This window comes from Thermobia domestica, chromosome 15 (assembly GCF_964235325.1).
Source record: "Thermobia domestica chromosome 15, izTheDome1.hap1.1, whole genome shotgun sequence".
NCBI classification, from domain to species: Eukaryota; Metazoa; Arthropoda; class Insecta; order Zygentoma; family Lepismatidae; genus Thermobia; species Thermobia domestica.
The window spans coordinates 24,698,970-24,771,058 of record NC_137468.1 but is presented as its reverse complement, the minus strand read 5'-3'; the positions used below and the strand labels follow the sequence as shown (position 1 = coordinate 24,771,058).

The 72,089-nt window shown below is 34.2% G+C and overlaps 1 protein-coding gene across 1 annotated transcript; it reads right to left on the bottom strand.

The window, feature by feature from the left end:
* Nucleotides 1-19,766: 19,766 nt before the first annotated feature.
* LOC145672131 (uncharacterized) lies at nucleotides 19,767-65,477 on the bottom strand. The gene is made up of 6 exons (XM_081741431.1): nucleotides 65,260-65,477; nucleotides 54,085-54,314; nucleotides 52,510-52,633; nucleotides 38,688-38,843; nucleotides 37,320-37,509; nucleotides 19,767-34,156 (listed from the first exon to the last, which is right to left on the bottom strand). The coding sequence occupies exons 2-6, from the start codon at nucleotides 54,246-54,248 to the stop codon at nucleotides 33,390-33,392; spliced, it is 1,401 nt and encodes a 466-aa protein (XP_081597557.1). The 5' UTR covers nucleotides 54,249-54,314; nucleotides 65,260-65,477; the 3' UTR covers nucleotides 19,767-33,389.
* Between the last annotated feature and the right edge of the window lie 6,612 nt (nucleotides 65,478-72,089).

Here is a 72,089-nt window from a genome sequence, read left to right as displayed (position 1 = left end):
TAAATGGGTTCAATAAAAATCCGCACAAAATCTTTAACATAAGACTTCCGCGAATTTCACTAGAAAATAGATCGATCACTTACACGTAAGTAAACGCCTATTAAACGACGATTATCGACGAAGTGGAACTTGCATGCCTTCGATGGAAAGCTGATACAGTAGTTATTCTTTGTCTACTGAGGTCGAAAAGTGAAATTCCGAGTTATAAAAAAGTTATTAGACAATATGTTTTCTGAAAAAAGTGATTTTTTTTAGTTTTTTCAAAATTGTGTGGAAACCTTAAGGTTTAGGAAAAAATGTGTAATAACAAATAAGTTTCCACTTTTTATAAGCTTTTAAATAAAAAAAACAAAATTGAAATCGGAATTATAGAACCTGAGATATAGAGAATTTTACAAAGTCGATGGCGGCCATCTTGAATAGGCGCCATTTTGGTGTTCTACACAGATTTTGAAGTGGCTCCCTATCTGAAAAGCTTTATTTTAATATAATCTAGAAACCCTGGAAGTGGCATATTGTAATCAAAAAGTGCAGTATATTTTTACGTACCAGACGTACTATTAGTTTCTTTCCTTCAACTAGTGTTGCCACGAGACCAGACAGAAACCTTTGATACGAGACACGAGACGAGACAGACTACTTGTCCCGTCTCGTTTCGGAGACGAGACGAGACGTCTCTTGAAATTCCTCGTATCGTCTCATATCTCAAAAATGAAAAGACAGTTTTTGAAATTGTTTAAAAATTTATTAACTCGGAATAAATTATTGCCTTCGAAAGTATACCAGCGTTTATTATTTCAAATGAGGACTATCCTAAAAGAACAAGGAAGACCTAAAGTTATTTTTTAAATGATTCTTACAAACAGCTTTCATTTCTATTTTCCAACCGATTCAAGTTTAAATATTTAGTGATACTCTTCCAGATTCAAGTAAAATGTTAAACCATTCTTTGAGATCAGTGTTTCAGAATATTTCATTCCGAGGGCTGGTGGTTATATCTATGTATAAAAATCCTTTATAGAAATACAAGTTCTCTTAATGCCAGTTTCATCAGCAACTAACCATTGTTCATGAGTTTGCTCGTTCCGAACAAAGACAGAAACGTGTAGGCCTTTTCCTGTACTGAGTTTGAAAGGATGCTGGTTTGACAATAAAATTTTGTTTCGTTTTATTGTTTTATGATGTTATTCGAACCAAAGTCATTTTTGAAATCAGAAAATCACATGGGCCTTCTTATATTTTGAAGTGGCGCCAGAGGTTTTGAAAAAAGGATTTCAGAATAAGTGGGGAAGGCTTGCCTTTCGACTGTACCGTCGATATTGACAAATATTCCTGTCGTAATAATTCATTACTGGAAACCCTTGGCGCCCGAAGAATTTTTAAGGGAGTCATCTCCTTGATTGCTATATTACGCCTGATATTTAATATACGTAGTTTGCTATATTACACATATATTTTCGTGAGCAAGGGCGGCTGGGCGCCTTCCCCCTCCCTTCGGGCGCCCGTGGTCGAAACTAAGTAGTCGTTGTTTTAAGCAGTGTTTCTTCCAGACATGTTTTTGTGGTGCTGCCCCCTGGAACTCTAAGAGTACCCCCCACGGGGAGACCAAAATAATACATCTATAATAGAATAATACCAGCAGTACCCCCGGAATCCTAAATATACCCTCCCAGGAACATTTTTCTGAAAGAAATACTGATTGGAAGATTGTAGTCGTGTTGTGTGTTGTGCTGATAACCAAACAAAAGTGGTTAAAAGCTGTAATTTTAACCACTTTGTATAACAGCTCCTTTTTGTGGGCCTCATCCGCTCTAGTGTTGCCACGACACGAGACATTTCTCGTGTTTCGTCTCACGAGACTAGACAGCTTGAAGTCTTCTCTCGTCTCATCTCGTGGAAACACTACTTTCGACCATGTGGGTTACTGCCTCGATCTTGGAAATGTCCTCGAAGGGATTGTGCTATGAATAACAGATTTTATTCGAACTAATTGACTGACTCCGATGCAACATTGTTCCAATTTCGCCTATTCGCAATGTAATGGAATAGACAAACATACGTTTATATGGTTACATGAAGGCGGTCCCGTGTTCGATTCCTGGTGGGGGCACTCGGTCGAAAAATTTAAAAGTTTTTCAGGCCAGTCACCTTGAATGAGATTTTCCTTGGTTTTCCACATTCACACCAGGAAGATGCCAGGGTGATACCTTAGGTTTCAGATCACTTTCTTTCTTCCCCAATCCTTTCTTCCTTCCCTTTCCCCGGAAAGTGTGTTCGCCTAGAGATGTTATCCCTCGAACGTGACGGGTTAAATGGTCTCAGATGCCGAAAGCCCAGAAATCTAAATCCTAAATTTACAAAGTTACTTCTGGGAAACATTGTTCTTTCATATTTCAATTTATATTTCAATATATATTTCTATATATTGATATTTATTATTATTAATTGCTTTCTTGCATCTTTCCTACATTTTTCTAGATTAGTTACCATCGGTTAGTTTAGTCACATTATGTATAGTTAAATTCGGTTACGTATGTTTACCGTTTCTTTTCTTTTTTTCAAAATACATTCCTATCTGATCACGTGTATTGTTAATAATTTATTTGTTGCATTTTTTAATAATTTATTTCATACACACAACAGATAAAACAACTCATACATTTTAATTACACAGCACATAGTTCTTTGACATGGAGGGAAATCTCCTTTGGCTATAGGAGCATATAGTATTACCAATGGGGATTTCCCTCATCCCCCTTGTAATTCGCACATCGTCAACAGATATAGAACATTGTTGAACATTTCTTGAACCACTTCATCACACTCCTGGCCTTGTGGGATGGTGCATTATTTTGTCGAAAAATGCCACTACCGTTGGGAAACATGGTCGTCATCAAGGGGTGTACGTAGTCTGCAAGCAGTGTGCGATACGCGTCGGCCGTCATTATGCCTTGCTCGAGCTATACTAGATACATGCTCACGTGTATGTCCCCCAGAGCATTATTATTATTATTATTATTATTATTATTATTATTATTATTATTATTATTATTATTATTATATTTGAAGTACAATCAAATATCACGACATTAATTATTAGTTTTAATTAACGGAATTGAGCTGAAAATTAAATCTTGATTTCGAAAGATTAACCATTAAGTTTATGCGTTCGGTACCTTTCTAAAGTAATAAATACTGGAATTGGTTTCAAGGCTGTTTCTGACTGAATACTTTCTTCAAAATAATATTAAAAATTATAGAAAGATTTTCGACAAATTCGAGTCGAGTCGAGATTTTTACGAAAAGTCTCGACTCGACTCGTGTCTCGGCTAGAAAATTAGAGTCGAGAAATAAATTAGTCTTGACTCGTCTCGAATTTTACAAAGTGTGTCAACTCGAATTTCAGTCCAGATTCGAGACATGTCTCGACTCGTGCGCATCCCTAAATATTCATATTTTAAATGTGCAATACTACCTCGCGAAAAATGACCCCGAAGTTAATTTACCAAAGTCTACTTTCTTCTTGTTAGATTAGTGATCGTGGTTTAGGATAGATTATGTAAAGTCAGACATGGTTATGTATGTTTACAATTTCGTTTCTTTCTTTCAAAATGCATTCCTATCTGTTCCCATTTATTATTAATAATTTATTTCTTGCATTTATTAATAACTATCAGAAAAACACATTATTCGCATGGTGGCTGTATTTGGAAGTCAACGCCTCTATAGTATCACCGTTGATTTCAGCGAGTGCGAAAACTTTGGATTTGACATTAATATCGGCCATTTTGGATTATTTTTACATGTCAGTTATCATCTCCGGTACCCCGACCCTCAACTAAGTGGGGATAATTTGGAAGTTAATGCAATCGGAGTTTCACCATTGATCTCAGCGACCGCCAAAACTTTGAATTCGACACTAATATCGGTTATCTTCTACTACTTTTACATGTCCCTGTAAATGTCTCCTGAGACTTCCTGGTTCGATTTAAAAAAAAAACGCTTCGTCTTGATCCGTAACCTGGGCCAAGGTACCCAAGATCAAAATTTGGTAACTCTCGGTCCTCTTGTCTGGTCTCCAGGCAGCACACAGATACATGCATACACACAGACAGACAAACAAACAAACTTTTTCTTTTATTTATATTAGATTAGGTGTATTTCAAACAGTGCTTCTTGCAGAAGTGTTTTAAGGGGTACTGCCCGCCCGGAGCTCTGAGAGTGCCCCCCGGAAGAGACCAAAATAATACATCTATAATATAATAAAAAATAGAAAGTTATCGATAGTGCCCCCGGAATACGAAGTGTGCCCCCCCCCGGAACATAGTTTCTGAAAGAAACACTGATTTCAAACACAACAGATAGAACCAACGGCACCGACTTTCCAAAATGTATGTTGGTGCATATAAATGGCGGAACGAGTTATATATTTTCAGGGGAGTCTCGATTTTTTTGATTGATTTCTTTTTAGTTAAAATCTTTTATGAACACTGTCCTAAAGGGCTGTGCTGTGATAAAGTAAAATATACCGGTAATATAAGGATAAGTTGGGACTGTCCTAGCTCAGTCGGTAACACGGCTGAGTTAAACATAAAGAAACAGGTTGAAACCCGGGTTCAAGTTTAATTCCTGTAATACATATTCCCAACATATATAATCGTGGTATTTAGTGTATATTTTCAACAACTTACATGATGCACAATGAGTGCAAGAGGCAGTGATATTATCAAACGTTACTAAAAGAAAATACTACATTCATACAAATTAAAATGAAAATATCATCATAAAAGAAAATAATTTTAATGGTACTGCAAAAAGAACTTGCAAGGATTTTGAAAATGAAATCTTTGAGTCTTGCGTCCCACGGTTATGCCGGTTAGGCTAAAGGAGACGGTGATGATGAGAGATGAATGAAATGGTGGAATGAAGAAAGTGGTAGGAAACGGGAGTGCCCCGAGAAAACCCACGAGCACGGTGTTTGTCCACCACAAGGTTCACTTGGCGGGGACTGTGATCGAACCCGGGACCCCAAGCACCAGAGGTGAATATTCTACCACTGAGCCACCGCGCCCCCTGCAAGGATTTTGTTGTGGACATAAAGTATAAAGTGACTAACTTAGTGTGTACCTTGGTTGCCTTTGCAAAAACACATTTGAAACAATCAATTATGTTTTAGAGGTAAGAAATTTTAACTCCCATCTCTATGTTTTAATTGTTTATTTTTTAATAGTGTCAAGCGAGAAATATTTATTTTATTATGTTTATTATGTTTCGAAACTAAAAATCTTGCCTGCAGCGCCCTGACAAGATTATTTGTGTGAGTGCTTTAACCAGGGAACGCCAAGGAGGCGGCGCACATAGACAGAACAACCCCTAGCATTTCTTACACAGTACAACGTTGTTTGGCATATAACGTTGCTCCTGTACTAGCGAGTTCCAGCTAGTTAAGCCTTTTATTAACAGCCGGAGGCAGCATTCTGTTATATCGTTGTAGTGAGTGGCGTGTTAAAATACTCCTAGTATCAGTTTTTTCATTGTTCGATTGACCTTGAAGGACCAACAAATGCCTTTCGAGGAATACAAGTTCCCTTTAATTAATGAAGTTAATATAGAAATGACCTTCAAACCTATGCTGTGCATAAATGCTGAAAGTCTTATAAAACGGTTTTATCCGTGAGTCTGTAGACCAGAGCCCTGCAAAGCCAGGCCCGAAGACGGCCCGGATGGATCTGTATTCTGTGTCCGTCTCGACCCGATCCGGCCCGAATCTCGAGCCGGGCAGAGAATGGGCCGGACTCTAAACTGGCCGGGCACAAAGGAGCCGGGCTCTAAACGGGCCGGGCGTAACCGGCCTGAGAACAACCAAGTTGATAAATCCAGTCAATCCTTCAATATGTAATGGAAAATGAGAAATATGTCGTCATAATATTGCACTGTCTATTTGTCCTTCTCAAATAGGAAAATCGTGTGAAAAGTTACCCAAGGTTTGTTTTCTATATCTCTATACTGTCTGTCTATTTGTTATTTGTGCTTGCTCTGTCCAGCCATGTTTATTATACAATAATACAGCTCATGGACGTAAAAGTCTTATACTACACTCATTAATGCATTACAAGTAACAGAGAAGATATGTAAAACTTCTACACCGTATGTGATACTAATACTACAACTACTACTGCTAATACTATTATTACTATTGCGATTACGAATGCTAGTGCTAATTCCACTATTGCCGCCACTGCTACTACTGTTACTATTACAACTACTGCTACTACTTATTACTATACTAATACGACAGCGAATACCACTACTGCTATTACTAGTAATACGAAAACAAAACAATGCAAATGAAATCTTTGAGTTTTACGTCCCACAAGTATGCCGGCTAGGCTAAAGGAGACGGTGCTGATGGTGGAATAAATGAAATGAAATGGTGGAATTAATAAAGTGGGAGGAAAAAGGAGAACGTCGAGAACCCCCACACACGGTGTTTGTCCACCACAAATTTCATTTGGCGAGACCTGGGATCGAACCAGGGACCCCATACACCAGTGGTGAACGCTCAATCACTGAGCCACCGTTCCAGGAACACCTAATCCGCCCTGGCGTCTTGGTGATTTATTTTATCATAATATTTTGTTATATTTGTAGTATCATACTATGATATAAAGAATACGGGAACATGTAACATCATTTGGTATTTGACTTGCTAATTGAACATAACTACAAATTGCACTGATCTTATGAGCACGCCAGTTCACGGTTTTGGCCTCCGTGGTCTAAAGGTAGCGTACCAAATTCTACTTAGTAGGTCAAGTACTTGACTTTGTCATACGTTCTTTAGGTAACTACGGCTCAGGCTGTATGGATGATGATGGGATGAATTGGTGGAATGAAAACAGTGGGAGGAAGCGGGACCACCCCGGAAACTCCCACGCACACGGTATTTGTCCACCACAAAGCTCACATAGCATCTGGGTGGTAGTTCTGTACGGATCCAATGAACTACGGAATAACGTAGCAGAAACTCCCTACTCTGTAAATATATACTGCTAATATTCGTAAGTTTCAAGCTTGTAAAAGAACGTAGCTGTTTTGTCTTTCTATTAAGGTTTACGATATTTCTATCGTATCTTGTCTGAGCTGCAAAACGAGAGGTAATACGTTTATCGATTTATGGTTAGGGATTGGTCCTTTAAAACATTTAATTAAATCGAGAGGTGATAGAAACATACTATCCCGCGAAAAACGTACATTTTCTTTTGTGACAGATGATAACACTACTTCAAGTTTCACTATTGAATTCATATTGTTTGGAAATCTTCGTTTCATACTGTGAAACGATACTTACTTCTTTTAGTTTGGTATTGGTACTGGTAACTCCTCTAATATATGCAACAAGTTGAAGCTCTTAGTCATAGATTAAAAATGTAGCAATACACGTTGAAACCGAGCTTGGCTAACTTCAGCTACTTCTTTTTTGAATAGGAATTGGTGGAAAGTATTCTTGGGATGCTGAATTCTTGGAGGAACATTTACTTACGACTCTGATATATTTAAAAAAAAGCCGTATCTTGATATCTCCTATTGTTTTGATTCCTGGAAACAAGAATTCAAATAGGAAATGATAGTTAATTGGAACCACTTCCTGTTGATCGTAAAAAAAAAAAAAAGACATCCTGATATCTCCTATTGTTTTGATCTATGGAAAAAAGAATTGAGATAGGAAGTAATAGTTAATTTGAACCACTTCCTGTTCCGGTAGGGTGTTGACAATAATTATGGTATGTTGCCTAGAGACGGTAAATCGTTTGCACAAAAATGTTCTATCTGTTACTGTTTTTGCTCTATGGCGAGGAACGTTCGAACATAATATGACTAATTTTAACAAATTCTGCTTTGATCAAAGCTGCCACGGAAATGGAGGAGGCTATTCTTGAGACGATGAATCGATTGCAAAAAGCCACTTTTTAATATCTTTTACCATTTTTGCTCTACGGAAATCAGTATTGGAACAGGAAGTACTAGTAAATTTGAACAATTTCCAGTTTTAGTAGACTTATATGGATAGTAACGATATGTTTGTTGAGAGGCTGAATCGTTTGCTTAAAACTGTTTCTAGCTATCTGCTGCCGTTTTCATTCTATAGCGATAAACGTTGAAACCGTTATTGAAACCAGAAGTTATAATAAATTCTAATTACAGCCGAATTTAGTATTGTATATATTTGTCTTTAGACTCTAAATCATTTGCAGAAACCACTTCTCACTATCCGTTATCATTTTCTTTACATATCGACAAACGTTGAAATCGGAAATGGCTAATTTGAAGCAATTCCGGTTTGAGTAGAAGGTTAACGGAGGAAATAAAATATATTCTTTGGATACTGAATTAATTGCAAAAGACCACATCTTGAAGCATTTACTATTTCTATTAGGCGGAAATTGGAAATTGAAACCGGAAGTAATAGTAAATTTCAACCATTTATAATTTCGGTAGAATATTTTGTGTACCCATGATGTTGACTCTAGATGATAACTCGTTTTCAAAAATCAGTTCTCGCTATGTTACCGTTTTATACTATGACAATGAAAGTTGAAACTATTGTTGAAACCGGAAGTAATAATGAATTTAAACCATTTTCAATTTTAGTAGAGATTGTGAATGACCATGATATGTTGCCTATACACGCGCAATCGTTTACAAAAAAAAAAAAAACGTTTTCATGTATGTTACCGTTTTCATCTATGGGTTAAATGTTAGAACCGGAAATTGCTAATTTGAACCACTTCTGGGTTCAATATAAAGTTAACGGATGAGATGGAACCTATTCTATTCATTGGATGAAGAATCAATAGCAGAAAACCATTTCTCTATACAGGGGCGGATCCAGGACCGACTTCTGGGGGGGGCGGTGGGTTGTCATAATGCTACTTTTAAGGGTTCCTTTTAAGGGTTGTCATAACTCTGGGATGGATTTTATTTATATATAAAAAATAAGAAAGTTTCCTCTTCTGGGGGAGCGATCGCGCCGATCGCCCCCCCCCTAGGATCCGCCCCTGTCTCTATATCACTTTCTGTCTTTGCTTTGGTATCTGTCAACAGACACACGGATGAAACCACTCTATAAGATTTCCGACTTTATGCACAGCACAGTTTGGTAGTTTAAAACCTGTCTTTGGTTCCATAAATATTATTAACACTAACATATCAATGATACTCTTGTGTATGATTCAAAAAGTTAGCCGTGAAATTTAATCTAGATTGGAAGTAGTTGTGGAAAGGCCTCTTGCTATAACAGATTTGTGGGTGTTCAGATAAAACCAACATAATATTTCTATTTCACAACGGGTGAGTAATGCATAGGTCATTTCTACTTTATATCAACTTCATGGACCAAAGCGACTTGTGACTTGATGTGAAACCATTTGTTAGTTCTTCAAGGTTAATAACAACAAAATAGCTAACACTAGCACTACACGCGACCCATTACTTCGATAGAAGAGGCAGATTCAATAGACGTGTTTACGTATAAAAGTAGCCCTCCGGCACTTAGGCTGGGTGGAAGCAACAACATTCTATGCGAAAGAACGCTGTTTGTTCTATCTGTTCGAGTTTGCATGTGTGTCTGTCTGTGTGCGGCCTGGGGATCAGACGAGTTGACAAAAAGTTACTAATTTTTAATAACGGATACTTTTGTCCAGGCCCCAGACCAGGACCAAGTGGTTTTTATTTTAAAAAATCGAACCAAGGGTCTCAGGGGAGGGGGACGTTTACCGAGACATGTAATAATATTAGAAAATTGCCGATATTTGTGTCGAATTCATAGTTTTCACGGTCACTGAGATCAATGGTGACACTTCAATTAGCGATGACTTTCAAAATCAGCTACATTGCGTGCGGGCCGGGGTCACCGGGAGGGGGAGATGTACAGAAACACGTAAAAATAATCCAAAATACCTATATTAGTATCAAATCCTTAGTTTTCACGGTCGCTGAGATGAATGGTGATTCTTCCAGAGGCGTTGAATTCTAAATACAGCTCCCATCGCTTGAGAGCCAGAGGCGTTCTTTTTAAATTTTGAACCAGGGAGTCTCAAGGGGCATTTCCCGCGATATGTAAAAGTAGTAGAAAATTATCGATATATTTTCGTTTCGTTGTTCAGTTTGTTTACATAGATATTTTATCTGACCCATGCGAAAAGTGGTTATTTTCAGCTAGTTATTATTAAATGCAAAAAATAAATTATTAATAATATACAGGGTGGCCCAAAAGTACGTATACAGTACCGTACTGATCAGCTCATTGCATTTTATATAATTTCTTATTTTTATCCATCAGGTAGACTTAGTTTCTTTATTATTTGTTCTTAATATGTTTTTACTTACATCTTAAGTCCAGAAGAGCCGAAGCAAATAAACTCATACACTAGAATGTTATAGTTGATCAATACAGAGGTGTATGCCTACGTTTGGACTACGTGAACAAATAGGAGTGCATTTTGAAAGAAAGAAACGAAAATGTAAACATACATAACCGTATTTGACTTTACATAATCTATCCTAAACTGCGGTCACTAATCTAAGATAATGTAGGAAAAAATACAAGAAAGTAATTAATAATAATAATAAATATGAACATACAAAAATATATTTTGAAAGAAAAAAGTTCCCCTGGCAGAACTTGTTTACTCCAGACGCCGAAACGTTAACCAGAGTTGGAGTGGGTGAGTTGGTCAGTGGGTCGGTGGGTCGAGTTTTCTGAGTGGGACGTGGGTCAACAGCATGTGACCCACCACCCACCATGACCCACTGCGACCCATCACCCACCATGACCCACTCTGCTCACTGCATGTATACAGCATTTTCTGAACAGCATATTTTTTTTCACCCTCGACTCTAGCCATAGAAAGTAAAAACTAAAAAGAAGAAGAACATTGAAGAAGCAGTTGAAGTTAAATTTATATCATGGCAGTCACGGTGGTTCATATCAAGGACTGCCTAATATCAATGCTAGGCAGTCAACTAATATCGATCGTTTTCGATTATTTTTAGAAATCAATCCTATATATAGAAAATGCCCCCCCCCCCGAACAAAAGGGAGTTTTAAAAAATGATATCGAGATTAGGGCCTAACTATGTATATGCCAAATGTAATTTCAGTTGACTTTGATGTTGATGATCACACATACATAGTTATATTAAATTTTTATATAATAATTCATACATTATAGGTGATTCAAAATAAAACAAGTAGTTAGCTCCTCTAAAATCTCTTAGACTGTGTCTGAAAAGTCAAGAAGTAAGTCCTATTGCTATTATTACAATTGCAAATATGATCAATTTCCTAAAGTTCTGCAAGAGTGCCTGAAGTTCTTTCTTCAATAGAAACAAATGAAAAAGAAGAAAAAAGAAGGCCTTGAAAGTAAAACGTAGACAAATTCACCAGTGCTAAGAAGAAGCTGTTTACAATGCACTGAGCAGAATGGGTTGGTGAGTCATAGTAGTTCGGTGGGTCAGCGTGGGTCAGAACGGATTGTTTGGTCAAAGTGGGTCACGGTGGGTTGTGTGTTGCAGTGAGTCATATCCTGTTGACCCACAACCCACTTAAAAATCTTAATCCAATTGACCCACTGACACTCCATTATTTCAGTCATTTTTACCGAAATCCAGAACATCAACATTTTCGATTACTTTCCAAAATTGGCCCTGTAGTGGCGAAACGGTCAGTGAGTAGTGGTTGTGCCTATTAAATTCTTTTTTCAGAATTACAATATCTACAACATATCACAGTTTCAGTCATTTTTACCGAAATCCAGAATATCACCATCATTGGTTATTTTCAAGTGGCCTGGTTGTGGCCAAACGGTCAGTAATTATTGGTTGTACCCATTAAAACATTTTCTCAGAATCACAATATCTACAACATATCACAGTTTCAGTCATTTTTACCGAAATCCAGAACATCAACATTTTCGATTACTATCCAAAAAGTCATCTCGTAGTGTCCAAACGGCCAGTGATTATTGGCTGTGCCCATTAAGACTTTCTCTCAGAATCACAATATCTACAACATATCACAGTTTCAGTCATTTTTACTGAAATCCAGGACATCAACATTTTCGGTTACTTTCAAGAAAGTGGCCTGTAATGGCCAAATGGAAATTGATTAGTGTGTGTGCCCATTAAGTCCTTTTATCGGAATCACAAGATTTACAACATATCTTAGTTTCAGTCACTTCTGTCGAAATCCAGAACATCACCATGTTCCGTTACTTTCAAGAAAGTGGCCCGGTAGTGGCCAAACGGGCAGTAATTATTAGTTGTGCCCATTAGGACATTTTCTCAGAATCACAATATCTACAACATATCACAGTTTCAGTCATTTCTAGCGAAATCCAGAAAATCAACATATTCGATTACTTTCCAAAAAGTGGCCCTGTAGTGGCCAAACGTTGAGTGATTAGTGGTTGTGCCCTTTTCTCAGAATCACAAGATCTACAACATATCACAGTTTTATTTTTTCGAAATCCAGAACATCATCTTCGATTACTTTCAAGAAAGTGGCCTGGTTGTGGCCAAAGGTCAGTGATTAGTTTGTGTGCCCATGGAGACATTACAAGATCTAAAACATATCACTTTTCAGTCAATTGTACCTAAATCCAGAACATCACCATGTTCCGTTACTTTAAAAAAGTGGCCCTGTAATGGCCAAACTGTCAGTGATTAGTGGGTATGCCCATTCAGACCTTTTCTCGGAATCACAAGATCTACAACATATCACAGTTCCAGTCATTTTTACCGAAATCCAGAACATCAACATTTTCGATTACTATCCAAAAAGTGGCCCTGTAGTGGCCAAACGGTTACTGATTAGGTGTTGTACCATTTTCTCAGAATAACAAGATCTACAACATATCACAGTTTCAGTCATTTTACCGAAATCCAGAACATCACCATCCTCGCTTACTTTCAAGAAAGTGGCCTGGTTGTGGCCAAACGGTCAGTGATTAGTGGGTGTGCCCATTGAGACCTTTTCTCGGAATCTCAAGATCTACAACATATCACAGTTTCAGTTATTTTTTTAAGAAATCCAGAACATCACCATGTTCCGTTACTTTCAAAAAAAGTGGCCCTGTAGTATCGAAACGATCAGTGATTAGTGGTTGTGCCTATTAAATCCTTATCTCAGAATCACAATATCTACAACATATCACAGTTTCAGTCGTTTTACCGAAATCTAGAATGTCACCATCTTTGGTTACTTTCAATTGGCCTGGTTGTGGCTAAACAGTCAGTAATTTTTTGGTTGTTCCCATTAGGACATTTTCTCATAATCACAATATCTACAACATCTCACAGTTTTAGTCATTTTACTTAATTCCAGAACATCACCATTTTAGCTTACTTTCAAAAATGTGGTCTCGTATTGTCCAAACGGCCAGTGATTATTGGCTGTACCCATTAAGACTTTTTCTCAGAATTACAATATCTACAACGTATCACAGTTTCAGTCATTTTTACCGAAATCCAGGCCATCAATATTTTCGGTTCTTTCAAGAAAGCGGCCTGCTTCTGGCCAATGGTCAGCGATTATTGGTTGTGCCTATTAGGATCTTTCCTCAGAATCAGCAATCTACAACATATCACAGTTTTAGTCATTTTTATCGAAATCCAGGACATCAACATTTTCGGTTACTTTCAATATAGTGGCCTGCAATGGCCAAACGGAAACTGAGTAGTATGTGTGACCATTGAGACCTTCTCTCGGAATCAGAAGATCTACAACATATCACAGTTTCAGTCATTTCTATCGAAATCCAGAACATCACTATGTTCCGTTATTTCAAGAAAGTGGCCCGGTAGTGGCCAAATGGTCAGTAATTATTGGTTGTGACCATTAGAACATTTTCTCAGAATCACAATATCTACAACATATCACAGTCTCAGTCATTTTTAATGAAATCCAGAAAATCAATATTTTGGATTACTTTCCAAAAAGTGGCCCTGTAGTGGCCAAACGGTCAGTGATTACTGGTTGTGTCCTTTTCTCAGAATCACAAGATCTACAACATATCACACTTTCAGTCATTTTTACCGAAATCCAGAACATCACCATTTCGGTTACTTTCAAGAAAGTGGCCTGGTTGTGTCCAAAGGTCAGTGATTAGTTTATGTGCCCATGGAGACCTTTTCGTGGAATCACAAGATCTATAACATATCAAAGTTTCAGTCATTTTTACCTAAATCCAGAACATCACCATGTTCCGTTACTTTCAAGAAAGTGGCCCGGTAATGGCCAAACGCTCAGTATTTATTGGTTGTGCCCATTAGGACATTTTCTCAGAATCTCAAGCTCTACAACATATCACAGTTTCAGTCATTTTTACCGAAATGCAGAACATCAGCATCTTCGGTTACTTTCAAGAAAGTGGCCTGGTTGTTGCCAAACGGTCAGTGATTAGTGGGTGTGCCCATTGAGACCTTTTCTCGGAATCAGAAGATCTATTACATATCACAGTTTCAGTCATTTTTACCGAAATCCAGAACATTACCATGTTCCGTTACTTTCAAAAAAGTGCCCTCGTAGTGTCCAAACGGCCAGTGATTATTGGCTGTGCCCATTAAGACTTTTTCTTACAATCACAATGGCTACAACATATCGCAATTTCAGTCAATTTTACCGAAATCCAGGCCATCAATATTTTCGGTTTCTTTCAAGAAAGTGGCCTGGTTGTGGCCAAAGGTCAGTGACTAATGGTTGTGCCTATTAAGACCTTTTCTTAGAATCACCACATCTACAACATATCACAGTTTCAGTCATTTTTACCGAAATCCAGAACATCACCATGTTCCGTTACATTCAAAAAAGTCGCCCTGTAGTGGCCAAAGGTCTATGATTAATGGTTGTGCCTATTAAGACTTTTTCTTAGAATCACCACATCTACAACATATCACAGTTTCAGTCATTTTTACCGAAATCCAGAACATCACCATGTTCCGTTACTTTCAAAAAAGTGGCCTAACGGTCAATAATTATTGGTTGTGCCCATTAGGACATTTTCTCAGAATCACAATATCTACAACATATCACAGTTTTAGTCATTTTTACCGAAATCAAGAACATCGCCATCTTCGGTTACTTTCAAAATAGTGGCCTCGTGGTGGCCAAACGATCAGTGATTAGTGGTTGTGCTTATTAAGACCTTTTCTCAGAATCACAATATCTACAAAATATCACAGTTTCAGTGATTTTACCGAAATCCAGAACATGGCCATCTTCGGTTACTTTCAAGAAAGTTGCCTTGTAGTGGCCAAACGGTCAGTGATTGGTGGTTGTGCTTATTGAGACTTTTTCTCAGGATCACAACATCTACAACACATCACAGTTTTACTGATTTTCATTGAAATCCAGAATATCACTATGTTTGGCTGTTTTAAAAAAAGTAGCCCTGTAGTGGCCAAATATCAGTGTTTGGTGGTTATGGCCATTAGGACCTTTTCGGAATCACAATATCTACATCACGGTTTTAGTATTTTTGTCCAAAATCTCGAATGTCGTTTTATTCGGCTTTTTTGTAAGAAAGTGGCCTCATGGTGGCCAAACGGCCAACGATTTTTGGTTGTGTCCATTGAGACATTTTCTCAGGAACATAATATCTACAATATAACACGGTTCCAAGCAATTCCACCGAAATCCAATTTCCATAAAGATTGTTCGGGGTCCTTTCTCATTTCGAAGGAGCATTGCCTCTGCAAAACTTCTCTGTGAAAAACTTCAAAACACGTATTTTGTACTTTGAAGTCATCTTTGCATCGGCAGAGTATCGTTTCTTTAATTTGGTCCTTTTAAATCAAAGGTACCCTTTTTTAAAAGGGACCCTTTGCCTCCTTTAACCTGTTCTCCGAAAGAAACAAACAAAAAAAACATGTGTGCATTTATTTTCGGTCTAGTATATATGTGCCAAGTTTGAAGAAAATCAGATGAATAGAAAGTTTCACCTTTATAGTTTCACTTTTTGGACTTGACAAGTCGTTTGTCCCGAAGTCCTCAATTTCTTTATTACCTCAAATTGCATTGTAAATAAATGCACTTGCAAATTTGCAATATTATATACTGTAATTTCTTAGCCGATACAATTTTCTGTCCCCGAAAAAAAAGAAAGCACCCGTCAAAAGCAATTCCTCGAACTTTCCCCTAGAATTTATCATAAGAAAGTTTTTTGTTCCTCTCCCTCAGATATTTGCATCCCTTTTACCTTTAGGGCCACTCATTGACAAAAGGTACTCACATGACCGCTATATACAGACATGCTCTTAGGTAGGTCAGAGATTGGGAAAGTAGACAATTTTTAATAATAATAATAATAATAATAATAATAATAATAATAATAATAATAATAATAATAATAATAATAATTATTATTATTATTATTATTATTATTATAACAATTAGGTTTACAACTAAGGTCCCATCTCTTTATCTTGTATGAGAGGCCCGCTAGTCAGCTAAGCCATTGGTGTTCCTTATTCTGTGTTTCTCTCTCTTTCTGTGTCGTGTGGATGTTTATTTTGGGGTGTTAGGCTTTTATATTAAACCTTTACATTATATAATCTTTTTCTTTTTTACGAGATTTTCTTTTGGAAAAGGAAAGAAACTGCTTTCCTCTTATGTGTGTTTCTTACCATTCACCTTGTTTGAACTGCTTAGGTAAGATGATTTTGTAACTTTTATGTCATCCATTGCCATCACGATAATAAAATGGTAAGTCTTAACAATTTATTTTATTCTTTTATTTGCAGTTTGCCACACTGATATATTTGTAACAAAATTGAGGTTTGGTCCAACGCCTTTCGAATGTGCAACCAACCCAAGCGCTGAGCTTTTTGGGTTGCCTGCTATTGCAGGAAACGGAGAATTGCAGGTGGTAATGCACTTTTGGAGTCGTGTATACAAAAGCATTAAAACATATTTGCCTTCCCGAGCAGTCAACTTCACTCACTTTCTTCCCATATCTAGTACAAAAGTTACCACATGCTACGCGAATGTTTTCAGTTGTTACTGCACTGTTTTAGCCAATCAAATACATCATATTGCATGACGTCATGTCATAGTTTTCTACAGCTTCCGATTACTCGTGGATAAGTTTATCCTTTATCACAAACTGTTGGTGCAAGATTCTTATCCAAAGTTAAAAATAATCAATGAATTATCTTATCCAATCTTAATCTTCGGTTTGTGCAACTGGGCATAAAGGTTATCCTTACATTTATATTAATTGCACAAGTACTTCTGCGTTTCAATTGTCAAGTATTTTCTTTCTTGTTTGAGAGTAAATTTATTTTATTCGTTAAAGTCTCTGCGAGGTCCATTCTAAGAAACGCATGGTTCAACGTAGGAAACTAGTTTCCTTCAATGGGCCGATGTCAATAATTTAATTTTTTGGTAATAAATATGTCAATAATGAGTTTTTGTTACAATATGCACACCATTTTAAAGCAGATTCAATATATTTTGAAATTAAAACATCATTCTCTTATTTAATTGTGTATTGCCTAGTTTATATGGTAAATAGTGGCAACTGGTTCAAACTAGCCAACTCTCCCCTAATAATAATGATGTTGTTATATGTGAAATTAAAAGTACAAAATATGGAGAAGCATTACACAACAACTAATAAAACAAGAACACATGAACTGGGAATGAATCAAAACTTGCCTGTAACTCTAAAATCGATACATGCTTTTTAAAGCTAGTTGTTCCAAACTCTAATATCAACGGGACTCTAGGATACGCAAACTTCTCTGAAAGAACTCCAATATTACATACCATCAACAAACCATTTTCTAATTATAAAGTAGGCCTGTTCATCAGAACACAGTTTGTTCATATTAATCCCTTACTATATATCGTTAATTATGGCATCCTAGTTGTTAAAAAATATTTCGCGCCGTTGCACTTCAGACACTTTACTTTTAAATTCTGTCCACCATCATCATCAGTTTTTAAGAAAAAGTATTCTTTCAAATGTTCGAAAGGTAAAATATTTTCGTTCTCCATCTTTATAAAAACACCACCAATCAATGTAAAATAGACTACCGGTACCATTGGACTCGTATTTTACTCATTGGAGCTGTCAAAATCTATGACAAAATCTTCCAGGTGCTTGCAATCAGTACACGTGATTTCCCTGAGGCAGTACTCACCTTCCAAAAACAGCAAGTAGCACTAAGATCTTATGTTTGTGTCTATCACTGACATATGTAGTTCATGCTCCATTGTTCCATTCTGAGAAATTCACTTACAGGAAAGAAACATTTGTTTCCAAAAATAAATAAATAAAAATAAATATATTGTAGTTACTCATCCGAAATGTAACGCGAAAAAAATTACGCAGACAAGGTAAGTTACTTAAAAATTAGTAACGCGTTACTGTTCCAGTTATTTTGGAAAAATGTAATGCGTTAGTAGGACATGTTACTTAAAAAGTAACAAGTTACTTCCGTTACGTTACTTCCCAAGACTGTGTGGAACCAATGTGAATAGAAAAATCTCTTTTGTTGGAAATAATGAACCTTCTTCCCTCATCATTAGTGTCAAAAACATTTTTCATAGCATTTAAGATTTTAAAAAAAGAACTGTCACACATTAATAATAAAAAAAAAAAAAAAAAAAAGAATAACATTAAGAAATTTATTCAATTTCGAACTTTAAATATTAATTGATAACATTGACCCTACAAGACAAGTAACCTCGTCGCTCCTCGAGGAAGCTACAGGAAGATATCCTGCATACTATATTACTTGGTAAATTACATGAGGATGTTCAAACAAGGGAAGTCCTGTTCTATTTATTTGTGTTCCTGGTCAGAAAAATAACGAGAAAATATTTGCAGGACGTTGGTCTTCAACATCGGTGAATTCGATTTTTTTTCCCCCGTCTTTATTGCCTTTTCCATCCGTTTTAAGCAGCTAGCAATGATACTCGCACTTACATTAGCATCCGCTCGTCTAAGCAGACGTAATTGACTGATGTGACCGCTACATTCCGAAGAAAGAAACGAAAATGAGGGGGAACAAATAGAAACTGTACAGGTACTGTTTTAAGCATTAAAGAAAGACGACAATAAGGTTTCAAAGCAAGTTCAGGTCCCAATGTTCACTTTGGGAAAAAGGCCTGCAGCATAAAGCATATTAATGTTGTAAAACCACACTGAAGTTTTTGAAACAAGTCGTAAAATAACTTTGGAAAATATATATTTCACATGGTTTCGAGAAAAAAAATAACGATAAAAATTTTAATCGTTACCATTTTTGTTAACGATTGTCAATTCAAAATTAAAAACTAACGATCACATTTTTAATCGTTACGATTTTTGTCAATTAAAAATAACGATTAAATTTTAATCGTTACCATTTTTGTAAACGACTGTCAATTAAAAATTAAAAATAACGATTAAATTTTTAATAGTTTCCATTTTATATTAATGACTGTCAATTAAAAATTAACTGTTGAAAAATTTAACTGATTAAATTAACATTTTATTAATTTAATCGTTATTTTTTTTTTTTTTTTACGGATTAATTACAGGCCTACTAACGGGACGATGAATTCAAATCAGTCGATCAACATTCAACGGTCACACTGCTTGAATGTTCACTGTTACTAAACACAAAAATTACGTGTTGCAGTGCATGGATAATTAAATTATTTCGATAATTATCTGTATACAAAGCAAAGATGAAACAAAAACAACACTGTAATATACAAAAGTTATTGTATCCTTTATTAAAACACACGATAGCAAACAATTCTGTGCAAAAAAACAAGGCTTCATAAAACTGTTATTTTTAACAATATTTGGAAAATACACACGACGATCTAGTAACATATGCAGCAGACAGTATTTGTAGTTTTTATCATATGAACACGTGAGATTCTGTCTTCAAACACAAGCAACAGAACAGCGTAGAACGCACATTTAAATAGCCTATTCTTGTTCGTTCACATAAAGTTAACCTTGATCTTTAAATCCCGTAATGTTGCAACTGACAACCTTTTTAAAGTTTTCATGCCTCTCAGGAAACCTACTTACAAATTGAGAGTTCCTTTAAATTTCACATTCTACAATCACCATCCAATGATGGTTTGCCTGGATTTTTTTTTTTTTTTTAATGCATTTGATGCTCACAAAATCAACACATGAAAATATAAACAGAATTCAGCGACTTCAAATCGACAAACAGTAATTCGGTTTCGTACAGTCAGCCACAAAATGCTCTGTTCTATCAACTAAAACGATTCTACCTTCAAGCAATTTCAAGAACAGTACTTTTCTTGCTGACTGTACTACTATTAATGGATGTAATTATCATCAAAAGTTGACTTCTACTAACAATTTTATATATTATATATGTATATATATATATCTACTCTTCTACATAAAAATACTGGCATTTAATGTACGAGTGCTCAAAAAAATACATGACCATTATTTAAAGCCAGAAATTGATGTCTGCCTCCCATTATTATCTTTATCATATCTAGTCGGCTAGAAAAAGTGCATACTTTTCATGTTTTCTACTATTCAGTTAATTAAAATACTCTTCTCTGTCTTAGTTGTTAGAGATTTTTTTAAAAAGTCTTTTAGTGCAAATGAAAAATAGAATTGGTATGTATTACAAAGAAATAAATCAAACTGCTATTATGCCGTTCCATGATATATCTTTTGAGTTGCGAATAACGTCTTAAAATGTCTCCTTACTCTAGACGATAATATAATATTTCTGAACTTCAAGGATGCTATGTTGCCCAAACTTTAATTTACATTACGGTTTGAAAATTATTTGGATTAAAATTTTAAAAATGACACGGATTTTACTTGCAATCACATACTAAAATTATAAATACAAGCAAGCACGATATAGTATTTGTAAATAAAGTATAATATAATTCCGTAATAGCAGAAATATTAAGTTCTAGTTACAAATTCACAAATATCTGAAAAGATTTCAGACTGCCTATATCAAACTTATTCTATTTGGAGGGGGGGGGGGGGAGAAGTATCTTCTGAAATGACCGTTAGAATCGGTATTAATAACTGAACAATCAAATATTAGTACAGTAGTTTATGATAATTACTATGGTTTACCAGCAATGGCATTTGAGTGGTTACAAAATATGTTTGGGGAAATTTAAAAAATGAAATGAAATCTTTTGAGTTTTACGTCCCATTGTTATGCCGACTAGGCTAAAGGAGACAGTGATGATGAGAAATGAATGAAATGGTGGAATGAAGAAAGTGGGAGAGGAGTTTGGAGGAATAACCTTTATCCCTGGCTCATAAGGATATATGACATAAAAGAAACATGATTAAAGACAAACTATATGCGTACTTACGGTTGTGATTACAAAAGGAAAAAAAAAAAAAAAGTACCCGTACACCAGTAGATTTCGCATGGTCAGATTTTATGTTTCTTGGTAAGTGTTTACAAAGATGAGAACTTTTCTAGCGAAATGTAAACAGTCATCTCATTGTCCATCAAGCAAACTTCTTATTATTTACTTCTTGAATTTGTTGAGTCTAAAAATTTACAGAAGATTTGGTGTTCAAAATACTGGTTCTTCCTCTCATTTATAATCTGTATTAGCAACAACATATACTTCGCTATAAATATATATATTTTGGATTATTTTTAACGTTGCTTTTCTTGTTCACTTTTATTTCACCGATCGTTTCATTACTTCGGTAGTGGTATCAACAGTGAAAATGCTATTTACACACTTAATATATAAATGTTAACTCTGCAAATTGTTGATCATATTTATATAGTAAGAGCATATGTTAAATACTCCCTGACAATAATGTTGCTAAATGTGTGAAATACTGGTGAGTTAAAAGTAATTTTTAATTTGTATCTTTATTTTATGAAATCGTAATTACTGATAAAAAGGGGTATGTTCAAGACTTTTTTATTTTTTATTTTGTCCTTGTACAAAACAGTACATTTGCTAATTAAGCAATTACAAAACGCGTTCTGATTTTGATGGATCTCGATCACCCAAACATTTCTATCATTTCGACTAATGAGAAATGTTACTATTTCGGAACGCATGGATTTAAAATATGAGAGAAACATCAAAAACTTTTTTAATTATTATTTTATATGTTTATGACAATACTATAATTATATAACCAATCTAAATTGATATTATATTGATGTACACTGCCTATTAAAATGTATGCACTTTTTAAACCGACAATACAATGGTTTTGTTTCCATCTTACAAAATTATTTTACAATATTGCAGACAAACGAAATTTTCCTTAAAAAATTGCATTCTTATGCTAAATCGTAATTACTGCACCAAACATATGCCATAGTGATCTCATTTCAGACTTTTATAAATATATTTAGTAAGTACTGATAACTCCTACTTTATCACACTGACATGCTCATACTGAAGAAGCTACGTCCATTCCAGGAAGCACTGGGAATCAATCAATCGAGTTGCAAACTAATTGTAATGCGTTCAGCACAGAAGTTATTATTGTTATTCAACAAGACAACAGAAAGTCAGTTGCAGTAATAAAACAATTCACAAAGTATCAAACCTCAGTCCCGGGTGAAAAGACTTCCATATAAAATCCAGAAATAATTCTTGTGCAAAGGAATATCCATTCACACTTCCCCATCCTCTACCAAACCAAATAATATAAAATAAATAAATAAATACATGCAATTGTGCAACCTCACGCACAATAATATAAATCTTAAGATATACAATAGTAAACCTAAACCATCGCTAAATTTTCCTTTCAGTTGAGAACGATATATTAACAACTCACATAAATAAATTTTAAAAAAGAAAAAGATACATGATGGATTTTACATGATCTGAGATGAATTAAATTGTTTCTATAATTCTATTCGAATTGAAACAGTATAATTCTATCCAAATCGATTCTACACTTATCTTACTGAAATTCTGATAATTTAAGTGTTACTTGTTACGGGCCAGAGAAAAATTAGAGAAAAACCAAAAATATACACTCAAAGCTTTACCTTTCAAAATGTCTTCCGATTTTATGAGGAAAAAGATCCTTAGAAACCAGGCTTCAGGCTGTATTAATCGTTAAACCAAATCACGTATTAATCTTATTATGATTTCATATGTAGGGAAATTACATTTAATTACAGAAATGACATGATTTATCTTTGACATTTCTTCTTACCATAAAATAATTATTGTGAACTGCACACTGGAAATTTTTATAGACTCATGTGAAAAACCTGTTTCTGGTCTTTCTGAACACTTTAAAAAATAACAAAAACTACTTCTTTAAAATAATAAAGAAGCCAAAATTCTACATAAAACAAATTTCTAAGTGACGTTCATTAGTGGTAAAACATGAAGAAACACACTGGCAAATAAAAGTAGTTCGTTAGTTCGAAACTTGAGCAAGGAAGACCAACTATTACTATCAATTACATTAAAGTTTTGGTTTATTACTTTTACATTATTATACACATGAGTCATTCGGAAATATATATATATATATATATATATATATATATATATCTTGTTTTATAATATATGTTTGGATATCAATTGAACGGAAAATGTTCAAATGAGCATTGAAATATCCATCTAGAGTAGAGTAAAATAAGTAGTAAATTGTTAAGCAAGAGTCTACTTTTTGTGTTCTCAAAACGGCTGTCTTATGTATAGCTTTTAGGAAAATATACTATGCAATTGTGACAGGTAACAGCACACGGCTCCGAAAAGTACAACATACTGATAATTTTATGAAGAATACAGTTAACACCACAAAACTGTATATACCAGAGGATATGCTGGATATGGGAGATTATTAAAGTAAGGAAGTCAGTACCTGTTAGAGATTTGACTATGTCACAAGATTGAGACAGCAATCAAGATAGTGACACACACTTGCCAACTGATACTGTTATTATTAATAATAAAGTGCGATTTCTAGCGGTTGTATTCCTTAGCCGCAGGATTGGCATGCTACACTCCTACATCGCGCCACTTTGGCGTATTGTACAGTTTTACTTTTTTTTTTTAATCCAATGAGATATATTTCCGCAAACGAACCATTTAAGAATTTGTTTCAGTATGGAACCATTTACCTCCCAAAATGTCTTTTAATTTTATGAGGAAAAAAAAAAAGTCCCTTGGAGCCAGATTAAGGCTTACAACTGGTAGGAAAATTCTTGAAGACGGTATTCTGCAGTTTTGGCCATGTTTGGCTTTGGCTCATACATTTCCACCTGGCTCCAAGTGACTTTAATATTACAGTAAATGCAAGAGAGCGCAAAGAAGCAAGGCAATGCATTTAAGGATAGATTAATAACAGCTACGTATAACAAGGGGACACACAAATTTGTCATGTACACTCATGTCCAAAATTATTGTCGCATGTCTATAAATATGTTATTGTAGGAATAAAATTTGATACCGATTTCGCCCGGTATTTCTTACAATGTTAATATGTGTATAATCAGCAAAGACATGTATGCGGTAAATTTCACGTCAAAAGAGCAGTAAATAAGAACATTGAAACAAAAATAAAATTTTCTTGTCCATTTAGCAACATTTTGTTTTACTCATTCTAATTTTCGTATTTATAATTCTTTTCCTATGAAATTTACCACAAATATACATTTCCCGATTATACGCATAGTATCAGTATTAAAAGTACTCTGCAAAAATCATTATCAAATTATATTCTTACAAGAAGACAGTTATAGATATGCGACAATAATTTTGGACATAAGTATACATAAAGTAAAGAGAGGGGGGGGGGGAAGAAGGAGTTCGGTTTCATTACTGAAACGGACACCAAACTTCCTTTTCGTTGGTTTGTTTAGAGATTAACTTTCCTTTAGGGTGAACTGACAAAATTTACGTAGATACAAATGCACAACATTTTATTAGAGAGAGGGCAAGACCTCTGGCAACACCGCGGCTCGTACTTCCACATCCTAACTAAGCCAGTAGATACTGAACACAAATTCATGCAGCTTATGAGCTTTACTCTAATGTCTTTAGTAACTGAAGATCTTCAGAAATACAGTATAATATACAAATGTTTTATTATATAATTTTTAATATCAATACTGCTCATTTGCTTTTATATTAACACTCTTCAATTGTATTAGAAAACAAGAAATGCCTCTAATAAATTCACGTCATCTCTGTAATTAATTATTCTTTTCAATTTTATATATATATATATTACGTTTGACAGTTTCCGAACAAACGAAATCATATATTGAATTAATACGTTTTAAACAACACTCACAAAGACATATTTTATCTCTTGGGTTTGTTCAAAATTTGTTTCTAGGAAATTCCCACACAATTTAATAAGCTGTAAGTAGCTATTTTTAAGTATTAATTAGTCAAACATCTATTAATTATAGATAAAAAAAAGTGTTCATTGTTACTGAATTTGCTATTATGTTTACGTTAGAAAACTACGTTTATTGCAAATACATATAATATCAGAATTAAATTTAAATTAAAAAGAAAATATATTTTAAAAGTATTTGTACAAAATCTGTCCTTGGAATAACAATGAACATATAATCTTTCACGCAGTGTACATGTCAAATCATATTTCAACACAAATAAAATATAAAATCAAATGGAAAACATAATATATGTATAGTATGTACACGTAAATGTACTAGTTATGTCTTTTTTTTTATTTAATTATACCTTTTTTTTTTTTTTACCTCGATGTTCCATTGGATTCTTACTTTTTTAAGAGAACTACCTCTACATATTCAGCACTCAAAATAAATTTACAGTATTAATTTCTGTAGTCAGCGACTTTTTAAGAATTTTATTTCCATCAGGATTCTTGTACTTAAAACATTGTTAAACTGTATAAAATATAGACTAGAAATATTCACGCACGGTTTGAAGGGAAGAAAATAATACTGGCCAGTTGTGAAACAAACAGCTATTCAACAACTTGATAACAAGGCAGGAGATTCATTGCACATAATTAAATATAAGTTTATGTTTATTGCACCTTATTCAGAAAAAAAAATATTAATAAAGGAAAATACATTCTAAATCCTCATAAAATAATAAGAATATATAAAAGAACGGGATACTTATAAACACATGCAATTAAAAACTTATGTACATTGATACATTTACACACATACATGCACACACACACACACATCACACACATATGTATATATTACATAATTTTTATATATATATATATCAGCATCTTCACAAAAAAAAGTCCACAAGTCTTTTCTTTTTTTTTTTATCACAGTAACAAATCACCGCTTGTAGGAGAAATAATGAGACTCTTGTAACAGTACACCAACTTTTTTTCACACGTGTTCACAACAATCAATAGGCAGCAACAATATACTTGCATGTGAAACCATTACTCAATGACTATTTAAAACAAGAACTTCATTTAATAAATAAGGGAAAGTTTCGGGTGCTCTTAGTATTATTATGCGAAAATCAAAAATAACTTAAAAATTAAAGAAATAATGATCATTATTTACACACTAAGTGTCCCTGCTTATAGCAATTTTCACATGAAATTTCACTTACAAATAATATTACGTTTAGTGTATCACGTTCTGAAACCGCGAGTATTGATAAATTTTCTCAAGTTTGTAATTGGGAGATCTCAGATTCGGGCAATACAACTCTTCCCTGGTTTTTCCTCAGTCCTACCAGACGAATTACTTATACAACATTATATTGATTACATCTCTTTCATGAATATAGGAGCTGCGGTGGCTCAGTGGTAGTGGGTTCACCTCTGGTGGACAAACACCGTCTGCGTGGGTTTTCCCGTTTCCTACCACCTTATTCATTCCACCATTTCCTTCATTTCTCATCATCACCCTCTCCTTTCGCCTAGCCGGCATAATCGTGGGACATAAAACTTAATGATTTCATTTTCTTTCGTTAATATAGAAAATCATAGACGTATCTATTATAATACTGTGTATTTATGCTACTAGCTTCGTTCTATAAAAGGTAATTTTTTTGCAATAAAAAAATCGTACGCATAATAATCCTACTTCATTAATATTTACTTTTCTACGAAATGCCAAATGAAATTAACGCAGAAAAAAAAAAGATTTTTCCATTAATATGTTTAATTAAAAACCTTGTTCTGTTGATGAAGGAAAGCTGTGGCGCTTTGCAAAATATTTAGTAACTACGACGCATTTATGCATCACAAAAAAAAGAACATGAAGGTAAGTAAAGTTAATTCAAATGATACAGTGCATTTATAGATTCTAGTTAACCTTCTTTCAACCTCTTCACCCCAATTTCTCATTACTAAATGTTTCACATTTCATTTGAGAACATAAACCGAATAAATCATTATATCAAATTGATAGACATTTTGTAACTCCGGAAGGAAGAAGAAATTTACGCTATTACAAAGATACTTACTTCAAACATATTAACATGAGGTTCTGTGATAAAGTAACTTTAAAACCATATAGACTTACTAAATACCTAAAATAGGAGTTTGTTTCCTTAATTTTGGAAATAGATCTCACTCACATTTGGGTCTTTACACAGAATATTTGTGGCTCATAAAAAAGTGTTTATTAAACCTGAGAACGTGAGATATTTTTTTTTTTTAATATGGCTTTAGTCGTTTCGTCTCTTTTTGTTGAAAGTAAAATTATTTTTCCCCTACAGGTTTGAATTTAACCAACTTCCTTGAAAAAAAAAAAAAAAAAAGTAAGATAAGACTTCCAGGTCTAGATCAGGGACGGATTAAGGGGAGGGCTTAGGGCGGCTATAGGCCCCGGACTCCAGGTGAGCAGAGGCCTCAACTCTGATCAAAATCTCAACTGGCCATTTAAAAAGAATCAAGAAGATACAATAATCATCATAAAATAAAATATGACCAAAAATATGAAACATATTCCCCGAACTTTCTTGCTGAACTTTCACAAAAATGTATTAGATGAAGTCAGCAGGGGCCACACATTTTTTCTTGCCCGGGGCTTCCAGATGGGTTAATCCCTCCTGCTCTAGATGGATAGGCAACCAAAACGACAACAGTGATAAGTTGGGTTCATAACTTGGTCTTGTACGTAAAAATGCAATGGCAGTTATGAACAAACCAGGAAAGCCAGCTCTGACTTGAACATAGGATTCACAATTACTGTATATTGTAATGACATTTAACGTAATCATAAAATCTACTACAGAAAAATAGAGATGGTAAGGAAAAACTCGAAAAAGACAACAAGAGAAAGTTTTCGTTACTAGAAGAAATTTAAAAAAAAAATGTAGATACGAATATTATTTTACTATCTTCCGTTAGAACTTAGTTTGATAGTTTCAATTCCAGAAAACTGTTAAGTACTTCTGTACAAGAAATACAAATACAACAAGTAAATTTAATTCATATCAGTTTGTTAGAAAATATGTAAAAACTTGTAATACTGCATCCAAGATCTGTATGTTACACTCCTATCGTTAAAAATGTCTCTGATAATAGCTAGTGAATAACGCATAAACAGGGACACCAAAGTAAGTCTACAATACAGTCACCACTAAGTGAATAACAATCTCTGAGAATGCAATAGAATAGAATTTCTTCATGGTTTTGTAGAAGCAATATTTGGAAGCGTAGTCCATTATAAAGAGAATTCAGTATATATTTATATAGACAAATTTCATAACAGATTAAGGATGAAATAGGATTAAATATATATATATATATATATATATAAACAAAACAAATCTTCCCTAGTCCTTAGAATAAGTATTTTAAAAATTAAGATACTTTTAGAATTCAAACTAAATCCAACAACAATACACAAATAGTATTATATGTACAAAGTATCTTAAAAAAGAAGGACGAGTTAAAGTTATAGTGGTGTCACTATTTTTTTAAAAAAAAAAAAAGAAAGAAAGAAAGAAAGGGTTCGTCACAAACTAGATCTAGGTAAGTCAATCTGTGAACAAAAAACGCAAGTCAGTGCTTCATTCAACTGCCAAGAAATGACAACAGAAGTTCTTGTAGTAAGAAAACTTTTTTTTTTTAATTCCCGAACTTATCACTGTACCATTTGGATTAATTTCTGGAAAACAAAGCAAATATATCTTTTACAGCACTGCAACTTTAACCTATCCAAAATTTAGTGTACCTTTAGCACGGATAAGGTAATGGGGTATTAAGATCGACCTGTTAATTTTAGGAAAGAAGAAAAAAAAAAACGTATAGAAAACTAACTTATCCGTTTAAGAATGGTGTTCTGATTAAAGGCGCTCATAAAAAGCCAATAAAGTAAAATATTTCAGAATTATTCTGCTCTATACAATCATGCGAGGTTTTCGTGTGATTCCTATTTATACAACACAAACGTACTGTTTCACGATACTGCCGAATAAAAGTTCAATTGATTTTATAACCATGTCTCAACTCAACGTTCATCTAAACCTAGAGGCTCATTCCGAAACATAAAGTTATAGTTTACGTATAACGGGATTCATGAAATTTAATACAGCTATCACCCTTTAAAATAAGGAAAAATTACATATGTGGTATATAAATGTAGAGGTAAATTTTACAACACATTACAAGATCAGTTTGTAACATTCAGCCACATTCGTCTTTCAAATTATGTATCAGTAAAATTTTTTCTCATATCTATCCTGCCTACATATAATCAATTACCTATCATGTCTTTACATATAAATGATCATAAAATTCGTAGAACAATAATCGTCAATATGAAACGTGTTCTTAAGTTTGCAAATGTATTTCTGGACCGGATTATATATATATATATATATGTTTCTCTCTCTCTCTCTTTTCGCTTAGTTCTAATTTGAATCTCACAATAAGGTCCCACATGCAGACTATTTCTCAAAATCTCTGCAAGGAAAACCAAATCATTCAAAATACCCTATTTTCTATTTCAAAAAACATAAATACATCTTGCATATTTAAACTGAAAGAACATTAAAGCCACGCACAGTAATCAAACTGAGTACTACTCTAGATAACTACTGTTTCTTGTTTATCGCATTTCTTTTCTTCAGAGGTAGTCAGCTTTACTTGTAAATTACAATATAAATACATCGTCTTTATTTTTTATTTTCTTTTTTAATATTTGTTTTTTCTTTAAGTGACCTGAACTACTTTTCAGTTCACAAGTACATTCTGGAACAACTTCGTGCCCTTAAGTCACATGTTTGTTTTTATCTTTTCAATTATTATTTCAATAATCCTCAACGAAAGGATTTGGTTGTTAAAGAATTACTTAAGATCATATCGAACTTTTAAATAAGCATCTCTCGAATTTAGTCCAACAATGTAATTTAAAAAATATTATTAATAATAATACTATATTACACTTCGTTCTTGATTAATTATATGAATTATGAATCAAATAATTTTAAACATTTCATACATGATACGTGTTCTTCTACTTAGAAAATAATAATATTTTTAAATTTATATACTCCTAAAGTCAAGGAAACTTAACAAAATATATATGTATATTTAAGAATAGTCTCATAGAGTGTATTGAGCAAAGACACACTGAAATTCATATTTTAACAAGTGCAAAAAAAAATCTATATATATATATATATCATAGTATTTAGCATGGAGTTTACGAAGCAGCAGAAAATGAAAGCACCTTATGATCGGGGGTAATTAAACTTTGTTGGCAAGTGAGGTTTATATTTTTCAATACATATTTTTAAGTTACTATTTACGCTTAGAACAGATATGCATTTGCTCTACATTATTTCATTTTCCCGAGAAAGAAAGAAAACAAAAAAAAAAAAAAACCGTAACTGAAGCATAGAAAAGAATTTCACATTCCTACATCAAACTCCGCAGGTTTTATTATTTTAATAATTTACTTACACGTGATTAAATGAAGATCCTTGAGAATATGAACATGCGAGGTCTTAAAACGAAGCAACTGTAGCGGTACAAGCCAGATCTTGGTTCTTTCGTTTTCATCTTTAGGAAAAATTTATTTACTCATTTTTACGAGACTTGTCAGGAAAGTAAAAATACGAACACACTTGTACGCTAGGGACAAGATATGTACGAAACTAAGCAACACTGGCAATAACCTTGATCCATACAACGAGGAGTTGGAGCGAATCATCAGGGATGCACTGAATCTTGTGCGAGGAGCACGCGTTGAAAATCACAGCGACAACATAGAATCCCGAGAAGGGTGAAATGCACAGCGTGATCATGTTTTAACAGACACAAGGAAAAGTATCAAGCGGAGAGTCATCGAAAAATAGTATCTGCGTAGGGGACGTAATGAATCCTGTACCTAAGAAAACATCCTGATAGTAAATATTTTCACGCGATGATAAGGTCAAGCATAACATGGTTCCAGATACAGGCGCTTGCTGTTTACGATTCTGGGATACAAGCCTCTGTACCAGTGTATGCAGTGAAACTTCCTTTGAGTCCAATACATTTGATGTATATCTTACTTTTCGCGCGTATCTTTACTTAGCTGACAAGTCCCTATATGGAAGCTTTCTTGCATATTAATTTGACAATTTTATACTTCTATAATAAAATGTTGACCAACTTAGAATATCTTAAACGGCGAAGCGCCAACTAAAATGTTCTTTAGTGTATACTTCTGATGCATCAATCGCTTTAACACTCTCTCTAATTTATATAGTGCCTCGCTTTCATCAGACAATAAAAAAAGAAACAACACACTGATTTGTGTCATACAGGTCAAGGATTGAGTTCGTTAAGATCTTAAAACTGTCACCCAATTGCATTCTTATTTTAAATGTACTGAATGATAAATTATGCTCTAGTAAAGAACAGTGTATCAACGGAAGGATTTTACATCATATTTTAATTCTGAATGGCGATTGTCAAATTAACAAAATTATCTTCCCTTATATGGTACGTTTTTTCGTTCTTACTTTTTCCGTACTAACATAGTAACTATAACTAAAATACTTAACTTCAACCATCAAGCATGGCTGAGTATACTTGATCCACTTATTCTGTTATTGACCAATACAAAATACGTGTTCTCTTAATTAGATAAGAACAAGTTTTATACCAACATTTAAAAAAAGAAAGAAATACACATCACAAACATTATGCTCATATACGAAGCTCTTCTATGAAGCGTTAAGATCTTAAACTCGCCTAAGAGGTATTTAAATATTTTTCTTTTTTCTAATGCCCTTGATATACTCAATGATGAAATATTCATAATCAAACTTAAACAAACGTAATCACTTATTAAGTACGTATAGTACAAAGAAATCTTTCGGGTAAAACATCGCCAATGTACATTACAAGCCATAGTACACTCCAAGAACATTCATTGTTTAAAGCAAGAAACGAGAAACACAAAACTTTTTTATTTATTTATTTATGAAAATAAGTACTAAATAAAAAGGAAACACAACCTTGTTCTGTCTTATTTAATATATCGTTCGACAGGAATATTACGATTTGTTTTCTTACGCATAAATAATATCGTTCCTACTACACAGTAGTTACAAAATAAAAGAAAATTACTGCAATTTCGTTGAAATAAAGCACCTCTATGATTGACAACAAACAATGGAGAAATGTACTAGAGAAAGGTACCCTCACTCATATTATTCCACAACCATTTTTATATATAAAACTTTAACTCAAGTAGATGTATAACACAAATTCTTATGAACATACATAAGGACAAAGAACATCCTTTCAGTAAACATATAATCACGATCCTTTTAACACTCATTTTTTTTTTAATTGCATATCTAGCACCTTTAAACCTACCAATGTATCTCTGTTCTAATAATGTCAACAAATCAATCATCTTCTTTCGTTTCAGAGATATAACTTACATCTACTATAACATCATCCTCTTGTTTGTGCTTGTGTGGATTTATAGGATTTGCTCTTCAAAAAGTAATTATTTTTTTTTAAAAAAAATAAAGAAATAAATATCCTAATTTTCATTATAAAATAATGACTCATCTTGTGAATTTTAAGTAACTAAGTATACTTTGTTAAAAAAATTAAAGAACAGAAAACATAACTATATTTTTACAAACAAATATGCATGTTCTAAAATAAATAAATAATTTATTTCTAAATTGTGCTCATAAATATTTCACTGTTTGTACTGACCATTTCTTCTCTGGCATGAAAAACAAAATGACTCAATAACATGTAAAATTCCATTCACAAAATGATGGAAACTGGCAGATGCTAAAGGAAAGCAAAGATTTATCTATATATATATGTACAAAGGGAGATAATGCATTTTTGTCACAAAAATGGGAGAACGCACAATTTCCAAACAATATTTCTCATTTCGTTACCTTACAATAATTTCTCCCAGTTAAAATCATCATCTATTTCGTCATCTGACTGTTTATCATTTTCACAATGCTTGTAAGCAGGAACGGCATTTCCTTGAACATTACTGGCACAATGATTCACATTCATTCCTAAAATGCTGGGAAGAATGCTTTCCTTTGGCAACATGTGACTCTTCACATCAGTTCCTGACGATGAATGCGCCGACATATTATGTGAACTAAGATCCGCTGTGCTACCACTACTGCTGAGTTCAGGAGATACTGGAACAAGACTAGGCATTGCCAGAGCATCTCTCGCGTCCAATTTCACTCTCGATGCGAAGTCACTGTTTCCGTACGACCCCACCACCACAGGCCCGTAAGAAGCGGTTTGTTCCATAACCCTACACGCTGCCTCAGGAAGACTAGAGACGGGTGCCACATCGCTCCCATAGCCTTCCACAGGCAGAGAGCATTTACCACTCAACTCCGTAGATACTGGGTCCTGAACGAACGGTTGAGACGCTGCCGCTTCCTCAGAACCACTTGCAATGCCACTTGTATTGTTCAAAGTCATACCATACTGGGACAATAGATTGGTCAACGCTGCAGAGAATTCGGAAGGGTCGGAAAAATTTAAGCCCATGTCCCTGAGACTGCCGATAAAGGCCGAATCACTGTTTGTGTACATTCCACTGGGATTTATCATATGAAAGCCTTCGGTCTCTCCTTTAACTACCGGACTCGTTTCTTTATTGCTAGCTGAACTGTAATCCGTAAAGCTACTACCTGTAAAATTACAAAACTAATTAAAACATATTAAAAAAAAAAGTGCTCTATCAGGTGAGAAATTACCAGTATTATGACATTAAATAAATAAGAATCAAAGTTGAAAACTCAAATGTTTAATATTCCGTGTATTGAAGAAACTTGTTCTAAATATATTTACCGTATTTACCAGACTCTAAGACGGACTACCTATTTTAAAGATAATTTTATTTTTAACAAATTCTGAATAAACAAAATTACAAATTGTTTCACTGATATAAATTTATCTTAAGATACCTAAAAATAGTTACCGTTATCTATTGTAAACTTATGGCAATTATCGGTTGCCTTAGATTATGGTAACTGATGAACAAATACCGTTAAAATACGGCATCGTCAATAAATAAATAAATAAATAATAATAAACAGTACAGTACATTCATTCTTGCGGCAACAATGACGTAAGAAGTAACTATTAAATTTAAAACCAAAACAGAATGGCTACAACCATGGCGTACATTTTAACGTTCGATATAAGCTATTACACAACGTTAAGACATTGACTTCAACTACCAAAGCTTAATCTGCGAATGTAAGACGTCCTCGTACTTTTCGAATGATGAATTTATCGTTATATAGTCGGGTAAATTAAAATATATAAAACGATAATCATTCCTGTTGTTCTGTATGGTTGTGAAACATGGTCGCTTACTCTGAGAGAAGAACATAGACTGAAAGTATTTGAGAACAAGATCCTGAGTCGAATATTCGGACCCAAGAGGAATGAGAATGGGAATGGAGGAAACTTCGTAACGAGGAACTACATAATTTATACTGTTTACCAAACATTGTTAGAGTCATCAAGTCTAGGAGGCTTAGGTGGGCAGGTCATGTAGCCAGGATGGAAGAAAGTAGAAACGCTTTCAAAGTCTTGACTGGAAGACCAATCGGAAAACGACCATTAGGAAGACCTAGGCGCAGATGGGAGGACAATATGAAGATGGATCTCGCAGAGATAGGAATACAAAGTAGACATTGGATCCAGTTGGCTAAGGATAGAAGTCAGTGGAGAGCTATTGTGAACGCGGCATTGAACATCTGGGTTCCATAAGCCATAGAGTTAGTTAGTTATAGTCGGGTAAATGCGTAACAGCTTGTATGACAGTCACTGTCAAGGGCAAAAGATTGTTATCAAAGACTGTTCTTAAACAATTAAAGAGGGATACATATCTTTAAATTCAGCTGTTTGCCTACACAGAGGCTGATATTGCAAAATCTAAAGCAGTTTTCAGGTTAACGACGAAAAGGCCACAACATAGAGCCTGACTAAAATTTGCATAATTACAATAAAAATTACACCATGAGCTGGCAACTTTTCACATCTAAACAAAAGAATACACAAATACATCCGCCATGTAACAGCGTGCTCTTCTCCATTAGATGAGTGATCAGCAGTTTCGACAAGGTGTTTCTACGAATGGTGTGAGTCCGTTTCTTTTACCTTCCTGTTCTTTTTATTATTTACCCTCCTATTTTTAACCTCCGTAATCAAGGCTCTAGAGGGAGAGCTGAAAGCTAGGTAGTGCAAGGGGCTTTCAGGAATTACAGTTACCTGTCAGTAGAATGATAAATTCATAACAAAAGCTGTATTTTTGTATGAATATGAATAGAATGCTTGATAAATGAACTCAATACATTTTATACATCGGATTACTCGCCTACTAATGTTCGTTCAATTTTTCTTCCGATATTTTGCGTGTCACAGGCACATCCTTTCTCAGAGGGACATAATGGCTTACGCTCTTTCTTCACAATATTATTTTCATAATTTTTGTATCAACAATGGTATTTTAAGACTATTACGATAATTTAAACAGTACTGATGGTTATTTGTCGTTCCCAATATATTGTAGGTTACTCCTTTTATTTTACTATACACAGCACTATATAAATACACACATCATACGATGATTCCACTAACTACTATCTATGACTTTTTCCAAGCATTTGTATATATATATATATATTACAGGCTGTAATTTTTCTTCAACAAATTGATTGGATTCGTAGTCTTAAGCACTCGCGTACCCTCGTGAGTGATTATGTGATGATCATATTGTGAGTGAAAAGCCTTGTGTATCCCTAAAGAAAAGAAATCGAAATATCGGAAGAAAAGCTGAAGAAGCATTAGTAGGTAAGTAACCCGTTATATTATATATCATATTCCATACGCTTTGTAAGTAGAAACATTCTACCAGAAAAAAAGTAATAATGCCAGCAGCATTTTTAGCGTGACTGCGGGCTCACGATCCTCAAAGGATCCCAACCTCACTAATTTTAACAAGTCTCGAGCTGGCTACCATTAATACGACTGGCGTATCGCGATCTGGCCCCTGTTTGGACACTTCTGGAAGGGATTAACGTATCTTTTGAACAAGTATTCGGCATACAGGATGTAGAAAAAATTTAGATACCTTATCCCTAGGCTCTATTGGTTGCCAGTCTCTTTCCTTTCTCACACACGCGGAAGTTACAACGATTTTGCACTCTATAATAATAATAATAATAATAAAAAATGCACTTCCCCCTAAAGAATAAATTTGGATAAAATATGGTCTGATCAACCCACGATACAGTATAACTCTCGAAAGTGACGCTTCTGTGTTCCGAGTATTCCATTTTCAACTTTATTTGAATTAAATCCAATTTAAGCAATAAATTTAAAATTATATCTGACTAGGGAACTCCGTGTACAATGAAGACACAGGCAAATTATATTTCATTTAACCTACCTAATACCCTTTCTTTTAAAAATAAACATAAAATAAAATTCAAAGCAAAATAAAATAAAATAAAATTCAGTATTTGCTCAACAGTAAACTAACTAATGAAATAGCAAAAAAAAAAAAAAAAGTAATGAACAAGAGTCAAATTTATGCTCTACCGTAACTTTCCGCCAACACACAAAAGTCACATTTCCCTAATATTCGGGAAAAGAGCTAGAAGGGCACTAAAAAAATCTTTGGTTTCACCTTGTAGACCTTTTCTTCTTCCAATTACTTACAATATTTAGTAAATGCAGAAAAAACTGCCACTATTTAACAAGCAATCATTGAAAAACAAGTAGGAAATTTCCAGCTAAAAATGTACTACAGCGTAAAAGGACAATTGAAAGCTAACGTACCTTCACAATTCGTCTGCAGAGACGTTTTGGACGCTTCGCTCGCAGCCCAGCTACTAGGAACATTCCAATCTGGCTTTACTGCTGTATTCGTTTGATCTAACGAAGGCGACATTACGTTTTTAGTATTCTGATGAGGAAATGTGCCATAATCACTACTATTGCTACTACATTCAGGACTATACGGTGACATCTACAAATAAAATAAAACCAGGGATTAGAAATAGTACGTTTTACAATCAAATCCTCGTACCACCACTTGAAAATTCACGTATTTCGCAGAGGAAAAAAAAAAAAATCTTAACTATGAAATACACCATAATAAATGTACACCTTCAACTGATCATTGCTTGCTCCCAAGAGAGTATGAACGATAATTTCTACCTGTCAGAGTAAACTTAACTCTTTGTTTTCTAAATCAAAGTTTCCACCAGCAATGAACGATTATTTTGAAGATACTGCAATTTACGTATTAACAAACGTAAATTTACGTATTTTCATTGTGTAGTAATACTGACTTTTGGTGACTAACAATGCGATGACCAATGATACGAGTAATGCTCCGCATTACGTTATTGTTGTCTGCTGTTGCGATTTGCTGCATGTTGTGTTGAAATATTTTATAGCCATTGACAGAATCGATAAATTGTTATATTGCTATTTCCATAATGTCATACACTTGTTTTAACTGATTTTCATTTTAACATACAACGTTTGTACTATAAATTTTGTTGTCTTTGTACATAACATATATGCTATTAGATGAAACATATCTTTGAGTTACACTTTAGAAAAAAAAAAATCGTTTCTACAAAATATATTCTAAAAATTTGGGTTGAACAGAATTGACATCGGATCAACAATCTAATAAGTCTATATCTTTTCAAAAATATTATATCTGCACTTATCAAATAAGGTATTGATAGAATATCTGAAAAGTATAATACTGTAAGGTAGAATATTTGTATTAGCAAACTAAAGTAACATTAGGTAACTAAGGAATTAATTAAATCTGCAATATTAACATTGTTCGTGAGTCATCTGTTTTACTAATCCTGAATCTGTTTACTGAATCCTAAATCTAAACATATACACATGATGGGTAATCCCTCGGGTTACTCGCCATGCTCTAGAGTATAATAATGTATTAAATCCTCGAAATTTTGGTTATTACAACTATATAAAATTCAATGGGATATATCTATCTATCTATATTACATATATATATATATATATATATATATATATATATATATATATATATATATATATACTAAAATTACGAGAAAATTAGCATTAAAAATAATCAACTGTGAGGACAGGAGCTATTAGGAGGTATTCTATTATTACTATTTTTTAATGTTCACCTACCCTTAGAAAATGAACGTTCTTCTTTTTCTTGGTAAATCCATCGTCATTATTATAATTATAATCGATAGCCCAGTAACTGCCTTTGCCAGGATCATCTTTCGACCTAGGAACCTTCATGAAACACTTATTTAAAGAGAGATTGTGCCTGATGGAGTTCTGAAATAAAAAATTCCCATACAACAGCCAGTCATATGTGTAAAAGAACTACAGAGTATATGTAACACCTTTCTAGTTTTAATATCAATATTTATCACACATCAAACGAGTTTCATTAATAAAAATACTTTCTTCTAAATGTTGCTAATGGACAAAATCAAATTAAGTCTCATTTGAAAAGTGTTTTTCGGTGCACACATTCAATATTTCGAACTACAAATTCTTATCGAGTTAATAGAAACAAGTCAGATGTCATGGTTGGTAACAGTCAAGTGGCGACCGCAGCTCCGGGATGTTAGTGATGTTGATTTTGAGTTTAATGTCCTTTTCAGCAGCGAGGCTATATGAGACGAGACCTACTGATTAACGTGGAATCCGAAACACAGGAGCTCCCGCTGGGAATCGAATCCGGGTTACCCGCGCTACAGGCGCGTATGGTAACCGCTTAGCAACGAAGGAGCTCGTCAGTGGTGATGTGTTAAGGAAATTACGTACTATGTGAGAAGCAGTAAAATGGTAGCATACAGTGGACTGAGCAGACGGTGGTAATATGAAATAAGCGACATTTCTGATTTTCAAAGAAAGCAAATGGTTGGCGCTCGGTTATGTGGTACGAACGTATTGAAACTGCGTTGGGTGTGTCGCATAAGGGACAGTGGCTGTAAGAAAACCCTATGGGACAGGTCCCGCCGAACATTAAAGGGATTGTCAACCAAAATCGTCGTGCAACTGCCGTGCGAGTGACGGAGAAACGCAAACAGTACCTCTCACGGCATGTGTTGAGAATTACAGTCCGCCGCGAATTGCATGACATGGATTTAGTTAGATAGATTGAGTTTAGTGTTCCTTTCAGTATTGAGGGTACATGGGACGTGGATCTACATCTTAACGTGGGATCCGAATCACATGAGATCCCATTGGGAATTGGAAGGCGCTTCGTTCGCGCTCTGTATGTTCTCACGCTTGCTACTCCACAATGACTGAATGCCAGTCTGTCTATCGGTGTGTGTATGTGTGTGTGTGTGTGTGGGGGGGGGGGTGTTCAATGAACAAGTGTCTTATTTTCGTTTGTTCATCTCACGTGGTTCTCTTATGGTGGCTCAACGAAGGCTGAAAAAAAAAATCCCTCGTATCAGTACTAACATCTACTTAACATATTACTTAGTTTTTAAAAATATAATACGAGAACGTTCTCGACACTGCTTTGTGTGAAGATTACACTTCATACGCTTATACTTTTTATTCCCAAAAAACAACACTATGCTACTTTATGAGATCTCCGTCTGCAGCAGGAATTTTCGAAATCATTTTAAGCAACCTACGTACGCGAAAAGATTTACAAGCAAAAGCGTAAGTACTGTAGGCGTCAGCATAAGGAACTGCAGCTGTTGCCACCCATCTATTATACAAACTAGTTTCAAAAAGTTCGAAGTAAGCAATAAGAAACCACTAAGAACGAAATATTGAAGAATATTGAAGAAGACAGATCAAAACTTGTCTAAACAAACATACACTTACAATCTTCACAATCGATATTGTACTTAATCATTCGGACTAAATACTGTTATGAGCAAGCTTAACAAAGATATTTTTATTTATTTTATTTTTATTATTCATAAAATTTGCATATGCAATCTAAATTTTATATTCAGATTTAATATATATATATTTAATTAGTTTAGTTATTCTTTATACATTATATTTCAAGCAATCATTCTGATATTATTTTATTTTATTTAAAATTTCATTAAGTTTAGTGGCATAACAGAAAACTGCTTTTCTTTGTATATTTGTTGGAAAGTTCTGTATGATTTTTGAAACTTCAGGGAGATAGAGGTTAGTGACCTTTAGGGTACCAAATATTGCCAACCTATAGTAACTAGAAAATACTATAAACAAGATTCTTTCAATGTGTTATAACTATTATAGAAATATATTATAAGAAAAGGAAAGAAATTCTAAGGATGGACAAAACAAAATTGGCGACAGAAAGTCGCTGAGCAATCTTTTGTTAAACTATACACACCTAGATACGAATTTTCGAATACAATACGTGAGAAATTGTTTCACTGACCGCGATTTTCACACTTTTAAGGGAACCGCTACCTCTTCGGTGGGGGTGGTTCAATGGATCTGGGTGCCTAGTCAGCGAACCTTCATCAATTCAATTTTCATATTGTTCCAGGGTTACCAGAAGGTACTGATATATGAAATATATTTTTGAATATAAATTTCCAACTTATAACAATTCTTGGACAGATCCGATAAAGTTAAATTAGTATATAGAATCGCGATCCTTACCGTATTTTCTTTATAGAATAGCTATTTTGGCAGTTTGCTATTCTTTGCTTAATTTTTTTTTACTCAGTGTGTTGTTTCTGGCACTTCCGGCATGCCTTGGAGTGTGATGGAAGGTAGCAGAAGACAATTGTCTACCACCAACAAGTTATTTGGTATTTTTTCTGCTTTTTGACAATGACAACTCCACCCAAGTGTATAAATGTAAAATAGGATATTTAAATATTGGTTTTCAACTTTTGTTACATGTCAATTGTAATTCGTTAATCAGTAATATCATTAAATATAAATGTAAACAGAGAAGGATATCGGTCACTGAGAGAGGTTGTTTACATTCGAAAAAGAAACAGTAACCGCTAGAGGGATACACCTGTCAGGCCTCTCACAAGCAACCCTTTGTGAAAGAAAGTCCCGCTATCCTCTGACAATAAAGAAAAAAAAAAAAAAAAACTTTTGAAAGCCGCGAAGGAGGCGAGTTTTGGTAAAAGATAGCTTTAGTGTGTGCCACAAAAGGAAATGAGAGTAAAACATAGTTAGTTGAAGATCGACTGTCGCCAAAGTCAGACAATTATTCTTTGTGAGAAACTGAGAGTTGAACTCATATCTTCATACATACATCACTTCAGCAGTAATAATAGAGCTAATTGTTATTTGGATATCTGTTATATAGAGATAATTATTCTGAAGAACTACATTTTATTTTATGCTAAAGTGAATAATCTTTGACGTAAAATTACAGCTGAAAATGTCTGACAAGTTAACGAATATCAGTTTAGCATAACAAAAGTAAAAAACTATGTTTGCATTGCTGAACTTCAATTGACATCAGTGCAATGTTATTTATTTAAACACAAGGTATAAGACTGAGTTAAAGATACCAGTGTGTTTTATCAGCAGTTTCTCTGAAACTGAAATTTTATTCTCAATAGAAGACAAGATCTAAAGACTGTGACTCCCTAAGAAGAAGGATAATAGGACCTCTCCAGGAGAATCATCTGTAGTGAAGTGTGTTTACAGTGACGAGAAAAGAAAAATCTGGTTAAAACGGTATAGTGACAGTGAACATTTGAATTGAGAGAGAGATCTCTATTATTATTTAAAAAAAAAAAAAAATCATTTAAGGCAGTTATCAAAGTGATTGTTTAACAATATATATCTATATCTATATATATATATATATATATATATATATATATATATTGAATATCTAGTGTGTATATATATATATATTGCGTGTGGTGGTGTTGTGTGTTCAGTAGTGAAATTAAAAATAAATATGGGTGCATTTTCTATAAAGTGTGTGGAGTTTTTAATTGAATACTTAGCCGCAGGGTGAGTACAAAATAACTTGTATAATTTTTTTTTTTTTTACTTTTCAGGCATTTCAGGATATGTTGTGTCTGCCAGAGTTAACTAATGCAATTTGATGATAAATTCACATTTTCTTAATATTAAGATAATATCTGACGTAAGTCAGAGCTTCAAGCAGCATTACCGTCCCTAACGGGGCAATGGGACGTTAATATAGAACTCATGTTTACAGGAATGTAAATTCTAACTTTATTTGTAATTTGGCTCTACCGACACTAAATTATATTTTTATTTATTTTTTTTTGGCTAATCTAAATTTTTATTAATTATTTACAACATTTACATATCATTTGCATCTGTTGTACATTCCTGTAGTGAGAGAATGAGATGGGTATTAAAAGCACCTCCCACTTATCTCATGCTCTTCACAATAATTTGGCGCCCATGCGTGTAAGCTTGATCACGCTGGTCATTGTGTTACATAAAAACTCTCCAGCGTGTTGCTAGACTAAATGCTGCATCTGTCATTTATTGCAAATGAGAATTTATCATCACAAGTCAAAATTAACTATTCGCGAATATATTTTCCCATATCTGGTCCAAGAATTGTTACATAATTAAGTATGAAACTCATTAATACAAAAGTTATGTTTTAGATGTAAACAATAAAGGGGGAGATAATTTTTTTTTAGGATTCACAAATCGAATTTTAGAGATAATTTTGAGAATTTTTAGAGAAAGTTAATGGTATTGACTCGGTCACAAAAGAGAAAGATGGATGAAAATCTGGTATTCTTAGATTATGCACAAAGGTTGAGTCCTTCAGAGGAAGACATAATAAATGTCCAAGAAATAGGTGAAGTATCAACAGGTGATAGGAGAGAAACATTAGAAGTTAGGCAATCAGAAGGTGATAAAGTAGAACGTAGTCAAGAAGAGACAGGAGATAAAGAGAAAGCTAGGCCAAGTAATCCTGTAGTACCACCATTAGGAGTAAATAGTGAGGAAATGAGAAATCTAATGGAATTTATAAAATTAACGATAGTTGCTTCACAGAAGGAAATAGAACAGAAAATTGATAGTACAAATCATAAGTTAGATCAAACGAACGCTTGCCAAAAAGAAATAGAAAGTAAACTTTTGCAGGTTGAAGAAAAATTAGAGAATACAAATACAGAAATTAGAAATGCGCGTAGGGATTTTGAAAATGCTCACAAGGATTTAGAAGAAAGACTATCTAAAGCTCTCGAAAATACAAAGCAACAGTTACATAATGATCTTGAGAAAACAGTAAATCAAGTAGATGGTGCATTAGGAAAGGTAAACGATAGGATTGAGGCCACTGAAAATTCAATTGTAAGTGTTAGGACAGAAATAGGCTCAAAACTAGTCACATTAGAAGAGAAAAATGACACTATTCAAAATGAAATAGTTCACACAAGATCAGAATTTGAAGATAAGTTAGAAAATGTAATCGCAGGACAGGTCATTTTGCAAGAAGACATAGAGAAAAAAATTAGTGAGGCCAATACTGTGTTCAAACAAGATGTAATAGAAAAAGTGCAAAATTTAGAAGGAAAACTTATTGCATTAGATACTGTTACCAACAAGAAAGTGCAAGAATTATGTAATTCAATAAGCAGGTTACAAGATAGGACACAAGGTGAAGAATGTAGGGGAATGCATCTCAATAATGAAAATACAGGCAATGGCCATAGGTCTGACAGTGTAACCTTTCAATTAGAACAGGAATTGCCATCATGTTCAAGGGCAGTAGGTGATAATACGTTCCAACCAATAACCTCACCACCTGCACAGTCATTAACTCAGATGGATAGTCAGGTTGCCTTGGCAACGGCTATGAATTCCTTTTTACATAGAGATTTAAAGTTACCGTGTTTTCAAGGATTGGAAGATGAAGCCCAGACTTATAGCTTCCTTGTTGACCTAGATAATTATTTTGAACTAACTGGTGTCAACACTGAAGCACGTCTGTCCTTCATCTCACGCACCTTAAAAGGTAGTGCCTTGCAATGGTTTAAAGTCATGAGAAGCAAGATTGTTACATATTCAGACTTTATAACAGCATTTAAAGCCACATATTTGAACCAAGAGAGATTAGCTGCTTTAAGAGCAAACATATTGACAAGTCAATTCAATCCAAAAGTACACAAAAGCGCATCGGAGTACTTGCTCCACTTGCTACACTTAAATGCGGTCTTAGACCCTCCCCTTGAAGAGAAAATCCTGTTAAAGGTTCTTCCGCGCCAACTTTCGCCTTCTCTTTTCAGGATTATAATAGCCGCAAAACCAGAAACTATTTCAGAATTACTCACGCTTGTGACGGAAGTTCAGTATTCATACCAGGATAGGATTAATGTCCCTCAGAGGAGGAGCATTAATATGCTAGAGGTCACACGTGAACAACACGAGACCACTCAGCCACAACGGAATAATCGTGTTCACAGACAAAACCGTGGTCCTTATTCTAGAAATGCAAGAGGTCGCGTAGAAAGAACTGAAAGAAATTCAAATGCAAATGAAGAGACCTCAAGGGGGCGTGGCCGAAATACTGAAAATCAATCCACCAGAATAAACAGACACAATTCTCAAAACGCGCCTCATCAAAACACGAGACCACAGAGAGGTACACGGGGTGTAAATTCAAGGAATTTTTACAGCCGTAGTAATAATAATAATAACAGGAACACATATGATGACACAGAACAAATTCAAGTATTAGAAACATATGACAGCAGACAAACTTCCAACACTTACACAGCACAAGGAAATACAACCAGTGCAAGGGAAAACAATCGCAATGAACAATGAGAATTTCCAGCATGCACTGAGGAAGAGTTGATACTTGACATCCGAAATAACGAACCCAGTATCCAACTAGTGGTCCAACCCCAGTGCGTGCTCGATGACAGTCAAAACAGTAATAATGGTAGTATGATACACAATGAAAAAGAAACTTCATTGAAGATTTTAGAATGTAGATCATTAGAAGAAAAAGAAAATTGTGTCACTTGTACAAAAATAATAGAAAAGAAATATTTTGATCAAAGTAGTGACATAGAAAATAACTCAGTTAAGTTAGTATTAAAAGATGGTAAAAGTGTGTTAATTAGTAAACCAGTATTTGAACAAGCAAATGGGATATTTGATGAATTGCTTGATATTCGAGACGAGCCGGTGACTCGAAACAATATTATACATTTACCTGAAATTAATGTGATAATTTATGCGCAGTCAATCAATGCATTGCTAGACAGTGGGTCATCCATCTCAGCATTGAGTGAAAATCTTTGGAATACAGTTAAGGACAGTAATCCCGCACCACCTTTTTTGAAAAGTAATAATATGAAAGTTACTTCTGCGTTTGGTAGAAAGGTAGCTGTCATATTGGGGCAAACACTATTAGCATTGTACATTAATGGGAAACTATTTCACACAGTAGGGATCATAGTGAAAAACCTTAATCGTGATTTAATCCTTGGATCTCAGTTCTTTGTAGAAGCACATGCTGTGTTAGATTATTCTAGAGGATTATTAGTATTACATAAGCCACACACTGTAGAAATAAATTTTCGAGACGTGGAAGTAGATAATCAAGATTTAGTATTAAGATATATAGAGGAGACAATAAATTGTGATGCTGATAATGCAATCACGGTAGAGAATTTTAGTGAATTAGAGAGGCATGATGAATTGCAGCAAATGGTTTATGGCAATTCAAGGGAGCAGCTAAATGAGACTGACCCCAAGCCACAGTTGAAGCTTAGAAAGTTTCCAACAATCAAGGAACTGCAAGAAAGAGTATTGTCACCCTCAGAATGGTTACAGGTGGATACGAAAACCACTGTAGAAGAAATCCACGAACATGTAAACGCTTATGTAGAACTTAATAATGATCAGAAGGCCATGTTAGCTTCTTTGTTAATTAAACATCGTGATATATTTGACGAGAGACCTGGAACAATCAAAGGGTATGAACATTGTATTGAAATAATTGATCCCACACCCATTAGGTCAAAAATGTACAATTTTCCCATGAAATTTCAGAATCAAATTCGAAATGAAATTCACAGATGGCTCGCGTGGAAGATAATAAAAAAATCACCTAGTAGCTATAGTCATCCACTTGTTGTTGTAGAGAAACCAAATGGACAAATTCGTCTATGTGTGGATGGGAGGAGGCTTTCGCAAGTTATAAAAGGACAGACCGACAAACCATTAGTCCCTCTTGACATCTTGCAATCACTTAGTAATAAGAATTATTTCAGTAAACTCGATATAGTTGAATTCTTTGTAAACGTGAAGGTCAGGGAAAAAGACCAACAATTTTTAGGTTTCGTATATGAAGGTATATCATACTGTTTCATGAAACTACCATTTGGAACGAAAACCAGTCTGTCATCGTGCATCAGAGCACTTGATCAAATTCTTGGAAATGATGTCAAATCATTCTGTAATACGTATGTTGATGATACAATTATAGCATCTACTAGTTTCGAAGAGCACCTGTCTCATTTGGACCAGGTGTTGACTTTATTGAAAGAAGGTGGAGTTACACTCCGGCTAAAAAAATGTGAGTTCGCGCAACCAAAAATTAAGATACTTGGTTTTGAATTGTCTCAAGAAGGAATTGGCAAGGATGAGAATAAAATTAAGAAAGTAGTTGATTTTAGACCACCTAAGAATGTAAAAGAGTTACGTAAGCTGTTAGGTTAGTTAGGATTTTACAGATGTTTCAGTGCGAAATATTCGGATGTCTTGTATCCTCTTTATGAGTTGCTAAAGAAAAATGTTAAGTTTAAATGGAGTTCACAGCATCAGGAAGCTCTAAATAAAATTAAAGAAATATTTCAAGAGAAAGTAGTGCTTAAAAAGCCACTACCTAACAAAGAATTTATTTTAGAAGTAGATGCCTCCGATCGAGCGAGTTCCAATTTGTTGTATCAAATAGATGATGATGGAGAGAAAAGAGTGATAGGAATGTCCTCGAGAATATTTTCTGGCCCTCAGAAACACTATACGACGACGGAGAAGGAACTTTTGGCACTGGTTGATGGGGTAGCAAAATTTAAACACTATTTGATAGGAAATAAATTCATAATACGCTCAGACCACGAGGCCTTAAGGTTTATTTTACTATGTAGACTCACCAATCAGAGAATTTTAAGATGGGCACTCTCATTAGCGAATTTAGACTTCAGTTTTCAACATGTAAGGTCCCAAGATAATATGGCTGATTATCATTCAAGATATCCACCACATAGTAATGTTGAATTTGACATTGAAGCCAAACCAGTTTTGAAAGAATCGTTAATGGGTATCTTAGAAGAGATTCCATGTGAAATGAGAAGTTTAATTAGCATGTTACCTGAACTACAAACTTCAGATTCATTTCTAGGTCCCATTAAAAGACAAGTAGAAAATGGAGACAAGAATGGTAAAGTTTGTGGGAAAAGCCACCGATATGAAATATTGAATGGTAGGCTATGTAAAAGAGATAACATGGGCATACGCATATGTATCCCGGAAGTCTTAGTCAAACCTTTATTAAATTATTATCACGAACAAAGTGGACATCTTTCAGCTAGCAAACTTGTGCCTCAGTTGACAGAGAGTTTCTTTTGGCCAAAGATGCGCACTGTAATTAGGAAATATTGTGGCTCATGCTCCATATGCCAGAAGGCAAACCCTCCTACTTGTTATTATAGAGGTCCTATGCATTCAGTTATAGCAGAGAAGCCAGGCGTCTTTCTGAGTGCTGATTTCTGCGGTCCAATCACTAAAGGATATGGTGGTTATCAATACATATTAGTATTTTTAGATGTGTTTTCAAAATTAGTAGGTCTTTATGCTTGTAAGAGAGCAACTACATCCATTGCATTACAAAAATTGAGAGATTTTCTCAAACTATGCCCAAATGCAGAAATGCTAATCACGGATAGAGGGACCCAGTTCCAGTCCATACAGTGGAAAAATGCAATGAAAGAATTAGGAATTAAGCATGTTATGAGTAGTGCTTACTTTCCTCAGGGAGAAATTGCGGAAACAGCTGTAAAGTCTACAGTCCATATGTTACGTAAATATTGCTCTCATAACCAAAAAGAGTGGCCGAGATTACTTACTAAAGTGGAAAGGTGCTTAAATACAGCAAAACATTTAAGTACGGGATTTTCTCCCTATGAGCTACATCTAAACATCTCACAAACAAGTGATATAGCTCGTCTGTTTGAGGTACCGGAAGTGGACAGATCTGCTGAAACCAAGTATTACGTGGAAATTGCGCAGAAAAACTTGAAGAAAAAGGCGGAAGCAAGAAAAGCATATTTCGACAAGCATCATCGGCTTGTAGAGTATAATATTGGAGACCTTGTACTAGTTCGTCTCTTTCCAAAATCAGATGCCTTGGCAGGGGTGTCCAAAAAGTTAATGGTTTTATATAGTGGCCCCTGGAAAGTAGTCCACAAGACAGACACCAATGTCTATACACTTGCAGACCTCAACACTGGCAAGGAGATAATTAAGAGAAATGCTTTTCTATTAAAAAAATATAACATGCGAGAAAATACACCTGGAAAGGAGAATGCAGAAACATAAATTCTCAAGATGGGAACTCCAACGTATCATGGGATACATAGATATTAATTAATTAGTATTTATATTATTATATTCACACATATAATCACATTAGGTTAAAGAATATTTCTATATATATATAGTATTGTTAGTAATATAGTTTTTCATACAAGTCTATAGATAGATAGGTAGACAAATACGCATAAATTTGCTAGGATAGTTGTATTTTATTAATTTTAATCAAAAGTGTCATATATAGTATTCACTCTAGGTAATTCTATTCATGTTAAATTCGCATAAGTGAGAACGTTGTGATATCTTTTCACAAGTATATCCCAACCTTCTCAAAAGGGGGATTTGTTATGAGCAAGCTTAACAAAGATATTTTTATTTATTTTATTTTTATTATTCATAAAATTTGCATATGCAATCTAAATTTTATATTCAGATTTAATATATATATATTTAATTAGTTTAGTTATTCTTTATACATTATATTTCAAGCAATCATTCTGATATTATTTTATTTTATTTAAAATTTCATTAAGTTTAGTGGCATAACAGAAAACTGCTTTTCTTTGTATATTTGTTGGAAAGTTCTGTATGATTTTTGAAACTTCAGGGAGATAGAGGTTAGTGACCTTTAGGGTACCAAATATTGCCAACCTATAGTAACTAGAAAATACTATAAACAAGATTCTTTCAATGTGTTATAACTATTATAGAAATATATTATAAGAAAAGGAAAGAAATTCTAAGGATGGACAAAACAAAATTGGCGACAGAAAGTCGCTGAGCAATCTTTTGTTAAACTATACACACCTAGATACGAATTTTCGAATACAATACGTGAGAAATTGTTTCACTGACCGCGATTTTCACACTTTTAAGGGAACCGCTACCTCTTCGGTGGGGGTGGTTCAATGGATCTGGGTGCCTAGTCAGCGAACCTTCATCAATTCAATTTTCATATTGTTCCAGGGTTACCAGAAGGTACTGATATATGAAATATATTTTTGAATATAAATTTCCAACTTATAACAATTCTTGGACAGATCCGATAAAGTTAAATTAGTATATAGAATCGCGATCCTTACCGTATTTTCTTTATAGAATAGCTATTTTGGCAGTTTGCTATTCTTTGCTTAATTTTTTTTTACTCAGTGTGTTGTTTCTGGCACTTCCGGCATGCCTTGGAGTGTGATGGAAGGTAGCAGAAGACAATTGTCTACCACCAACAAGTTATTTGGTATTTTTTCTGCTTTTTGACAATGACAACTCCACCCAAGTGTATAAATGTAAAATAGGATATTTAAATATTGGTTTTCAACTTTTGTTACATGTCAATTGTAATTCGTTAATCAGTAATATCATTAAATATAAATGTAAACAGAGAAGGATATCGGTCACTGAGAGAGGTTGTTTACATTCGAAAAAGAAACAGTAACCGCTAGAGGGATACACCTGTCAGGCCTCTCACAAGCAACCCTTTGTGAAAGAAAGTCCCGCTATCCTCTGACAATAAAGAAGAAAAAAAAAAAAACTTTTGAAAGCCGCGAAGGAGGCGAGTTTTGGTAAAAGATAGCTTTAGTGTGTGCCACAAAAGGAAATGAGAGTAAAACATAGTTAGTTGAAGATCGACTGTCGCCAAAGTCAGACAATTATTCTTTGTGAGAAACTGAGAGTTGAACTCATATCTTCATACATACATCACTTCAGCAGTAATAATAGAGCTAATTGTTATTTGGATATCTGTTATATAGAGATAATTATTCTGAAGAACTACATTTTATTTTATGCTAAAGTGAATAATCTTTGACGTAAAATTACAGCTGAAAATGTCTGACAAGTTAACGAATATCAGTTTAGCATAACAAAAGTAAAAAACTATGTTTGCATTGCTGAACTTCAATTGACATCAGTGCAATGTTATTTATTTAAACACAAGGTATAAGACTGAGTTAAAGATACCAGTGTGTTTTATCAGCAGTTTCTCTGAAACTGAAATTTTATTCTCAATAGAAGACAAGATCTAAAGACTGTGACTCCCTAAGAAGAAGGATAATAGGACCTCTCCAGGAGAATCATCTGTAGTGAAGTGTGTTTACAGTGACGAGAAAAGAAAAATCTGGTTAAAACGGTATAGTGACAGTGAACATTTGAATTGAGAGAGAGATCTCTATTATTATTTAAAAAAAAAAAAAAATCATTTAAGGCAGTTATCAAAGTGATTGTTTAACAATATATATCTATATCTATATATATATATATATATATATATATATATATATTGAATATCTAGTGTGTATATATATATATATTGCGTGTGGTGGTGTTGTGTGTTCAGTAGTGAAATTAAAAATAAATATGGGTGCATTTTCTATAAAGTGTGTGGAGTTTTTAATTGAATACTTAGCCGCAGGGTGAGTACAAAATAACTTGTATAATTTTTTTTTTTTTTACTTTTCAGGCATTTCAGGATATGTTGTGTCTGCCAGAGTTAACTAATGCAATTTGATGATAAATTCACATTTTCTTAATATTAAGATAATATCTGACGTAAGTCAGAGCTTCAAGCAGCATTACCGTCCCTAACGGGGCAATGGGACGTTAATATAGAACTCATGTTTACAGGAATGTAAATTCTAACTTTATTTGTAATTTGGCTCTACCGACACTAAATTATATTTTTATTTATTTTTTTTTGGCTAATCTAAATTTTTATTAATTATTTACAACATTTACATATCATTTGCATCTGTTGTACATTCCTGTAGTGAGAGAATGAGATGGGTATTAAAAGCACCTCCCACTTATCTCATGCTCTTCACAATACCAAGCGATAAAAGTTGTGTAAGACTATATAAATTATCCTCTATATTAATGTCGCTAAATTCCAGGAACTTCAACTGACGCTGAAAAAGTGAAATATGGAAGTCTTCGTCTTATTCATTTTACTATTTTTCTTACGTAATACTGCCTGAAATGGTCATTCCTCCAGTAAGTATCCCCCCTTCAATTCCTCTTGGGCCGAAAATCCAAAAAAAAAGCCTTCGTACGCGATTAGAGTTGGTGAATATATATATTTCTATACAAAATTTAGTGGCTTTAGGAGACTACTTTCCATATGAAAATTTTATGTCATTTTATATATATACAGGGCCATTTATCTGAACTTTTAAACTAGTGAACAAAACCAATTATGAATTTTGCACCATGCAAACAATTACTTTCTAAACGATCTTGTGGTAAACTCCATACTTGTGTGGTAGAAATTGTTCCGATATAAAAACAATTTGACCGTTTGCTCCGAAACTCCTGAAACACATGCGAGAAGTACAAGACGACATGTGTGTTACCCAGAGCTACCGATTAAGTCGAAAGTGAATGCTGAAACAATTTAATACAATTAAAGTATACCTTAGAAACAATAAATGACTTCTGATTTCTTTAACTAAGTTACCTTCCATCCTGTACCAGCTTCCTTATAATAAGGAAAGTGGTCAATGATAAATTGATAAATTTCTGCAAGAGTCATCTTCTGTTTCGGAGCATTGCTGATTGCCAAACGAATCAAACTTGCATAGCTGCAAACAAAAGAGAGAAAAATACATGTAAGGTTATCAAACCATAACCCAATAATATATTAGCATTTAGTTTGTATCCAAAATAATACAAAGGTCAGCGTAAAGTTTAACCAACCCTGCCCATCCTACCCATTAACTGGGATTGGATTGCATTACACACAGACACAAAAGAACAAAATAAAATAAAAAATAAATTTATTCATATATTATAAAAATCTAAATACAGTTTAGGCCAGTCATAATCACCTGGTTGCTGATTAAAAAAAAAAAAATTCACAAGATACCTTATTTAGTTTTTTAACAATTTGTGGCCTACAAATAGATGTTCGTTTGTAATTTCCATTTTCTTATTAATTCTGAGTTCATATGTTAATAAAAATGCAGGCAATAGCAACTGTCGAAACCATTTTCAGATTAGCAATTGGATGCATTAGGTGAGTAAAATGTTTCTTTCTTTCAATAAGGCTTATCAGTTCTGTAATTTTTCTTACAAAATTCATCATTTCGATCCACCATTTATTCAAGTGTTTCATATCTGCAGTGAGATGGATTTATTTTAACTTTCATTTGTGAAAGACGTAGACTTAACAAATTTTATGCTGTCATTGAAATAAACGTTGTGAGACTTGAGACAATAGTTTTATTATATCTTCAACTCCAAATACGTTCTTTTTATCTCAACATTAACACTGCATTTAATTACATCAATTCATGTCACCTCGTATACCTGAATTTGGATAACTGCTACAAAGTAACTTTCATTCTTCTTCTGAAATTCCAATGCTCGGGATATAAAAATATGTACAGCCCTCCACGCTCGTCTACTGGTTAGCGCGTGCTCGTTTGGTGCACGTGGTCCCGGGTTCGATTCCTAGTGGAAGACCATGACAATTCCAAGGGAGTGTATTAAGCAATGGAAGGATGCTAATCCTGTCTAACTGTAAGATGGACTCAATTATGAAAGCTTAGAACTCTACCTTAAGATTTTCTGAATATGATTTTGTCATTTTTTTCAGAATGTACACACACATTGTTCTTTTTAAATCTTCTGACGAACTTGCCTATAGGTCTTTCCAAACTATATATTAGAACTTTTCCAAATATGTATTAGACTTATTACATGTAAGTAAGGAAGTACATGTAAGTATTCTAACTCAACTTACTTCTTTGACCTGGTGCATGAAAGGTGAGTATGGGTAGCGTTGTGATTAATGTGATGACTGAAGCCCGTAATTAAAGGCAAAATGCCATAAATATTTAGACGCGTTCCCGAGTTTTAATTCAATAGTTATAACTATATGACACTTCAGTTTCTTTAGTAGTCTTATGTAACTTCGCCTACAGTAAAAACCAAAAATCAGGTTCGAAAAATCAGTTATCTGCATTTCTAAAATACATATACTTCTTCCTATTACTTAAACGTACTAAACTACGTGGTTAAGAGTACTTGCCTATATGGAGGCTTGCCATCTTTTGGACGTGTGGTTGGAACTACTGATTCATCTTTGGTGAGCGTATCCCCAGTATCATCCACTCCTTCAGGAACCAAGGTTTTATGAGCATTGAGACAGGGCAGCCAATCGATTGCCGTAAGACTTCGATCCAATTCAGACATTTTAATACAATGTCCTCAGGAGAATGCTGCTGGTCGATGAACACACTTCTCTCATCCATTAAAAATCTAAAATCCAAAATATTAGTGGTATATTTTATTCTATACAGAATCAGTGCTTACACTACTTGATTCGTGATTGACCAGCATAAAAAAAGAAGAAAAAATTGCAGGTAATATATTTTATTTTAGGGAATATACTACATGCTCAGTAAGATTAACAATCATTATTTACTTGCAATTCTAATTCCGGAAAATATCTTACATTTCCTAGCTTTCGGTTCTCCCCTGAAGCCTTGTTCCGGGAGAACAAAAGTAGATTTTGAAATAAAAAATATCAAGAATATAAAAACGAATGGACTCACTAAGGAAAAAAAAAAAAAAAAAAAAAACTTGTCGGTAGTCGGTTACACGTTAAAAGATATGCGCGAAGTTCAGAAATAGCTGGCTCAACTTGTAATTTCTTTTATGCGGGCAGAAAAGGTTGCCACTTTATGCTAATGTTTCTGTTGTTATGCCAATCCTGCACACGGAAATTTACAAACACTGTTTCTCATTTCGTGCTTAATCAACCCGCGTGATAAAGAGCGGTTTCCTCGAGGGTTATATAGGGATGACGAAAAGAAATTTAATGCCACGGCCCAAGGAAGATCTCAGAAATGCTACAGCAGAACACGCGGTTTCAGGTCTTTCGAAACATTTACTAAAATACAACATATTATTGTACATTAAATATTATTTGCAGCCAAGAATGAAGTAAGAAGACTTGTTTTTGAACATTCTGCTCAACTCCCCAAATAACGCCTCTGGGTTCAATATAATCAGTACGAGGTATGTTCGAAAAGTATCAAACGTTTGGTTGGTTCGCAATACATTTATTGATCTAGAAATCCGAAACGCAAATTCCCTTCTCCTTGGTAATGGACATACTTCTCGAAGCGCTTCCGTCATTGTTGGAAACCAGGGTGGAAAAAAATCATGATTTTTTTTTTTTTAAAAAAAATCATTTTTGTTTATTTTTTTTTTTATTTAAATCGATTTTTTTTATTTAAATCAAATATTTTTCTTCGTATAATACGAGTCGTCAACTGAAGAAAAAACATTAGGAATTAGTATTAAATGTTAATTATGTCATTTAAGTGAAAGTATTGGGTTTTAATTTTGAATTAATTCCCAATTGTCAACCTATTTCAATCCCAAACAATGTTTCTTAAGCAATAAGGAAAAACTACAGCAATGTATATCAACATGACACTTTTCTTTTCACGAAAGTTACTGGTATTTGGCAGGGGCATATTTTTAAACAATTGGAACTAGCTAGCGGCACGAAATACATATAAAGTACATTTCGCCTAAAATTAACTAACTAACTCTATGACCCATGGAACACGGAGGTCCAATGCCATGTTCACAAAAGGTTTCCTGGCTTCTATCCTAAGTTAACTGAATCCAATTTCTATTTTGTATTCTCATTTCTGCGAGATCCATCTTAATATTGTCCTCCCATCTGCGCCTAGGCCTTCCTAATGGTCGTTTTCCGATTGGACTTCCACTTAAAACTTTGAAAGCGTTCCTACTTTCTTCCATTCTCGCTACATGTCCTGTCCACCTGAGCCTCCAAGATTTAATGACCCTAACAATGTTTGGTGAACGGTATAAATTATGCAGTTCCTCATCATGAAGTTTTCGCCATTCCTCATTTCCGTTCCTTTTGGTTCCGAATATTCGTTTCAGGATTGTATTCTCAAATACTTTCAGTCTGCGTTCTTCCCTCAGTGTAAGCGACCATGTTTCACAACCATACAGCACAACAGGCATAATTATCGTTTTATATATTTTAAAGCTTCAAATTCCTCGACAGAATTCGCGACGATAAGAGATTTTTGAACTGATAATAACACGAATTCCCTGCTTTTAGTCGATATTTAATTTCTTCGTGAATATCGTTTTCTGATCCTATATATTAGCCGATGACAGAACTTTCTTTGTCTTTATGCAATGAGCTTTTGTAAGTCACAAATTTTCTGCAGGAATTTAAAAAAAGAAAAAAGAAAAAAAATGATTAGTTCCAGGAGAAGAAGCACTTGTGATTGTTAAAAATATGCTTTATGTGACGTGAAAAACAGTTCAAATGCGAGTTGTCCGTGCATTTAAGACATTTATACATAGCAGGCACGTTTTTATACTTTTCTGTTGGCTATTTTATTTCCTCTGACAATTTTTGCTGTACAGGCACGGCAAATTTTCTGCGATCACATCGCAGATCGCGGCGTGTTCTGCAATGGGGTCAGGTATCCACTTTATCAAAAGTGTTATTCGATATTTTAACGCATCCAAAATTTGTCGTATTACGATTCCGAGGAACTTCTATGTATTTAGTACATAAATTTCACCCAAAATTTTAAAATAATAATAATAATTATTATTATTATTATTATTATTATTTTGTTTTGGAGAGGGGATCGGACCCATCTAAACTGGAAACAAACAAATAGACGTGGACACAAAAGAGTTTTCATCTTAAATGTCCATGTGATTTCCCCGTTGGAATAGAAATTTTAAAACCCTGTGTTACAAAGAGAAGAAAGCAGGGTTCACCTGTTACCCGTTCAAACGGGATTTTCCCTGATCGTTCTCTACATGATACTCGTTTTCATACTGTGCTTACATACATTTGAGTCTCATTGTATTATGATTATTATCTTCCATACTCGAAATAACAGAACAGAAACGGGATTTTACTTACTTTAAATTAATTCATTTCGGAATTTGATTTAAATCAATCCGCCCTGTTGGAAACACTGCTGGAACGCAGTTCATCCGTGCTATCGCATTCCCCTTGATGTCTTCTCTTGACCCAAACCGGGTCCCTTTCAGCTTGGGAAATAATCAAAGGTCACATGGAGTTATCTCGGGAGAGTAGGGAGCCTGACGACACACAGGAATGTTTTGTTTGGCGATGAAAGCCTGAATCAAATTTCGCGGACACTCTCCTCATGCCCAAATTCTCGTTCAAGATTGATTCAACTGATTGAATGGTTTCCCTTGGGTATAGTCAAGCTGTTGGCTAAATTTGATGCAATACCGTTGCTCAAGTTTTTCTGTCATTTTACCAAAAAAAAAAAAAAAATCCGACGACCGCTGACTACATGCCTTCACTCGTTGGCCGATTGCCACCTACTAACGCTTTTAGCGGGTGGAAAAAAATTCACGACTGCACATGAGTGTCCCCTCTACATCTACACTGAATAAAGTCTCCCGCGTTTCATTGGTTTATGCGAAAAATAAATAAATAAGGTTCGATGCTTTTTGAACACACCTAGTATACTGAAGCTATCTCAGCGTTACAGTCTGAATTTGCCGCAAGATTTCTAGACCTTCGGCCAACTACCAACATGTTTTAAATATCCCTAGCCCTTTCGTTGTAGATGACAAAGATGCCCTACGAAACAAACAAATGGAACTTGCTTAATTGTAGTGTAATGTTGAATTCAAATGAAAATTTAGTAGTGAGGACCTGATACAATTTTACTCTACATATATGAAAGAAACAGAATTTCCTGTTCTATACAATTATAGTCTATTTACTGCATCACCATGCGATAACATTTATGTATATGAGCAGCCCTTTTCCATAAAATTAAGGATGTGAAATTAAAGTTACGGAATCGACTGACCGACACACATTTTGAAATCTGTCTGAAAGTAGCATCATCAATTTCAAAGCAAATATTGACATGTTAGTGAAAAAAAATGCTGTGAGTGTTATCACCGAAAGTGCAAATGACAGTTGTGTTTCTTACGTAAATATTATTTTAAAAAATAACATTAATGCTGTTCGATATCGTTCTCTCCAACGGTTACGAATGCATGTACAATTTGTATTATTAAAGTGTCCAATATGCTATACTGCAAAAACTATCTTGACCATTTGGATGTCAAGTACCCTAACTCCAAACAACCACAGCAACAAAAAATGGACTAATGTTTTCAGTTATTTCTATAAATGGGTTCCTTTTCTGGAGAAAAAAAAAATTCAATTATAAAATAAAACCGTCAAAGGTATGGTTTTCGTACCCATCATAACAGAAATATAAACTGTTCATGAGATATTGAACTTAAATTTTTTCCTGAAAAGTTTCAATTCTGGAGTGAAGCCACCTGACATCGAAGTGGTTCAAATGTATTGTTTCTTAAACGTACTAGAATTATTATATTATACTGCAACTACCTCTATGGAGTTGACTGGAACCGTGCGGCTCGCCAGTCTCTTATAGGATGTGATAGTGACAGTTAAAGGAAAAAGATCAAAGATGTAAAGAAGTAATTCCGGTTACGTTAGGCTAAGGGAAACGGATGGTTATAGACGTGACTGATAATAGAAGAATCTGTGGAAAGAAAACGGCAATAACTCCAGAAAACCTAGTGATGTTTACAACAAATTTACTTGGTCGTGGATCGGATCAAACTACGAAGCCCACGTACCAGAGGTATTCGTTTAGAGCAGTTTGATATTTAAAACTGATCTGGATATATAGAATACACTAGTAAAATTTGCAACATTGCTTAAAATCTTGTAAATTCGAGAACTGGTGTCCTTACACCTACCAAAAAATATTGTCCTATGCTTTAGAAGCAAAGTAAATTGACATACACGTAATTGTTCTAAAAAGCTTCCAAAAGTACACCATTTTAAGCAATGCAGTAATTTTTCTTCATAATGGGTTGAGATATCAAGTTGCTGTAAACGCCATTATGATCTTTATGTCTATTGAACAACAAACACAGTGGACGTGATGAACTACTTTATAAAAAAAAATCCAACCGATTGCAGCAAAGCTCCTCTTTACTTGAGTTCGTTTATCTGGATACTCCTCCGAGATGCCTAATTCGTTCTTAACCAAATTTGACATGGTGATCCGAGAGCACGCGCTAAGTGTCGTAAGTCCTGATCGGACATACTGTTGAGGAATAATCACCGAAAATGGATCTCCCAAATGCCTGAACCGTTTTTCACCAAATTTGGCATGGCGATTCGAGAGTGCGCGCTGAGTGTCTAAGGGGTCACATGTCCCGATCGAGCATACCATTGTGAAATAATCACCGAAAATTGGTATGTTTATTACACTGCTTAAAAACTTCTAGTATTAATAGTCAATAGTGTTCACCAGACACCATTTTCAATTTTTCCCTCTTGCGAACACGGAGCTAGGTGAGCAAGAGAAATTCTCGAAAGAAGGTAATTTTCGCGGAAATTTCCTGGTAGATCCCAATTTAGTTTTATGGCCTTACCAATTCATTTGAAAACTACATTAATTCTGAGAAAAGTGATGCACGATTTCTGTATACGGACACGAACAGCTAGCACAGTTACACATATCATTTTAAGGAAGAATAATTTGTGTTATTCATTCTCTCTCTCGGCTTGAGCTTTCTATGGTATTGAAATTGACATTATATCAAAGAGTAGATCATTACAAACATAATGAAGTATGAGTAGAGCTCTCACATTTTCAGACTAAAACCGGGTATACATATTAATAATATCCCTGGCATTTAAAAGCCATAAAAACGATTAGTAACGCTAAAGAACACGCATATACCTTGTGCTATGTAGTCACTGGTTACTAGAAGCAAAAGTTAGGTTTGTTGAATAGGTTAGTTAGTTGGACAGGATAGGTTATGTTACTGTTTGTATGTTGCACTTACACGTATTTCAGTGTGGGTATCGCGTCAAATGAGTTCCTGTAGCACTTGTAATGGTTTCACACTAGCAACTCTGCACTTGTAAACATAAAATATACAGTTTTTGTACACTTATGCCCAAAATGATGGTTGTATATCTATAACTGTCTTCTTGAAAGAATATAATTTGATAATGATTTTGCAGGGCACTTTTAATACTGATATTATGTGTATAATCGGGAAATGTATATTTGTGATGAATTTCATACGAAAAGAATTACAAATATGAAAATTAGAATGAGTAAAACAAAATGTTGCTAAATGGACAAGAAAATTTTATTTTCGTTTTATTCTTCTTATTTACTGCTCTTTTGACATGAAATTTTCCATATACAGGTCTTTGCCGATTATACCCATACTAACATTATAAGAAATACCGGGCGAATTCGTTATCAAATTATACAGTATTCCTAAAACAACATATTTATATAGACATGCGACAATAATTTTTGACATGAGTGTACAATATACAAAAGTAACATCTAATACAGAGCTTATTCATATGCACTCATTTATAAACAGCCTTACAGCACTTCTGATAAATAAAATATAAATACAATACAGGCTAATATTAAGTTACACGAGTTACAAGTTGGCAGCCTACATAAACATATTCGTTAAATGTAATTCTTTCTTCGTAAATCATGGATTTTATCTGTAAATTCTCTAAAAAGTGGTGCATAATTTCTTAATCTGTTCCAGTGTCCTCCAGCCCTGATTCGGTCATTCTCGTATCAGGTTATCTACGACAAATTGACGGCAAGAGTTTCTTTCCATGTTCTTTGTTTTTTTCCTTTTCTGCATAGCCGCTTTAGTTGCATACTTTCGGACGCATAATTATACCCGTAAGAAGTCGTACGAAAGTGAATCTGTCCCCAGAAATCAGCTCGAGGGACTACTCTAAGCAACAGTTCCTAGGGCCTTTCCAGTGAATTTCTGATTAAAAAATTGTTAATAATAGGTTACCAGGTAGTAAAATAGTACGTAATCTTCCCATACCGCATTAGTTACTACGTATGTTACAAATTACTTGGGTATGCGCCATGGATGATGTAGGAAGAATCATTTAGAGCACAAAAATTGAAAGTAAGTGTTTTAAGTATTAGCGTTTCATTTAAGCGAGGTTTGCTACACGAAATCCTAGAAATGCGATGCAAATGAAAAATTATATAGCAAAATTCGATGCATCTATAATTTATTACCGAAGTGGGCTATATCTGCAACAGAAAACAGTTCAGCATTAGCTTTCCTTTATGACAAAATGGTTCTCTTTCGATATTACATATAGTTAGAGCTCAGTGATTAGTCTTGGAGACTCGACGATTATCTTAGTCTGTTGGCTCTCAAGAATACAATCTACTGACTACAAACGAAATTATTGGCAACAGACCGTAGAGCTGGAGACAGAGACCATATCCTCTTCGTCACTTCATTCTATCTGTAAAGAAACTGGCTTAAACTACTTTCCAAATACAAGACTTGAGCTTACTTTTCAAACACTAGATTATTAGCTAAAATACGGGACCGTAAAATATATATCCGTTTTCCCACGCACATTTATATTACATTGAAGTTACGGAAAAATATAGTGTTCGGTTCAAAATGTTTAAAAAAATGGAAAACGAATTGGATCCGACCCGGATCCCATCTGAGTAGTAATTGACTACAATTAGAAACTAGACTTTTGTGGGAAGTTATTTTGTTTTAACAAATGAAGTTGACTTTGTGCTGCGTAATTCCAAACTAATATATATATATATATATATATATATATATATATATATATATATATAAAGTTACCTATGTATAGAAGACAATAGCTACCTTTATATAGAGCTTGAAAAAACCTGTTTTCAAGTATTCGCCAGCCGAAAAAATCTATTAGCCAGATCTTTTTGAAGTTACAGAAGTTATACAAGTAAACAAAAATCACTTTGCGATACAATAAACAGTTTGTTTTGCTTATGGGCATGTCTTTTACAAATAATAATAATACGAAGAAGAAAAGAGTGACCTCTGCTATTTATTCTTAAATTCACATTTTTGACTGTCCGGACTTTACTCGCCAAATGTAAAAAAAGTACTTGCCACTGGCGAGCAGGCGAATGGATTTTTCAAGCCCTGCCTATATTACATACATATATATATATATCTTTGACATTCTACATACTGTTTAAGCTGGTAATTACTTTCAAATGTGTCCATATAAAGTTCATATTATATATATAATACATTTTATTGCAGAAACAACTGAGAACGTCAGGTGAATTACAATCGTCAGAAATAGATAGATAGAAGTTGAAAACTTTAGGGTTACATATATAACAAACCATAATATAAACAAAGATCACTGTATAACAGACGAAAATATTTTAACTATCAATTTTGAGTTCAAAAAATTCCTCAACACTAGATATACAATTATTAACAAGTAATTTCTGTACTTGTTTTTTAAAAGCCAGAAATGGAAGTCATCTTTAAAATATAGGAAGAAAATTACAGAATTTAACTGGCATATAGCAAAAGGCCTTTTGTGTCTTACTATATTCACATCTAAATAATCCCAAACGGTTCCTGTTTCTACTTTGATAAGTATGAGAGTATCCTAATTCACTGTAAATAGGATTGCTTCTCTTGATGTAAAACAAACATTGATATATGAAAATTGCAGGTACTGTCATAATTCCTAATTCAACGAAGCTTGACCTACAATGTGCACGACTAGGGAGACCGAGCATCAATCTTACACATATCTTTTGTATTTTCAATACGATTTTGATGGAGGATTGATGATCCCAAAGTATCGTGTAATAACTTAAATGACTGTGAATTTGCGCATAATAAACAGTTTTAAGTACCTTTAAACTTACGCATAATCTTAATCTACGCATTAGATAAACTCCTTTACTAGTTCTAGATTCCACCTTAAGGATATGGTCGTCCCAGTTCAAATGATTATCAATTAAAAACCCCAAAAAAGGAGCGGGATATTTTTAAGTTCTGCATCTGAATTTTTATTATAGTAGGTAAGCACCAAATTGTTATTATTATTATTATTATTATTCAACAAAAATGCATTGATATGTGTACTGTATCGCAAAGTAATTTTTGTTTAAATGTCCCACGCTTATGCCGGTTAGGCTAAAGGAGACGGTGATTATAAGAAATGAATGAAATGGTGGAATGAAGAAAGTGGGAGGATACGGGAGAATCCCGAGAAAACCCACGAGCACGATGTTTGTCCAACACGAAGTTCGTGAGAGAAAGTTTATATGATATTTTCCACATTTTGCAGAGAACGGCTGAAAATGTCATATATTTGTTATAATTAGGGACGGGCAAAACCGGTTTCTAGAAAAACCGAAATCGGAAAAACCGAAAGTTGTTTTCTCCAAAACCGGTTCGGTTTGTCTCCCGAATTTCGTAGTTCTCCGAAAACCAGATCCGTTTACAACAAAAACAGTTTTCTTATTAAACATTGATTTCTAGAGCATATCGGTTTCGGTCTGCACTTCATTTTTATGAGAATTTACACATGTTTTTGAGCTTCTTTCATACGTGTTCTCGACCCATGTTACAATGCCGTAAAATCAATACACCGAAACCAGTTTCGGTAAAAAACCGAACTGGTGTTTGGAGTTTTGAAGAAAACTGAAACCGGATTCGTGAAAAACCGGTTTTTTGAAATTTTCAAAAACGTGTTTCGGTTTTCCTAAATATTTGCTTTTGTAAGGAAGTTTCCGTCTAAAGTAGCACTTTTTTGAGCAATTCAAAACTGCAGGTATGACAAATCTTGTTGGTTTTGTTATTTTTTGTTTTAATATATTCACAAGGTGTCTCAAAATTCCCTTGATACAGCGTAATTCTGTTATTACGACAGTTACAATAAAATGTAAGAGGGAAAACCGTCTCCAAATATGTTTTCAATCTAAAGTGAAGGAATCGGACGAGTCGTTTGGGCTGTATACTCGTTATGCGCCCAATGTTAAATGAAAATATAACGTTACAATTTACCTCGATCCACAACATAAGTGAATAAAGTGCCGTCTTTTACACTAACGTGTCGATAGCCAACCCCCATTTACTTTGTTGCGTATCCAGATAAATGGCAACGCTGTACTTTCACTTAACACTGAACGCATAAAAAATGTACAGCCCAAACGACTCGTTTTTTTTTTAAAAAAAAAAACCGCTTTAGATTGGAAACATTATATTTGGAGACTGTCTTCCCTCTTACATTTTGTTGTAACTCTGTTAATAACAGAGTTACCCTATGTCAGGGGACTTTTAAGACAACCTGTATATATTTTAAATTTACATAGAGTAGGAGTCTGTGTTGAGGAGTTAAAGTGAATAAAAAAACTCATGTATTATTTAATTTCCCTCTCCTACGAAAATTCCGACATAGCCCTAATGGCCACTGTCAGGTTTTTAAGAATTTTTTGTTGCATATTTATTGTATGGATTCGTATATAAAAATCATTGCATATATACATTTTTAAAGTTAATCGACTTTTCGTATGTTATGCAATCGTTTTTGGGGTGTGGACTTGCATTCCTGTACAGATTCACTTTAGGGAGGCTTCTGTGTACGCATATGCTAAAAACTATTGTGCAAAAGATACTAACCAATTTGCACCAGGTGGCCTCCAAAAAGCAGGAATGCTAACCGAGGCAGGATAGGAGCGCATAAATTTACTTATGCGATGAACGAGTTCCTTTGTAATTGGAATCGGAATCATGGAACGAATGTCATAAATGATTCAATTACCTAAAATAAATATTTACCTTATTTTTTTTGTTTAAATTGGACGGTCTATTATAAACCTGCACGCCCCTGACTACTACAGCATTGGTAAATTCTACGTCAAAAAGAAGTTTGTATAAATATCAACATCGGATTTCAGTAGCCTATCAGCTCGCTGATACAGTACGCACATAATACAAAAATAAATGTACATACACCAACGAATAATAACGATAAACCTAATAAATTATCTACAGAAGAGTTGTATCTAAGCATGCAACCCTTGAAACAGTCGCAAGAACATGAAAACTGACGAGACTGGATCCACACAACTAGTGGTTATACAACTTCACGAACATTACTTACGTTCGAATATACTGAAACATTCAAGAGATCATAATAATAATGTGTACTGAATCATTTTGTATTATATATTTATATGATATATATATCGCTTAGTTATATACATATATCGCTATATATATGTATGATATATATATCGCTTAGTTAAAGGTCCATTACCTTATAGGAACGACACCTCACATAATTGCTATCTTCAGAATAACATTCATAACTAGGATCAATATTACAACAGGAAGCTATCTTCTCCATTAGGCACACTGTAAACACCACTTAATTAATTGACATTTTCTTTCATACGCAATTCGTTGTTGTGCAATTACACATACTCCCACTGTAGCTAGGCTCGAGGTACTGAACTCGGAGACACCTGGTGGAAAACATGAACTCAATGTTGCCAAGACACAAATAATTTCCTATGGGGCTTCAGTCCATAAGAGAAAGTAGCTAATAAACGGAAGGTGAGCAATCGCAAATACGTCATTAGGGGTATGCATTAAGCAATTATGATTGCCATGCAAAGTATCGCAAACTTAAATACATATCTTGCGTTGCGTTAAAGTCAAAACGTTAGTTGCTGAACAGAAGTAGAAATGTTCTTGACACTGGACCGAAAGTAATCAATTCTGATTAATAAGTGCAAATATTTCGTTTAAATCCCCACAAATAATAGCAATTTTCTTTCGCTGTCTCTTTACTAGCTGCAGTGATTCTGTCATTTGTCTCCTTGTCATTTGTCATTATAGTCTGAACAATTTCAGATATTTTAACATGTTTCAGACATTTGACTAAAATGCCTATTTTCAGATGCGAGCTGTATAATGAATACCTCAAATTTTGTTTTATTTATTTATTAATTGATAAATTTCCGATTTTTGTTTCTAGTATTAGAAATGATAAATTGTTTGAGAAATCTCTCCAACTATCCGTTTAGACTTTATTGCCATGTTGGTTTGCACCTTAATTATTTTGTATTTATTAAAATCTCTATTTTTTAAAAGCCTTTTGTCTTGAATTAATAACTTTCTGACAATCAAAATTCCACCTAACAGGCCTGTAGATTTTGGTATATGCAACAGCATTTTTTAAGATGTTCAAGACACTTATTTTCATTGTTGTACCTATTTTATGCTGAAATTCTTCTAATAACTGAACTTTGATAATACTTCCAGTTGAAATTATTACAAATTTATCTATTTGATTTTAAAGAGAAAAGTAGGTCTAACTATAATTGTGCTCAGTTTGTTGTATATAGGATGCGTTCTTGTTACTTTTGGTAAGTGACCAATGCCCCATGGATCTTATTTAGTCCCTTTCCGCCTTAGTCCTGCAGAGCCGTTTTGACGAGTGATTAGCGTCATTGTAGCGACTCGAACTGCCCAAAGTTTCTAAGACACTAGCATCATTCACTGTGGAAACACTGAAATAAAGTGGGGTCGCCATCCTGCTATATTTAAAGAGCACAGGAAGACTCAAATAAGAAATTAAACTGTAAAAACAAAAATTTTAAATGCGACCTTTACGGAAGCGAACGGATAACAACGGACTTAAGCAAGGCTACCTCTCGCTTAATCATACGAATAAGTAAGAGGAAACCCTTTTCCCGCACTTGCTCTAAGAGCCTCACAGGTTTATCTATTGGTTTAACCTAAGGTAATCTGAGAGCAAGATGTACCAATAAAACCTGAACATAGGATATTTGTTTGTCTTTTTATTATTCAATGAGAAAACGTAGTACTCTGGGATATGGATGACTCAAATGCTTAACACACGTAAAACTATAATTGAGCAAAGTAAGATAAAAAAAATAAATAAAATTAAAAAAAATAATTGAAATTTTTAAATGCAGTAATATTTCGTTTTTTTTTTTTTTTTTTTTTTACCTTTTCTTCACTTTTCACGGAGATAGTTGACATAAATATAGCCGGATTATCCAAAATGAGAATGACAAAATTCCTCGATACAGCAGAATTAATCACCGCAACAACACAAGAAGCTGTATCAAAAATAGTAATGGTAGTACCATATTTTACTACAAATGGTATAGATTACTCCAATTATATACTTCTTTACGAGTGAAATAACTAGCATTAACATTGGAAACTTACACGTGAGTAAATAAAAACTAAAAAAATAAAACAGAATAAATGTAAATGAGAAATTTCAGCAAAAACATTTAAAGATGTATATACCACAAAGAAAGACGATAAGAGGGCTCTTACATGTGCACAGAGTTTCACTAAGACATTATTAATTGGTACATACTTTCTCTTAACATTTCCATTACGACATTTACAATTGGAGTTTGCTTAATGGCCAAAGAAATATTCCATCTTCAAGCAATTAGAAAACATACTCCCACTACCGCTCCGGTGGAAGTAAAGGCGGATTTTCATGTGTCCTTTACCTCCGTGAGTTGCGAGCGATTGTGCTAAACAGCCAATGAAATCACGCATCGGAGATGGCGCGCTACACTCGCGTCAGAGTAGAAATTCGTTCAATTCTGACGGAAGTAGCGCCCGTACACTATTGTATTCACTGACTAACATGGCGGAGGTAAGAACGTTTGAAGAACTGCTCGTAGAAGAAGTAAGAGAAAACGAAATTTTGTACAACCTTAAGCATCCGAAATACAAGGATTCAGTATTAAGGACAAAAACATGGCATCAAATTGCTGGGAATATTGGTATCGATGGTTAGTACTTTTATATTTGTGTAGTTAATTAGTTGTATTACCGGGAACAATAGATAGTTCATAGAATAACTGGTATGTACAAATTATAAATTCCTATATAAAATAAAAGCAATGTAATTTGAAACTGCTTTAGTATGATTTATAAATATTTTTATTTGTTTTATAAAATTTATCCGGATCGGATTTTAATTCAAAGAAAAGGTTCCTGTATATTCCGTATTCTCGTCGAAGCTGGAAAATGGGGTGAACCCACCACATTTTCCTAACATACTTCCGACGGCGGCGTTTTGAAATATAATATATTCCAGCTAAAACGATAGCTCTCCTTCGGGAATCCATTATCACAAACTAAAGTCGCAAACTTTCTATTTTACGCATGCGCATTAGCTAGGGAGTAGTAATTTGGCGCAATACACGCACGGATGTATGAAAACGAAAATAATTTACGGTGAATACGCTACATGTGATGCTTCCGTTCTAACGCGGGCATGAAAATCCGCCTTAATACTCAAATTGGAACCGTACATAACACTCAGTGTTGCAATCAAGGACAAGAAGCGGATAAGAGATTCAATCACTTAGGCCGCGCCTCCATTGCATCCGAATGCGACTGCCAACGCAAATACGAATGCGAACTCCGAATTCATGTGCCTCTACTACATCCGATGTTTTGTCAATGTGAATCAAGTTGCAATGTTTCTTTCAAACCTTCAATGTGATATATTTTTGCTTTGAAATCCATATCTTAAAGTTTTCAGAGCAATAATAATAATAATAATAATAATAATAATAATAATAATAATAATAATAATAATAATAATAATAATAATAATAATAATAATAATAATAATAATAATAATAAAAATAATAATAATAATAATAATAATAAATTTCCTTTGTGTGCAAAATAGAGTGAATGTCGCTCCTGTTATTATTATGCTTCTGTGGTAACCGCTATTTTCACTTTAAAATAAATTAATTAAGTAAAATTAGAGATTGCAAAATCAACCAACTTTCTAAGAAAATTTTCTCCATGAGTAAAAAAACCAATTTTTGCTGTTTCACACATGTTAGTGAATAATTACATGTATTCGTAAAATCATTATTTGAGGAACGAAGAGGAAATATAAATTGAATAAAAAGTTGCGGTTCGTGTATTAATTAAATCTTCATATTTTAAAGAGAAAACAAAGAAAATTATATATATACCTTCCAAACCAAGTTCTTTACTTACATTTGCCCATAATTTGTTCACGATTTGTCGTTTGTGGTAATCTGGATGAGCTTGGTTCACAATGGAACTTTATCAAATACACAATTTATTAAAGCATCAATATCTATTTCCATTTTTAATTTTATCTCCGCACCTCGCAACGTCGTCTGCTTTCACGCAAAACAAATTTCTTCTCTCACGTAGCGCTCAATTTCCCTCGAGGCGACTTTCCGTTCGCACGAGTTCGGACGAACAATCCCAGCATGTTGGGATCGTTCGCATTCGCATCTTTTCGTCGGTTTTCGCAATTCGCAGGTCGGAAGTAGTCGAGGCATTCCTATTTATTTACACGTGCTGGGAAATTCGCATTCGCAATCGCATTCGGAAGCAATGGAGGCGCGGCCATAGGTTGCAGACACAGGCATGTAAACGTTAAAAGGCTTGATATGAAAGTCAAGCACACTTAAAGTAAATCGTGGACAATTCAAAACACTCTTCTACAGCGAAAGAAGACAGGAACACATAATACTCAGCGTGGCAATCCACAGCATAACACAAACGAAGTCGAACTGCTTTGGATGAAGGCATCAGCCTGTAGACATATAAAGGCTTGATATAAAAGTCAAGCACTCTTGACGTAAATCGTGGACGCTCCAAATGGCTGGTTATCGCCAAAAAGAGATGTATGGCGAGAAAAATCAGGAAATTACTAACTGAAATCCACTTACTACCATGACAAAAGAAGGCGGAGAAATAAACAGCTTCGGTTGGGGTAAAAACCTCAAGAACTGGCTTAGTACGAAGGCTAAGGAAACCGGTAGGATAGTTCCATAAACAAACAACCTAGTACAAAGGCTAAACAACACATAAGGAAAGTCCCATAAATAACAAATGGCTTAGTACGAAGGCTAAGCTGGCAGCAAGGATACTCCATTATTAATAAATAGCTTAGTACGAAGGCTAAGCGACCACAAGTATAGTTTCTGAATCGGGGACCAGTAACTATTAACTGCTCCAGGAAGACGAAAATTCATATACAATAATAGGCTTAGTCCGAAGGTAAGCCAGTACACTGAAAACCCAAGGAAGTAATGCAGACACGCCTGGTAAATAACAATATCACAGTCAGGTACAGGTCCAAATTGATAGAAAGAAACGAAGTAGCTTCTTATGGACCAACTATCACAAGTAGAAGATGAACAAACACGTACTTCTTGCTGTACTTGAAAACGAGTATTGTCACTGTTTAAATATTTGAAATAAAATTTGAAATATGGTCGTAACTGCACATAGCACTGCTGGTATGTACTCGTATAAAAATAGTGGTAATTTTTTCACTTTCCTGAAAAAAAACTTTCTAGAAAAAAAATGTCTCAAAATTCTTCGAAGTTGAATCACTGTTCACCTTTAATTTATTTTTAATTGTCTCCGTACGTTTAAAGGTCCCCCTTTGCTTTGTTGGAAATCTTAATGTAACAATAACAAATAGTACAAGATGCATAACCATTATCTTTTGCACTTTTCCGTACACATGGGAATTCAGAATAATTACAATCTCTTTTCGGCATGTCGTCAAATTCTTTCCGTTAATATTCGATTTCTTGAACATAAAAATATATGACAAAGTTTACCATAATCTCCTTTCTTTCTTGTTATTATAAAATAGGACTGAAATTATATTCTGGATCACAGTTCATAAACGCATCTGAGCGACAACTACTGGTTTTCGGAGCAAACCCGAACTATTTATGTAAATTGTTTCTTGTTTCTAGAACCACTATTGTGGTTGTAAATAGTAGTTGCTGCAGCCATAAGCCATGTCAGCTATTACACTATAAATTGTCAAAAAGTTTCAAATTGTTTTAAGCACATTGATATGCACTATAGTTTGGAGAAAATGGCGCAGACATAATGCCCGAAATCGCCCGTGTTAAACTAATTGTTCTTCAGCTATGAACGTTGTACAATTAATATTAGTATCATTAAAAATGTCCACACTAAGAAAAAATTCGTAACACACTGCAAAAGAACTAAAAACGAACATTTGTATAAGAATAAAATTGAATTAAACAGGAGTTCGAGATGGCTGTTCCTACATCGAACGCCATTTAATCTCGAACCCCCGATTTATGTAAATTAATCATCAACCAATATCTTATACGAATAAATAAATGACAATAGATATTGTTTTAATATTTAGTGGCGAAGCGTAATTCTACAAATAGGGTAGGCCCGATAAACTAATAACAAATAACATTTAATGTATCATAAAATGTTTAAAATTATAGTGAGAATTATGTTTTCCTTATTGAGTTAAACAAAAGAAACTATCAAATCTATTTATTTTAAAGAACTTTCTTAGCTGTATTTCTAACACTGTTTAGACTTAATTTTATGTGCATGAATTTGTATACGTAGTTTTTCTTGTTAATGTTTAATTTAACCCTTATCCGGGCAAGCGGAGCCTCCCAGGCAAAGTAGCTTCATATTTTTTTCGAATTTCTCAATAACCATAATATTTTGGTGACATAAAATTCTGAATTCTTCTATCTTTAGTCGAAGTTAAAGTCATAAACATATCGAGTTGGTAAGGCCTCAGCTGCCGTCTACGTTACAAAAATAGCTTGCCCGGTCAAGGGTTAACAAGAAAGAATGAATATTTATATAAACAAAAGTAGACGAAGTATTATTATTATTATTATTCAACAAATATTTACATGGAGGAAAACACGTGATGTGTATTAATGGAATATTCCCATTAAACTCCATTACAAATAGTTTAAAGTGCAGTTCATATTTTATTGTGTCTGGGATTTGCAGGGGGATGAAGGGAATTTCCTCCTAACTTGCTGTTTTCATTTCCTGTATATTTAAAAATGGAGAGAAAAAGTAAGTAAATTCTTACAGTTAACTGTCAAATTTCTTGGATAAGCGTTTGTTACTTGCATCTCCCACTTTAAAGTAAGTACAACACTGCATTTGATTAATGCATCACGTGATAATGTCTTCACTAAAAACGTTAATGCTCAGATGGAACTTTATTAGAATCAACGCAAGATATTTAATATTGGATTACGTTGTGAG

Bases quoted from the DNA above. Each gene is read 5' to 3' on its own strand.
- LOC145672131 (XM_081741431.1), bottom strand. From the start codon at position 54,248: ATGTCTGAATTGGATCGAAGTCTTACGGCAATCGATTGGCTGCCCTGT. The intron at 52,634-54,084 runs GCAAGTACTCTT...TTTTGTTTGCAG, and splicing joins GATGGCAAGCCTCCATATAG to CTATGCAAGTTTGATTCGTT. The intron at 34,157-37,319 runs GTACGTTAGCTT...GTAATTTTACAG, and splicing joins TCTGCAGACGAATTGTGAAG to GTAGTAGCTTTACGGATTAC.